The sequence below is a fragment of the Macadamia integrifolia genome, chromosome 11 (genome assembly GCF_013358625.1).
Source record: "Macadamia integrifolia cultivar HAES 741 chromosome 11, SCU_Mint_v3, whole genome shotgun sequence".
NCBI lineage: Eukaryota > Viridiplantae > Streptophyta > Magnoliopsida > Proteales > Proteaceae > Macadamia > Macadamia integrifolia.
In genome coordinates this window covers 9,185,320-9,251,619 of record NC_056567.1, presented here as the reverse complement: position 1 = coordinate 9,251,619, position 66,300 = coordinate 9,185,320, and the positions used below count along the sequence as shown (strand labels likewise).

The 66,300-nt window shown below is 37.9% G+C and overlaps 2 protein-coding genes and 1 long non-coding RNA gene across 4 annotated transcripts; 1 reads left to right on the top strand and 2 right to left on the bottom strand.

Annotated features, from left to right (window-relative positions):
- Positions 1 to 5,760: 5,760 nt before the first annotated feature.
- On the bottom strand, positions 5,761 to 7,048 carry LOC122093331. 2 transcript variants are annotated; one of them, XR_006144419.1, is made up of 3 exons: positions 6,759 to 7,048; positions 6,453 to 6,534; positions 6,217 to 6,357 (listed from the first exon to the last, which is right to left on the bottom strand). XR_006144419.1 is itself a non-coding variant. In XM_042663641.1 (2 exons), exons 1-2 carry the CDS (start codon positions 6,779 to 6,781, stop codon positions 5,877 to 5,879), a joined length of 504 nt encoding a protein of 167 aa, XP_042519575.1. In that variant the 5' UTR covers positions 6,782 to 7,030; the 3' UTR covers positions 5,761 to 5,876. The 2 variants fall into 2 exon arrangements, 1 of the variants encoding a protein (XP_042519575.1); XM_042663641.1 differs by lacking the exon at positions 6,453 to 6,534 and having other exon boundaries at positions 5,761 to 6,357; positions 6,759 to 7,030.
- Positions 7,049 to 9,607: 2,559 nt separating this feature from the next.
- LOC122093799 lies at positions 9,608 to 15,950 on the top strand. The gene is made up of 2 exons (XR_006144562.1): positions 9,608 to 10,844; positions 14,883 to 15,950. It is a non-coding gene; the product is annotated as an uncharacterized LOC122093799 (long non-coding RNA).
- Positions 15,951 to 17,962: 2,012 nt separating this feature from the next.
- LOC122093798 lies at positions 17,963 to 37,134 on the bottom strand. Its single transcript, XM_042664281.1, has 5 exons — positions 36,780 to 37,134; positions 31,015 to 31,088; positions 30,238 to 30,717; positions 19,207 to 19,650; positions 17,963 to 18,888 (listed from the first exon to the last, which is right to left on the bottom strand). Exons 3-5 carry the CDS (start codon positions 30,373 to 30,375, stop codon positions 18,184 to 18,186), a joined length of 1,287 nt encoding a protein of 428 aa, XP_042520215.1. The 5' UTR covers positions 30,376 to 30,717; positions 31,015 to 31,088; positions 36,780 to 37,134; the 3' UTR covers positions 17,963 to 18,183.
- Positions 37,135 to 66,300: the final 29,166 nt, after the last annotated feature.

Below are 66,300 nucleotides of genomic sequence, written 5' to 3'. Positions count from 1 at the left end.
AAAACTATTGATAACATGTATTATGCATAAACACTAAATTGAGGGTATTGTACTAAGAATTCAAGGTTTGTAGTTGTCCCATAAATGTAAAATCCTTGTTCCCAACCTTGATTTCCACTTTAGTTAGAGAGAAATATGGCTGACAGCAACTTTGGAACAAAAACCCTTCAAAAAATCGTGGTTTTCTGAAAAATTACCCATCTTGGCCATTATATGACCATAGCGCACTGTATCGGTATATACCGATACTCACCGAAATGTATCGATATATATCGATACTCACCGATACGTGCCAATATATACCGATACGTACCGATCGATACATACCGATACTCACCGATACGTACCAATACATACCGAAACGTACATTTTACCTCAATTTTATAATTTTCATAGTCGTATCGAGGCATATCGTATCGTATTGATGTGTATTGGTGGTGTATTGATGCATATCGGTATGTATTGTAGGATATATATCGATACGAAAGGATTTTAAAAATTTCATGTATCGTATCGGTGTGTATCGTATCGGTCGGCTAAATTTAAGATACGTATCAAAGGGTATCGTATTGGTATCGGAGATACTTAAAACCATGCTTCTGGGTCAATCTTAATGTGGGGCGAGATGAGGTCTTGTGGAAGTCCAATTCTAATTACTGGACAAATGAGCTGCAAGAAAACATTCAAAGAGCAGTTGTTGCCCTTTGAGGATGGAGCCCCTGCCCTTCATATGGGGTGAAGAAGTGAGAAAATGGACTCGACTCGTTTTGGGATGGAGTTGCAGAGAGGCTCCAATGGCTGGTCGATGCAAGAAGGAGAAGACAATACCCCAAAGCTCGTTTGTTGGTTTTTTAACAAATGAGTGGAACTATAGGGCTTAGCCTAATGGCCCTATATTTGAACCCATTTGTTTCTTTCACTTGTCTCAAAAAACAAGTCATATTTGCTTTGTCAAACCCATTCCATAGATCATAAATTTTAATTTATGTTTCAAGAAATAGTAGAAACAAAACGTGCTTATCAAATACTTTTTGAGATGAAGGAAAAAAAAATGAAAGAGTTGAATGTTTTATGGGGTGAAGGAGAAAATGACTGAGTTGGATGTCTTCTTAAAGAGATGTCTTGATCATCTGTATTCAAAGAGATAGATCTATCAACAACTAAGTCGAGATGAATTCTCAGGTTATGAATCCATTGATTGCCATTTTTAATCACAGGCATGGCATCAAAAGTTTTCCCATTCTTTAGAATCTGATCCTTATGAGACCAGATGAAGTAGGTTGTGATTAAACACCAATTTGCTTCCACTTTGTTTGCAGTAAGGGATTGAAAACAATATTTTCTCTCTTGTGAATTAGTGGGTCGGATTTGGCTTGCGCGACCCATTGGATTGCACTCCCAATGATCTTGCTTTTTACAATCCCTCAGCATTCCCTTTGGTTTGATCTCTTGTGCACTTCCTACATGGCCAAAATCCATTATTGATGTGTTATGGCGAAATATGCCACCGTTAGAGAGCATCACCCGGACCGAGCGAGGCGGCATGAGTAAGCACAGATGGTCTCAATTCAAACCCATACAAATGGTCTAGTCCCAGTGGAGCCACATTCCTGGACAACTGCTACTTAGGTCAGGCACAGTCGGCCAATCGACATCAACGATGGGACTAGTCATCGAGCAACTAGTCCACACTAGCGATGGGACTAGTCATTGAGCGACTAGTCTACACTAGCATGAGAAGATCGATGCGTGTGGGCATCTACACCACGACCAAACGGTTGCCTAGAAGCGATACCTGGAAGCCTTGCAACAAGTGATGCACCATCTGGCGCTCAAGATGAGTGGCTCGGCAATTGTCACCAAATTAGGATGTCTAGATAAGTAGGTAAGCATCCAAGCCACAAAATCCAGGTCGCTCGACGCCCAATGATTGCGGGATTCCTCAACGGATGACGTTCCTTACACTCCCAATCCAGTAGGTAACTCCCAAACATGGTTAGGCCTGCCCTAATTAGGAAAGGGTTCTTAATAGGACTCCAAGTCCTCCCTAAAATGAAGGATATCTCCCGAGATACGCGGGACGTATGGAGTTTCCATAGGGGGGACGTCCTCCTGATTCACTCTCCTAATATGACTGCTATGCATGGACTCCTACTAGCTCTAGGAAGCATGCCAAACTAGAACTCTTTCTCCATTGTCGTCGTTCCTCACCCATAAATACCCAGGTAAGCCACCCTTTTAGGAGATCGATACTTTTCCATTCTTTACTGGAATTTCTGTTTGTAGAGAGAACTAACTTAGACATCGAAGAGTCTCCCGCTAGAGCAACCCGGTGTTCATTCTCATATGTTTATTCCTCGGTATAAAACCCATGAGTTGCTTACGATGATTTTTCACCTCAACACGATGCAACATATATCTTATATTTAGGGCCCATTTGATAACGTTTCTGCCATTTCTATTTCAAGAAACGACAGAAACATAAATTTCCATTTCTAGAAACAGAAACGGAATTGAAGGTGTTTGATGAGTCATGTTTCTGGAAGTCGATAGTAATCAACGAAAGAATGGCCAGCAGTCGTTTCCAGAAACAGGTGAAACATAAATAGATAGATTTCTATTTCTGAAAACAAATGAAACAAAACACACTTTTTGTTCCGTTTCTGTCATTTCTAGACACAAAAATGGCAGAAATGTGTTTCTTGAAACGTTATCAAACTGACCCTTAGTTTTTAGCTCCCTGTGTTTATCTATTTTAGTACATGTCCAACACAAGAAGATAGGGAGAGAGTCCTGTTTACCTATTTTTAGTGAATGAGAGAGAGGAGCTTTGACATATTTGGTAAGTAGGTAAAGATTGCTTACCAAAAAAAGTATGCAAAGATTGGATTGGTAGAAAAGCTTGCCCCATGTACCTGGTTCGAATCATTAATAGGGCTACACCGACATGGGCAAGCCAAGTTGTGGGCCTGTGGCGTTATCATTTTGGCAACGAATTTGGTCTAAATAGCCTAACCCTACTTACAGCAGAAAGGCCAAGCTCGACGTACTTTTGAATCTCTTCACGATCGGTCCTCAACTACCACGCCAATGCAATTCTCATTGATTCTTGGGAGACAATTATTTATTCTTCTAAAAGATAAACAATCAACGGCAAAAATAGCTTGTTTGGGAGCATGGTTCCTACACTCAGACCTAGGCCACAATGAAATGATTGATCTGTTCTTATGAAAAATAAAAATACCACCCTCATTGATGCTTATGTGGATGCTCTCAGTGACCCTATTCTAGTACAATAGCCGCACTCTCAGATAGAAAACCCTCCTCCAATAAGAGAGAAAGAACTCTGTCCATCTAGCGTTCCCTATGCCGAAGCACAGTTAGCTGTGAAAAGTCCCAACTTCCCTGTGTACATTGGATATTTTCACCCACAACTGTGTCTAGGCGTAAAAGGCATGGATGGACAGAGTTTTTATATTTTTTAAAATATTTCATCACTTATTTTTTTTCTGGTTAGAAAAATAATACTAAAAATTTAAGACTAAGTCTTTGGCATGGTGAAATAGAAATCTTTCTTTAGAAAAAAGATTGAAATATCTTTTTCATGGGTTATGTGGCCATGTGATTAAATTCATGTGTCATTACTAAACTCTCATTCGTTATTAATGGGTCAAAAAACATTTTTTTCAAAAAAAAAAAAAAATAATAATAATAATAATAATACCTCTTCTAATGGTAACCCAAATAGTTAGATACTAAAAATATAAGACTGAGTTTTTTGGATGGCGAAATAGAAATCTCCTTTTCATATATGGTTGATGTGATCATGTGATTGAACTCTTATATCATCATGAAACTCTCATTATTTTAATGGATAAAAAAAATACCTTTTCTCATGCTAACACAAAGACTTAGATTGCCTCTGTATATGGAAATTCTCTTTTCATCATAGGTGTAGAGAAACTTGGTCAAAAAATCTCATTCACAATAGAACAAAGAAAACTACACTCCCACGAGATTGTCTATCAACCATTGAGGAAGAATATTAAATGGACAAGAGTTTGACCTATGGTTTCAAGTATTGGTATCGTATTGACCGCATTGTATTGATATCGGCTGAGATTGATATCGATACCTGACTGATCTGGATCGATTGCATGTATCGTTTTAGGAGTAAAACAGTAATATATATATATATATATGCATTTTTTGAAAAAACAAGGACAAAAGTGATAAATATGCACCAATCCAATCTGCATCGATATTGAATTGGCATCGATATACTGATACCTATCTATGGTCAGACCCTAACAACTTAGTTGTATCAGCAACCGCATGAGCAACATCAAGTCTTTTTGGAATTAATGTTGCAGAACATAAGAAATAAATAGATAGAAAGACCACACACTTGCACATAAATATTACGAATAATCTTGTTAATCTCTCTTTTTTTTTTTTTTTTTTTAATAAAATTTTATTTGTATAAAAAATTATAAAAAATGCTACGCCCTTTTACAAATCCAATTTGTTCAGGAACAACAACTTGATCAAAGAATTTCTTAAACTTTCTAAGACTTTCACCAAAATTCTATTAACCACATTACATAGATCAACCAATTTTGCTAATTTGCCTTCCGAAATAAGAAGATGAGTGTGATATAAAACCTTTAAATAAGAACCCAAAGTCAAAGAAACATCTAGCTGTTGCACATTGAAGCCCAACTGTGTCCCAATTGCTCTAAAAGAATAATAGACATACCATACGGCCCTAGAGCTGTTAAGACTCGCCTCTCTTATTTCATTGACTTAGGCTGGCCGACGAGCTCCATCATTATCAATCGATAGTGCCCTACTATGCTAGAGGGCCATGCATGGTTGAAATAACAACCATATTGATGGATAATCCAAACTCATCACATACTGAAAAGGAAAGGGGGGAGACAAGATATTAATGTCATTGGGCTTAGCCACACTGTCAGTATTAATGTTAAGTACCCCGCCCCCCCAACCCCCACCAAAAAAACAAAAAAGGTATATTGGCCATATATATATATGTGATGAAAATGAAGGCTAAGAATATCTCAATTTCTTTAATTTCTTTCATAATCACTATTTTATTTATTTATTTATTCGACAAGAACCCCTCCAATCTGCTTAGTTTTACGATTTAAACCCAAGAAACCCCAAGTTACAGGCATTCACACCTAACCTGTGTAAAAGATGAGTCACATCAAGACTCAACCTGGAGACATCTGTTAACACACAATGTCTTGATCAGGATCCTCTTATGAGCACTGATTGTCTAGGTCTTGCGCATAACTATTTGAACGATTGACACGTGTCTAGACGATGATCCAATGACTCTTAATGTGGTGCCTCTGTTCTAGTCGATAGAAACACAGTCGTTGAATCACCGCTCAGACAAGTATCGATTGCCTAAGTAACTATAGACTGACTTGGGAGATCAGAGCTCATGAGAGGCACAGGATACCAATGCCTTCCTGTTACGCTAATGAAGAACCGGAAAAAACTAATTGCTGCCTAGGTTGCAACCCTTGTGACAACCAAAGAAATAGAATCTAAAAAGATATTTTAGAAGATATAATAACTTAGTAGGATATTTGTGAACCTCAGGGGAAATGAATATTCCATTTCTTTGGCTGCAGTAGAGTAACTGCAACCAAGTAAGAGCCAAATTTTTTTCCCCAGGAACCACTCATACTTACCCGGTTTTCTTGTTCAAGATGACACACCACACCGGAGACTCAAACTGGAAACCTTTCAATAATCACTATTTTGTACAGAACCAACCCAAAATCACTCTAAATTTATTCACCAGTGCAACAATTCAGAATCTTAAACGTGAAATCATCTAACTAATCTGTACGAACCACAATTTGTTTGCAAGAAGAAGCTGATTGTGACGATGATCTCCGACGATGAAAGAAATAAATGAAAGCCGCTGCAACCATCAAAGCTACACCAGCAATCCCACACGCCAAGCTAGAAATCAATAACACCTCCCTCATTCGATCTTTCCGACCATTATCTCTTCCCAGAAAAGTCGCCGGAGCTCCATTATTCCTCCACCATGGTTTGGTTGTGTTCTTCGCCTCCGGTAGCTCCGTTGAAGCTCCGTCAAAGAACGACTTCATCTCCGGCGACTTCATAGCCGTCGAATTGTTTTGGTGTACGAGGCCGTGATCGGACGGCCTCAAGTACCGAGACTCCGCTGTGAAGAACATCAAGGTCATAGCCATGGCGAAGACGACGAGGAATGAGGATGATCGGAAGAGATTTTCGCCTCGAGGTAACATGATCTCTCTCTGTCTCTGCCTATCTGCTTTGCTTTGATTTCTGGAATTGGAACCTCAATCGAGACAATTTGTTAGTGAGAGAGAGAGAGACACGAAATCAGATAAAGAAATGGGCGAGGAATTTAAGAGCAGGACCTATCTCTGTTTCTTTCTTATTTGTACAGGAGACGTGTGACCAGGGTTTATCCACCGCTCCTTTTATTTTGTCATGTACAGACTACAGACAAGAAAGAAAGAGAGATTTAACAGTTTCTTCAAGAAAATTGTTAAAGTTCTCAAAAAAGTATCAAAATTGGAACTTGGAAGTGTCAAAACTCGATCTTTTGTGTTTTGAGAAATGATAGTAAGAAATTTTGCTTTGAAATTATTTCTTCTCTACTGCAAGTTTCAAGTTTCAACAATGAAAGAGGGAAAAAAGAAATGTTCAATCTCAGTTCTCACCTTTTCTTGAAGCTTTCCTCCATGAAAACTTCTTTGCTAGAGCTTCCTTTTATCTCAATTGATATCTGATAATCTGTGCTGGAACCCAAGTGCTTATTTGAACTTAATTGGCTCAGTGGTTCTCACTAGTCTCTCTCTAAAGTCTCCATGACTTCCATTTCCATTTGAAAATACTGGAAATGGATTACTTCTCTCTAACCTTATTAGATCTGAAAAGTTACAGAAGATTTCTAGAAAACCAAAGAAGAGAAAAAGTTGAGGCCATTTAAAGTGAGTCATGGGTTCTCTCTACTTTTAGTTCTTACTTAGCTTTATTCTTCTAAGCTACAAATTAAAAGCCTAGTGATTAGATAGGTGGGTTCTCTCTCTCTCTCTAGATTTGGAAACTCTCTAAATGGTCTAATATCATTTCTAATAAAGTACTGGGGGCCACTCAACTTTGGTTTGAATCTAGAAGCAAGGAAGGGACGCAAAGTGTCTTCACGGGTATTGTTTTGATTGTCTATATTAGAGGTTTCATGCGTTCCCGTGATAACAGTTAAGAATTAATTAGCCATTTGGAGCTTCTCTTAAATTATCATAACCTAAACTTTTGAAGAATTTGTGGAGGTCGCATGCTGTCCCGTGCAAAAAGTGATAGTTAATTAGCCATTTTGGATCTTCTCTAAATTATCATGATAACCTAAACTTTACAAGAGGACTGACTTCACATGAAACCATTGCGAGCTTAGTATGTACAATTGGGTTAATAGTATACCGGTTCTAATGGATTTTAACTGGTTCAATAATTCAATCAAAATCGAATCACATCTGTTAATAAAATCAATTAATAAACGGTTTAGTTCAATTTCCATCTGTGATTCACCCCAAGACCCGATTTTTGTTATTGAATCATGTATGTGTATTAAGTTTTCCCTGGCATTAGCGAAAACTAGAAAAAGGTTTCTATAGGAGAGTGTGGTCCCTATGCTCAGAAATATAGAGGGAGCAAAATGATCATCCACTTCCCATGAAAAGGAGAATGACTCTTATGTGGATGTTTCCTTTTACGCTCCCATTAGCTCTCGTGCACGTATAAGAACTGCACACACCCATAGAAAATATTTGCACTAGTGCAGGGACAATGAGGGAGGTGTAGGGGCATCCAATAAGTGGGTGAGGTGATCATTTTCCCCCCTTGTATGTGGGTATAGGGGATGTTGCTATACAACACTCTTCGTTATCATTAATTTCTAACGTATGGTACCCATTCTTTTTCTAGCAGACAAAACAAAAATGTAAACCCTCATGCTCCTAACCAAAAAAAAAAAAAAAAAAAAATTCTTCCAGGAATGAAATTGTGTCCAATGCTATCAAACTAAAAATATATATGATTCAAGAGATTATGGATTATGTAGATTAGCCTTTCTTAGAAGGAAAAAACCAAAAAAAGAACGGGTGGGGTGAAGGTTGCGTGGGAGCACCACCATTTTTCAGCAGCTCCAAATGTACCTGATCATGAAGATGATTAAAAGAAGCACAAAATCTTTGGTAGGATTTCTGAGGCGCAGATGGTTGGCCGAGACTTGAGCCAATCTTTTGCAGTGAATGGTGAGCTCCGGTGAGCATCGAACAACTGAGAGCATCGGTGAACATTGAATAGTTAAGAGCATTTGTGCACACGTCCCAAGGGGCTTCCAACCACCCGATGTTTACTATACTGGTGCAACGACTGTAGGCGATTTTTACACGAATTAACCACCCCAACAATCATAGTCGCCCCTATGCAAGACGGGATCTACATTCTTTCTTCAAATCTTTCCGCTTTGTGTCGTAGACTCTAATTCTATATTTTTAAGGTTGGATGCCACTTTGGCACATCTGACTAAAGCCCCAACTTATCTAAGAAGAGAAAGAGAACGGGGAAAAGGGATCAATCTATAGCTAGCATCGAGGTCTGTTGGGCCAAGCTAAATTAGTAGGTTAAAACTAGGGGTGCAACAAGGCCAGGTTGGGCTGGGTTTTTTAAAACCCTAGCCCAACCCTGAGTCCCCTTAACTGGGCACAAACCTGCCCTAACCCTGACTTAGGGTCGTAAAACTTCGACCCTGGCCCTACCCTTTAAGGTTCAATCCAACCCTTACCCGCCCTGATTGGCCCTGATTTTTCAGGGTCGGCCCAGGATGACCATGACCCTAACCCTGATTGACACTGACCCTGACCTTGGTTTGCCATCTAGGGCTAGGTATACCTTGACTCTTACCCTGACCCTGCAAAATATGAAATAACTTAAAAATAAAAAATATTCATAATAAAGAGGAGATAAAAAAATACAAAGTTACAAATTACTTGTCATGAGGAGAACATCCTAAGGCAAACATCTAAACAATACAAATAACTCCAACTGTTATGGTAAACAAAGAGGAGATCATCCTAAGAAAGCAAATAATTCATAAAATTTCAAATATCTGTTATGATAAATAAAGAGATCATCCTAATAAGGCAAGCAATTTGAGATCGGTGAGAATATATATTAGGAGTTTTGAGGTGTCAATGACTCAATGTCAAACATTATATAAAATTAGGTTAAATTCAGGGTTAACATTAAGGTCACAACCAGGGTCAACATCAAGGGTAAAAATTAGGGCCGGGTTGGGCCAAAACCAGGGTCAAAAGTAAGGGTAAAAAAATCAGGGCTAGGTTCAGGGAGGGCTGGGAGGGCCGGGAGGGCCAAAGACATCAACCCTTACCTGCCCTGACCCTAACTCAAGGTCAGAAATTTCAGGGTTGAGCCGACCCTTAAAACCAAAAATTTGGGTCAATACTTGTTCAGAATCAGGACGGGCCAAGGGCAAGTTCAGGCCATGAAGGCCAAACTTGCACCCCTAGTTAAAACCAACCTGATCTCGGATGCAAGATATAAATCCAATAAAGTGTTTGAAACGAAAACTGGGAATGCTAGTCATTAGGTTCCAGATCCAACAGGCCCGGTAGAGAATGTGGATGACGATTAGCTCGCCCCTCCATTTGGATTTTCTGAATTCGTTGAATGAGCTATCACACATTCTCATTGGGCTTTGCGAAGATGGACTGGAAACCTTGGTTGATGACCTTATGAGAGGCTAGGTACAATAGCAAAAGGGAAATCAGACTCAAGCCCACATGGATAGAAAGATGTGCTTGACGATAGAATGGAAGGAGAGACCCCATCATACAATTTTTATTGAGATATTGAGTGCTCCAAGCAAGCAGAAAAGAAGAAAGTTGCATTTACGCCCAAACACATGAACGGTGAAATGTCTGCCCCATTCCTGTGAAAAAGAAAATCCTACCACTATTACATGCCTTTACTTACGATGTCATCTTCATAAGATCTATAGTTGATTGTTTTAGTGGATTACGTAAATTAATTATTGTCTCTTAATGGGGCTGTCAATAAAACATACCCCCTTCATTATGGCCCAGAAGCTACCTATAAAATAATCTCCTTCAATTATGACCAAGAAGTTCACACACAGTTGCAGTAACCTGTTCATACCTTCTTTATTTTTTGCTTCACAGTTCCTAATCCACTTTAGTCCAGTCCTTCCATAATAACACCATAACCAAATTATGGTTTAAAATGTTCAGTGGTGACTGGCTGGTGAGTCCTACACGGAAAAGAAAAAAAGAAAAAGGTTCAGTGGTGAGTAAAGTCTAAAGGCAAAAGCTAAATAACAACACCTTAAGACAACGCCCAGCTGTAGTCTAAAAAGTCTAAAAGGTCTTAAAAGTAAGTGGATATCCGGATAAAGGAGATGAACCATGGATATGGTGATGACAGAAAGTAAGGTCACCATCCCTTCCATCTCCTGTGAAGGCAGAGCTCTTCCATCCACAGACCACAACAATTTGGCTCTTCCTCCTCTCTCCTCCAACATAATGGGTTATTTGTTGGAAGCCCACATCTGCCTCTGCCAGTGCCACTGCCTCTGGCAGTTGTCTTCTCTCCGGCGGCATTTCCGGTGAAAATATTTGGAAAACCGGCGAAAGACAGGAAAGCAGTTTTGTTGAGTGGGTCATAGACCTCAGAAGGGGAGATGTCATCGCCATCGCTGCTTTCAACAGGTCCGTGTATCTCTTCACACTCTGGTTGAGTTGAATTCTTATAATTTGTTATGGAAATCTTTTTGGAAAAATTGTAAAATATGAAGTAATTTAGAATTAATTCTCACTTCTGCTCTCTTGCTTCCTCTACCAAGCTTTGAACAAGAGGCTGGTATAGTTTCTAACGGAAAAAAATGATGTAATTTTGGTGTAGATCCATGTGGTCTACAGCTATTGTTGTAGACCTTTTGAGGTCATCACTGGGTTAGAATCTTTTTGTTCGATGATTCCAATACTGCTAGCTAGGTCCGAACTAAATTAAATTTTCCAATCTGAAAGAGGAAGAGGTCCTTGCAATTGCTCTAGTTTTCCAGTTTATAAATTAAGCTATGACAACAAGAGTGGAGTTGGTCCTAATGTTTAAGACAAGGGCATCTGTGCCGTATATCTGGTGCTAATGACCAAGATGTGGGGCCCAGGTTCTCCTGGTTCGCAGAGTTCAGTGTGCTTTAGCTGTCTTCACTAGTTTGATGGAATGATTGTTCTGGTTAATGGCAGTGATTTGTATTTAGAGTGGCATTCCACACCCCCCCCACCCCCCTTTCCTGGCCATTTAATGAGACTACTCATGATTCTTGCATGGTTAAAGCCTAAAAGGGTTTGGACTAGTGCTAGCATGACCCACTCTTATGGATGTAAGTTGTATCCTTCCTTAGTCTAAAAGCAATAAACTGGAAACAACCTACACTTTTCATTCTGTACTGTTTGCTCAAACTTCTTGTTTGTAAGTGTCTCTCAGTTTCAAAACTAGTGAAAATTTCATAGGTATGATTTTTTGCAAAATTATACTCTCACCCCTATTGACAAAGTCATACTATCGCTTCCTAACGCAATCAGATGGTAGTAATGGGAGGGGTGTGGCGATTTCTCTTCACCATGGGTGTAGGAAAATTTAGTTTATACTTTTCATATATTAAAGAAGATGAGAAAAAACAAAAAAAAAAAAAGTTTTTTGCTCCATCGATTTCTTAAGAGAGTTTGTGGTATAGAGCAATATATTATGTAAATGACATAATTACTCCCTTTATAGTATGAAGTGTCTGAAATACCCTCAGTCTCATGATTGTGTGTTACATAACTTTTCACAATAAGACACAATCATTAAGCTGGGGGCATTTTAGACACTTTGTACTATAGGGGGAAGTAATTATGCCATTTACATGGTGTATTGCTCCAGACCACGAACTCTCTTAGGTGGTCAGCGGAGCAAAAAACATTTTTCCAATGCTTAAAATATGAAAAGGGAAGGTGGTGATATAATATCTGTTGTTAGGGTTTGGTGCAATAAGCAATTTATAATTATCATTTGACAACTTGCTTGGTACTTAAATTTAATGCACAACTAGTTTTGTACTTCTTTATCCGCCTATCAAATATTAAGCCACATAGATTGTTATATGGGAATGCAATGGTTCGGACAATTATTGAAAATTCAAGGTATTGGCAAGACAATTGAATGGCTCAAAGTACGAGGGAAAAATCTAATATAAGGTGGGCATATGGTTGAGTTGGACCACCAAATTTGACATGTGGCCAATCCAGGGGGCACCCAATCTATTCAAGGGTCTCTCATGGCTTTAGCACCTTTTCACATTGCTCAAGATCATTTGCTTTAGGGTGATACATGACTTAGCTATGTAAAGAAAAAACAAATATAATGTGTAGGATAAAAGATTTAGCCCGGCTTTGTTGCTAGGCCTTCCAATATAAGGACGTTGGCTTAGATCATCTAGACAATTGATCTTGCTAACCATACAATTGGACAGATAGGATATGCCCTTGGATTAGCCACTTGTCAAATTTGGTGGGCCATCTTAATCATATAGCCCCCGTATATTGGACTTTATCCTGAGCCATTCAATTGTTTTGCCATAAGCTGACATTTTAATGATTTTTCTGAACTTTATTTCGTCATGTGGCATAATCTATTTAAGCTAAAACTTGATAGCCATATAAGGAATGAGGTGTTGGTTTGTGCACAAAATTTGGGTGCCAACTAAGCTGCCATATGGTGAAAATGGTTGCAATTGTTGCCAAATTGAGAAGCCTATGAATGTTTCTACCACTTATCCAAGCTTAAAAAATGTAATTTTTGGTGTAGTTATGATCAAATTTGATCACATTTAGTTTATCATCAATTTGCCATGTGATTAATGTGGGTGATCCATGTGATAGAAGACTCGACACCCATCTCATTGGCTAAATGTTAGTTTGAGAAAAACATGGTAACTGATTAAAGTGAGAATTTGAAATTTCCAAAAGAAAAAAAAAAAAAAAAAAAAAGCCTATAAATTGGATCTAATGACAAATCTTTTTGAAGGAAAATTTAGTCACTTTGGATTTACTTTTAAGAGCACATCCTTTAATTGTTATGGGATGAGATCATGGCGGTGGATTGCTGTGCTAGTCCCTGCAGGATTAGTCGAGGTGCGTGTAAGCTGGCCCGGACACCTTGATCAATAAAAAAAAAAACCATTGAGATGGTTGTGGGGTCCTCTATCACATGAACCAGCCATGTGGCCATGTAGTAAAATGTTGTCATATAGTGAGAAACTTGATTATAGTCAAATCCCCTGCCCTCCACATTTCATATATTTATATGGTATTATTTGCATATATTGTGCAATTTATACTAGTTTACTATGGATAAAAGTAGCCATGGATTAGTTCCAAGATTAAATAACTAAATGTAATCAAGATGCATTGTTATTAATTTATTATTACACATGTGATGAAATGTTGAGAGTAGTATGCTAGAAACTGGGTAATTTATTTGTCTACTTTAGTGAAAAAATATAATATAGGAAAAATAAAAAATAATAATTTAAATACAAGACAAAATGTGATTTATTTTCCTTAAACAAATATAAAATTTTAAATTCTTTATTTCTTGTTTGCAACTTCTTGTTTTAATAGAGGATGGAATTTTCACCCTCAGATGGGTCATTCTAGGCTTCTAGCTGTAGTTTGGTGGCTGGATTAGATTGAGCGCAGGCAGTTCCAATGAAAACCAACGCCTGCCCGGCCCAAGCCCAAATAAAACATGCTGGGCACCTCCATATTTACTTGGATAGCATTAGTGGTCAGCAATGTAGTGGAATTCCCCACTCTAACCTCTTATTTCCACAGCAACATGATTGGCACTTGGCAGTGTTAACTGTTAACTACAGAGACACTTTCAAAAGATCTTAACAACTTAATTACACATAGGCACCAACCTTAAGGGGTAGCCGAGTTGTCAAGGGACCTTCGCCTCAGGAAGCGTGTGGTTCTGAGTTTGACTCCTCTTACCTCCTTGGGGCCATTCACACGGGGGTGTTTGGTGCTCTTCATTGCTTTCAGTGAAAGTTGAATGATTCTCATTCAACCCCGGTATGACCTGGTCCATGCGGATGTGGGGTCAGTATGGGCCTATGTTAGCAAAAAAAAAAAAAAAACAATAGTTACACGTAGGCACCTAAGGACATTCCTTTTATATGCTTCTTCTTCAGGTACATTCATTTCTCTACTATTTCCACTCTCAAAATATGAAAAATGTAGAATTGCTCCACATGCAGTTTCTTATACTTCTAATTACTGGTCCTCGCATACAGGTTCTCATACTTCTAATTGCTGCATGTATGGACTAAACTGCCAAATAACCAGGGTTTTGGGCTCTGGTTTAACTGATTTTGACTAATGAAAACCAAGTTTCAAAAGCAACTAGAACAGATTTAATTGGGGGAAAAAGAAAACCAGAAAAACTGCCTGGTTAGGTAGGACTTTGATCCCATTTACCTTGAAATGGTATTCATGAAGTGTGGAGGTGCCATAAAGTTCAACCTCCAGACTTTGTCCAATTCTAAGAACAATAGGTAGTCTAACCAAAAATAAAAAAATTATTTCTGAGAATTTTATCACTGTGGTGATCAATCATATGGTTAATCTAAAGATTACAGTCTTGGTTTTGAAGCTTTTTGGATTTTTCCTAATCTGGGTTTGAACAATGGTTGGATCCAGGAACCAATGGGAAGCCAAAGGGAGTTGCCATAACTCGCTCAGCTGTTATTGTCCAATCACTTGCCAAAACTGCCATTGTTGTTTACAGTGAGGATGATGCATGGTTTCCCTTATGAAAGTAACTAACATTCTTCCTTTCACTTTTTGAGTTAGCCCATATATCTAAGTTTGTAGAAATGGTGAAATCTGAACAAACACCCCACACTCTCCCGCCCCAAAAAAAATTAATAAATAAAAAAAATAAAAAAATAAAAGACAAAGAACTTGGCACTTTGCCACCAAGGGATGTTCTCATTTGGTTCAAGCAGTTATGTTTCAAACCTGCCAATACACCCTTCTAATTCAGAATAAAGATCCAGGCCAGCTTGTGTGCTTGATAAGCAAATGTCCCATCTGTATCCAACCAGGCAGATGGTTTTCTTGGTTGAGTCAGATCAAGAGTTAGTACCCCTTTATACTTTTGTAGGTTTGTCTCCCCACACAACCTTTTTGTCTTATTGGTGGGATATCTTCAGGAATAAGGTGTGTCTTTCATGTCTCATCACGTATTTTTCTTAAAGAAGTACCTATCATTTGTTGATTTGCTCTGTTCATTCTATCATAAACTGTAACAAATGGTAGAGAACATAGCAAAAACATCTTCCTTTTACCTTTTAGCTTAAATTTAGTTTCTAACATGGTCTAAAATCATTGGGTTTGTACCAGGTCTTCAGTAAAACCTAAACTACCCCTAACTTAGATCCTGGTTTAAGCAGCACATGTAAGTGCCTAACATGCATTACCTAGGTCTCTAAACATTTTCTAGCTTCATTTCAAACAAGGGAGAGGGTTAGGCATGCCGCTAGCTTTCAAGGAGCTAGCAGTTCAACCAGGGGGGCTGGGATGGGAGGGGCATGGGGTTCATTCCAAAAGGAGAGGGAGAGAGAGTAACACAGGCTGGCACCCAGCTGCGTGCCCAGCCTTTTCCCTTCAAATAACTAACCATCTCAGTCCAAAATTGTATAAATATTTAAGCTGACCTGCTTATCTAACTCATTTTGTTTCTTAAATAATATTTATCATTTGTGCGATTTTGTTGTTTTTAAATATGGGTTATTATTTAGGTTGGGCCTTTTCTAATGAGGTGCTTCTATCATAAAAGCTGATACAAATAAATGAATACTAGAGATAAATAATAGAAAACTTGGCTAATCCATCTTCTACCCTCTAGCTTAGATTAATAGTTTCCGACAATTGGGTTTGGACTATTTTTCTATCAAACCTAAATTATCCCATCACCCCTGCTTTAAATTATGGATTAAGCATCACATTTAACATGCATTAGCTAGGCTCCTAGGGATTTCCTGGCTTATTTTAGGTAATTGACGAGATAAATCTGTATTCTGACTCTTTGTTTCTTCCCTTTGCCTATTCATTTATGGCTCATTGGCCTATTAAATGGTCAGATCAAGAGTGGAGGGGAGAGTGTTCACCCAGAAGAGGTAAGCTTCTGATCATCCTATAAGGCTCTGCATTTCTAGCCTCAACCAAACATATAAAAAAAATCTATCCAATAGCTGCTAAGCCAGAAATTAAATGCAAAGAACCAACTACCGAGAGTTAAAGACTATGGCGAATGATATAGTACTTGAATGGTATTGTAGTGTACTGTTGTGTTTAACAGCTCAAAAAGTTGGTACAATTTCCCTGTGTGAGCTTATACTGATGGTATGCTATGGCTGTCGTGTCATGGTTGTCTCCATTTACTATTCAGTTAAGGTGGCCTGTTGAGCAGGGCAAACTGCTGGTTTGGACCTTCTCAGTTCACTGTTTCTTTTAATGTCATGATATGTAGTCCAAGGTTCTTTGCATTGTAAATGTTGCATCAATGGCTGATGAACCAAGCATTCCCTTCGATTTATGTCATAGAATAAATGGTAAATTAATATATATAGGTTGGTCCCTTTGTGATTTAAGGTGGAGGCTGTCTTAAGCCAACGTCATGGAGTCTCTAGTCGCATTGTTGTTGGACTCCCAGACTCCAGTCTAACAGAGATGGTAGCTGCTTGTTTTAAGCTATAAGAGAATTGGCAATGGGATAATCAGGTTTCTACCCCTCTACTTGGAAGAGAAGATCTATGATTGTCTAGTTATTGCTCCTTTTTTCTATTTTTCCCAATCCTCACCTCGTATCACATGCCCTATTCCTATATTTTGATAGAGCTTTTTATCTACCTGATTCTTCCTTTTTCTTATTTTTAATGATGCCAATACATGATACAAGCTATAATGGATTTTTTCATATAATAAAACAAAAGAAGTAATAAAATTGATTGTTTTGGCAGAAGTCATCTATTGTGCTTTTATTAAAAAAGTTAGTTTTTGGCATTATATATCAAGTAATATTTGATTCACTAAAAGTGCTTCTAATTATATGATACAATTTTCCTTCATAGACAAAAGTTTTAGTCGTGATAGGACCCTTTCATGCAACTTAAAAGGAACTCTCTGGCTTGCAAGATTGAGAATGGATTGGGAGTTCAGCAAGTTCACTACACAACTAACAGTGTAACAAATTACTTGAAAGGGCACAAAATTAAGATTCCGGAACCCTAAACATAGCTAAAAAAAAATGAGAATAAATGATGAATTTAAAGCAAAATTAAGAAAAATAATGCAAAAGAAGTAATAGGTCTCAAGAAATTCCCCCATTTAGTTATCTGCAAATTTCCTTGAAGATTCTAATCTATATTTCTGTTTTAGCTTTTCAATCTTGAACATGGCTTTTCTTAAACAATCCAATCCTATTTTCTTTTGTTAAGGACTTTTCTCAATTGTAAACAACCCTCTTTGTTTGGGTTTCCACTTTCCAGCACATGCAGATAATAGTGCATAGAGAGAGCCGTGTGTGGTGAAGGATAGGAGTAGAGACAGATGTCTATCAGGAAGGGGATGTGTGGGGGGAAGGAATTTTATTTATTATTATTATTATTATTTTGGTAGAAGGGGGAAGGGAATTTTAGTCCAATGGAAAAAAATAATAATAAAAAATAAAAAATAAAAAATAACAAAAAAGATACAATACACCAAATATCAAGATGTTATGAGAAAAATTATACCCCTAATGTCAAACAGTGAGGTAACTCATAAACTTTTGCATTAAATGCAGCTTCAAAAGTTAATACCAAATCAGTGATGTCCACTACATAGTATTTAGAACTAATTATAAGGTGGAACACTTTAAAGCATAATGGGCATTACATATCCATTCATACTTTTCTTTTACAACCATTTACCTTAAACAAAATGCATTTAAACTATATCACTCTCTGCCTAGGACATGACACTTAGTCATAGTTTTCATCTTTCGTTCATAACTTCTAACTTCCTCAATGAGTTTTCTTCTCTTACATAGCAACTGCTCACATTCCACATCTATCTTTATTATCTCATCAATAATCTTCTTCTCACTGTTTTTCAATTCCAAGACATCCATTCTAGCTTTAACAACTTCTTTTACCTCCCCAATCCTGTTCATGAGCCATTCATTATCAATTTTCAGCTCTTTGTGACCTAAGCAAACTTCATACCACTTATTGATCATGTCTTCTGATACGCTTTCATAAGTGGTAGCTTCCATTTGATGAACTACGCCACACAGTTCAATTGTCCAAAGCTTTCGTAAATTCTCTTCAACAGTGCAATTTCTAAAAATATCACCGTAACGGGTGCAAATCAAATCAAATGTATATGCCACATTGGCCGGAATCTTGTATCCTTCTGGTGCTTGACTGATTCCTTCTACTTCAGTCCCTTGCTTGATAACTATCTCGACACTTTTCTCTTGGCCATCAACTAGCATAGAATGTGCATTAATAAGTGTTGGGCCAACCTTTGTATCTCCTTCCTTGATTGCAGAAATAGTAAATTCTCTACCTTCACCACTAGTATCAACAAATTCATCTTCTTCATGATGGTCACCTTTGCTATTACTAGCCTGAACACCCTTGCCATCATTAGTACTAACCTGCACAAAAGGGCCACACTTTAATGAGCTCTATATATTCTATTAAAAAAAAATCGAATTTTTTACCACATGGATAGGATTGGATGGGCCATACATCAAATATGAGCTCTATATAGTGATTTCCTTTTTCTTTTTTGCTCAGACAGTCACAAATAATTGACTTTTTCAATAATTTTGAAATCACTATAACAAGTGGAGAAATTAGATTGATCTAGAAATGATGGAGGGAACAAGACCACTAAACTTGGGCACTCACCTATGGTGGGCGTGTGAGAATGCTTTTATACAACAGGCATGTAGGAAATAAGAATTAATTACCTGCTCAAAAGATGAAGATGACCATTTTCCACCTACCCACTTCCGACGAACTCTTACTTCAGTCTTGGATACAATGTACAATTTTATGCAGTCCTCACACATTGCCTTGATAGAATAAAACAGGTTCTTCCCTGTACCATGTACTTCCCAAATCTCTCCTTTCTGCCAACAACCATTTACTTCAAGCACTTCAACAGATTCATTTTCCCTGAAAATCCAATTATTATCTTTATTCATAGATGGTCGAGGCCTCATTCTAGACACATCAAGATATAGTCTCCACATTTTTGTTTCATTGTATTTCTTCATCCAAGCCTCAACCTCAATTTTGTTTCCGACTGAACCCAATATGGTCGCAGGAATCCATCCTCTGTGATACAAGCTGTAGACTTCAACCTCATTTCTGATTGATGGAGCCTCATCCATTTTTCTTTGTTTTAATGGCTGTAGATCACCAACCAAAGAAAGAGAAAATTAGAATCAATGGATACATGGATTGTGATGCACCCACTATTGGATAAAAATCAATTGCAATCTTATTTGAGGGTCCCCCCCCCCCCAAAGTCTAGTGAGTTCTATCTTGTGTACTTCTTACTATCAAATTAATGGAACAAGAAGGTGCCAACTAGCACAGCTGTTACGGACAATAGACATTGTTGCCATGTCCTAGGATTGAACCCCACTTTGACCTTTTTGGGTAGTGTGTTTGGGTTGAGAGGGGATATGGGGAAAGTTATAAGCACAAGGAAAAAAAAAAGTCGATGAGAGATGATATGGTAATTCTAATTGTTGGATAAATACGGGATGATTGGCCATCTATCAAATTTCGAAACCACACCACACTCATGGCTAACCATTTGTTGAACCTTTTCCCAAGCCATCTTAATCTTGATAAAATGACTTATCGATTGTGCCACATGGTGTAAAGCTTATCGGACTTATCTTATAGATCAGTATGAAGCATAAAAAAACCTTGGGCTCAACTACGCTACCATGTGACAAATATTTAGGGGTGTATTGATAAGCTTATCTTGATGTACCATGAAGGAAAACTGAATCCATCTCCTTTTTATTATTCTAAATAATTTATAAAACTGATACCTAGATGCCTTCAAGTTTTTAATCACTTCAAAAACCTCCCCTACATTTTATGAGATCTTAGATACCTTCCTTGGGCTGTCAAATCGAAACAATATTATCTGGGCATGTAATCTCAATCTATTTTCCCATTGTTATCGCATAAAACAATGAATAAGGGTGTGGAGGGTTGTGTCTAGTGAAAAGGGGTTTTTCATTGGCCATTCCATGTGGTAATATGAACGTAATTTATAGAGGAGATTATCATCATCATCTTCATTTAGGCTCCCTTTTTTATTTCAAGTAAAATTCTGAAGAAATCTTTTATTTGCTGAAAGATTTTTTAATGTTCGTAGGATTTAAAATTCTAAAATCTGTTTGAAATTGTCATGTAAAATTATACGATACTTATTTGACTTCATAAAGGCATTTTCAAGTAGAAACTTTGAGGCAGTTTTTCATTTGGAAAATTTACACCCATTCTTGACGGAAAACTTTACAAGGCCTTATTTGCACATAAGGGTTTCATTTTGAAGTTACTTTTAAGGATATTTTTTTGCCTTAAAAATACTAATATTGTCATGTTAAATGGTTGAGGGTAGTTATATATATATATATATATTTAAATGAGCATGTGCCAATTTTATCTCTGTGGAAAAGGTATACCTACAATGTGATAGAATACCATATAAATACAAAGGGGATGATCAAGGACATTTTAGCTTGAGTTGTTTAAGTGTGACTGATTGTAAATATTTCAAACAATTTTTTAATCAAGTTAACCTTTCTGTTTTATTCTTAACAAAAAAAGAGTTCTAGGGACAATCTATTCCCAATAAATTAGTTTTTCATAGTAAGGATTGATAATATAAGGGATAATGACACGGTGAAAATTGATGAGAGAGAGAGAGAGATAAATACCACAAAGTGACTATTTTAGATATCTGAGGTCAACCATAAATAAAGAAGATGACATAGAGTATGATGTTTCACAAAGAATTAAAGTAAGATGGATGAAGTATAGAGGTGCAACCGAAGTGTTATGTGACCGACGTATTCCTTTAAGACTTAAAGGGAAGTTCTATAGGCCTGCTGTAGGGGCAACTATTATGTATGAGGGGGGATGTTGGACAATAAAAAATGTCATATAGAGAAGCTATTTATAGCAAAGATGAGGATGTTCGATGGATGTGCAGCAAAACTAGAATGGAAAAAATAAGGAATGAAAGTATTAGAGATGGGGACACCCAAGTAAAGAGAAGTGATCTGATTACTATGGAATGAGCTAAAGGATCTAGTGGCACGCCTAAAATAACCATAGGAGAAGTTGTGAAGAATGGCATGCATAGTCTGGGTCTTGCCCTAAGTATGACCTCGGATAGAGCCTATTGAAGGGTAAGGATCCATGTTGCTGACCCATTTAGCTGAGTTTCCCCCAACTTTCTAGGTTGTGCCTCTTTCTTGTTACTTTCATCTCTCTTTCATTTCTCTTTTATCATTTCAAATTTCTTCTCTTCTTTGTTTATCCTATTCTGTTTGGACCCCAATTTTCCCAACTTGTTTTGCAAGGATCCTTGTAGCCGACCACATTAAGTTGGGATAAGGCTGAGTTTGTTGTTGTTATTTATTTATTTATTTATTTTTATGAATATTAAATGCATTAAAGTAAACGGGGGAGAAGAAAACGGGGGGCAAAAAAGGCCGACACAACAAAAGAAAGAAAAAACCAACTCATAGGAGAATAAAAAAAAAAGGGGGGACTAAGGGGTACTAGTTATCATGGGGGTGGGGAGAAGATAAGATTGAGGGTGGGAGACTCCAGGTAACAACAATGAGCCTGTTCCTTGGGGTGTTCCTAACTAGTTTGATCTTAAGAGAAGCAAGCTTGGAGGTAACATCAAAATAGATGGCATTCCAAATCTGATCATAGGAGCAAGAGTTGGACGTCTACCTATGCAGATTACGCTCCATCCAAAGGTGGTTGATCATGACACAAAAAGCAAGCTTGCCGACGGTGTCGCAAATGGAGGGGCCGAAGAAGGTCATGTCAATCCAGATCCATTCTCTACTGAAGGGGAGGATTGATCTTCTGGAAGGCCAGCAGTGGGTGAAGGCTACCTTCCAAATGGAAGCAAAGAAGGGGCAGGAGAAGAAAAGATGATCTCTGTTTTTGGTGCCATTCCAGCAGAGGCAGAACGAAGGGGAGACAAGAATGTAGCAATGGATAAGGAAGGATTGGGTAGGGAGGCAGTTGGGGGACAGCACGTCAAGCAGTGAAGCTATGGCAGAGAATATGGGCTTTGAACCAAATAATGTTGCACCGAGGTGCAAGGGGAGCAGAGGGATAGATGAGGTTCCATGTGGAGGAGAAAGAAAAGAGGCTAGAAGGAGAAGCCATCTAAGATATTTTGTTCTTTGTTAAGTGGGAAGGGGGGAAGGTCAGCACAGATGGCCTCAATAAGGGGGGAGTTAGAAGGAGAGGGAATCTAGGTCCCATCCAGGATGACGGAGTTGACTTTGGCCAATCCGGGGATCCCCACGAAATAGATAGTGCAGGGACTGACAGAAGAAAGGAGGACCCCCGATGGGTGCCAATTGTCAAGACAAAGGGAAGTGGAAGCTCCATTCCCTATGGAGGAGGAGATAGCAGTAAGGGCACTGGTTCTGAGACTAAGAATCTTTATCCAGATCCAAAAGGCATCAGGGGAAGGGGGAACGGTCCAAATAGAGTCTTTTTTAAGGAGAGTATAGAACACCCAAGGAAACCAGATGCTATTATGTTTTAACACAATCTTTCAGATAAGTTTGAGGATATCCACCGAAATGTTATTTTTAACCCTTCGGAGACCCAGGCCACCTTGAGCGGGTAGAGGAATTTTGATTGCTCAACTCCTTTCCAAAGGAAGGAGCAAAGGATGGATTCATTCACTTTGGAGGTAAAGGCAGGGAGGGAGAAGATGCCAGACCAGTAAAAGTACATAATAGATTAGATCATTGGTTTGGCCAGCATAAGAGAGGAATTTTCCATTTTTCCTGACTAGAGATGGAGCCTTTTCCTCGTGAGATTGTTGCTGTAGTGAGGATCACAAAAATCTCAAGATTTACGACTAAGAGACAGTTAAGCAGGATTTCTTGTCTTTTTACCTTTGTTTCTTACAGAACCTAAGTTTGAGTTCTTAATCTCCCTACCAAGCTATCATTGATCTCCTCCCATAGTGTGGTTAATTCCTTAAAGAACAAACTCATTGTTGTGTCCTAGGGTTTGCCTATCTCTTTACAGCCCTCTGTTGCCTCTCCTTAATAATTGGATTTTACTTTGTTTTGTAACTGAAAGAATAGATCTAGTGGGTCCAAAGCATTTCGGGAGGAATCTATGTATTGTTTCCACTTGCAATTCCACAACAGCAAATGCAAGTTGAAACAATCCTTTGGTAATCAATTCTTGGACATGAAGGAGTTCAGATTTGATTTGGGGTTAGAGGGTTAAGAGAGGATATATTAGATACTTTACTTTTTAGAAGGGCATTTTGGTATTTAGAAAAAATATACCAGTTGATGTCAGCATTTAAGGTATATTCCGTAACAGAGATTGACGGGGGGTGTCTCTAATAGTGGCATTCTTTAGGGGGTGGTGCTATAAATTTCCCTTATAATACTGGCGACAATGTTCTAATAATTGCAAGGACCATTAAATCCCTAAAGAACTTAAGGATATGTTTGGAATCTAACAACATCCCTAAAACCCATTATTACAACACCCTCTTGAGTTGGTGCATAGATATCATATATGCCCAACTTGCATAGATCTATTCTTCACAAGATCTTGAAGAACATAATGAGACAAAAAAAATGTGACTTTGCAATTAAGATTGGAAGTAAGACTACTTATGGACAATAAGTTACTAGAGAAAGATGGAACATGCAAAACAGATGAAAGAGATAAAATAGGAGTACATCTAACAGAGCCCTTTCCCAAGATAATGGAATGAGTCCCTGATGTAGATCCACATTATGGGCTAGGCTATTGCAAGAGGAAGCCCAGCCCAAAGGACCCCTATCGCCCTACTTAATTTAGGGGGGCTGGTTAGTTAAGTAGTGAATTAAATAAGGGCCCATTGGGCCCATCAATTTAGGCATTTTATTTAAGTTGTCTTTTAATTTCAATAGAGGGCCATTGGGCCCATCGGTTGTAAAGTCCTATATGGACTATTAATTAGTCAGTCTAACTCCATGTTGGAGTTGTAGTCTTAGTCTATTTCAAGTCCTAGTTGTATTAGGAGTGTCTAGTCCTATTTGGAAACTAACTCCTCATTATAGTTTGATTGCTAGTCTGCCCTCTATAAATAGAGGAGCCTTTGTACTCATAATTCTCAGATTTGAATAAAGAAAACTTGCAGTTTATTGCTTAGCGCAGCTGAGATAGCTGTGGGTGAGAAGTCCAGGCCGAGATAGCCAACTCCTCTCCCACAGTCCCTTGTTTCTTCACTGATTCCAGCATTCAATCCCTTTCCTTGTTCGCTGTTTGTCATTAGCATCAAGAATAATCAACCAGCTCAAGAAGACCTGCTGAAGTAAGAATCGGCCAGCAAGAAGATCAAGCTTGGAAGCCCAGTCAATCTCCACTCTTTCTTCCTCAGATCTCTGTTCCTAACAGTCCAAGGGACCATCGATCCTCACATCAGACCTACCCAAGCAAGTTAGCATCGGTACTTAAAGTTCTTGCCATTTTCTCTCTCTTAAGTCCAAAAATCAATCAACTACAGAATTCCCAAACCAGCTAACAGAATTCCTTCATATTTGGAGGTTTTCTTCCTTACCTTGAGGACTACTATGTACCCAAATTTCAGCACCATCAGAGACTTACAGGCCCAACCGCAGGTATTCCCTTAAATCCTAGCTGCAAGCTGCTCTCTCTCCTAGGGTCTGGTTCTTGATTGTTAATTTTGGGTTTTCTTCTTGTTGGGTTGATCTAGTCTTGTGTGGGTTATTAAATCCTTTGTCCTAAGGCATCATTAATTGTAATTTGGGTTACTAGTTGTATTGTTTGGGGTTATACTCTGGGGGGTTAGTTTCTTGTAATCTACTCCGACATTAGTCCCATTAGCTACCATTACCAGATTAGGAAGAGTACTAAGAGAAAAGAGCTAAAGAACCTTCTATATGATCAAAAGCTTCAGAGTCAATAATCCATGGGGTAGACTAGACAGACGTATTATGACCACAAAAATAGGTACCTGAACTGGAAAGAGTGGAATAAGCAGAACTCGCAGTTGCAGATGCATCAGGGGTCTCCATACACATCAGAAGGTGCCGAAAGGCTATAAGCTCATTAGATGACAGAGAGGCTGCTAAGATACTAGGTGCAGAGTCAGAGTCTGGGACCTCAGTAAGGGCCTGACCAGAATTAGCACGACCTTTGCAAGATATATCAGCAGAGCGGCCATGAAGCTTCCAACAGTGCTCCTTAGTATGACGCTCCTTATCACAATAGTCGCATTTCACTGGAACTCTAATAGAGGAGCCCACCAGACTGTGGGACTGAGCTGAAGGACTAAGTACCAAAAGCAAGTGAAGATCTCTCGGTGGAGCAGCAATAGGCTTTGTGAGCATAGTGGTACGATAGTTGTCATCAAGTTGGATCATAGCATAGACTTGCTCCAATAGGAAAGGGAGACAAACTCAGAACCTGAGCCCGCAACTGGTCATATTCCACATTCAGCCCTGTTAGGAAGTCAGATTCTGATCTTTTCCTCTCGTTTTTGAAATCCGGCGACGTCAATCGGAGTGGTGGGAACATACTCCTCATAGAAGTCTAACTCATGCCACAGTGTTCACAACTCATAGTAGTACTGTGAAAAAGTTAGCCATCTTTACTTCAAATCACGAACCTTTTGGCGCACGTCAAAAACCTAAGCGTCATTCTCCGCCTAGGAGTAAATCTCTCTTTGTGGTTCTAGTAAGGTACCTATAATAACCACGGGATTTGATGGAGATACAACACGAAGGGACTGCATAAGGTAGTTGGTGCAATCAGGCTTGATAGCACAAGGAGGAAAAGTAGGAAGGGTGTCGGAGTTGTCACCACCGACGGAAGCGGTCAGGTCGTAGATCCAGACATGGTTGACACTCAAGAGGCCGCAGAGATGGCTGAAATAGACTAATACAACCACTCAAAAAAAAAAAAAAAAAGCAAGAAAAAAACCCTAAAACCAAAAATCGATAAGGGTTTCAAAACCCTGAAAATTTGATTTTCTTTAGATTGAAAGCCAGTTATGAAAAAGTGGCTAGCACAGGCCACATAGCAGGTGAATAGCACTAGAAGAAGGAATCAACATAGATCGAAGCAAAAAGCAGGGAAAACAAAACCATGAGACATAAAAATCGATTAGGGTGAAAAACCCTAAATAAAAAAGGTGTGAAAGGGGGTTGGGTCTCTAATATCATTAGGAAAAGGAGATCTGAGAGCCTAGACAAGGAGAAGAGAAGTTGTAGAGAGGCTCTCGGTAATTCAGAGAAGCACCACCGAGAGAAGGAAGCAAAAGAGGAGGAGGAGAGAGAGAGAGAGAGGCAAGGAGATGGAGGTGCTTATCTAAGAGAGAAAGGCGAGAAGATGGAAGCTAGGGTTAGGGTTTGGATATCCTCTCTAACACCTTGTTGAGAGGAAAAATAGCTTGTATCTAACATGACACTAGTCCTCTTTATTTATAATAATGGAGGGAATGCTCTAGAATATTAAAAGAATCATTAAACCCCTAAAGAACCTAAGGACCTGTTTGAATTCTAACAACATCCCTAAAACCCATTACTACAACAGCATTTTTACATTTCCAATAGCTTAATTATATGAAGTCAATGATTTTAATAAGGCCAGTGTACAACAACATTCAGTGTACACTAACAAACTTGGGTCCAAACCACAGGTATCATTTTAGGTGGGTTTTTTTATGAAACTAATTCATGGAATAGTTGTAAAATGGTAAAAATAGGCAGCACAAAATATAAAAAAAAAAGACAACCCATTTTCTGGGAGGTTTCAGTTTCAACTAGGGTTGAAACCGGCCTCAAAACCAAAACCTAGAACCTTGGCTTCAATCACTCCAATGTGAGCAAAGTATTATCTTTGTCATCCACCTCATTTACGATTTGACAACATTGAAGCCACATAATTAGTGCCAATACAGTTTTTTCCACTCACAAACCAACATATTGCTCTTGATTTCCATTTTTTAGCCTAAAAAGGTTGCTTGCATTGACCTAGATGTTCACTATCTCTCTACAAATTGTTGAATTACAGAATTTTTCACCAAGGGTCTCAATCCATCTAGGTTTAATTTCTTATAGGATAAGCTTGTGATTGTTTCTCCATTGTTTTGCTTATGAAGCCTATGAAGACTACAACGTAATACACCAAATCCATCTCTTCAAGAGAAAATGTTAGGTCCTGGACTAATTTTTCATGGCTGTTGTGAACTCAATTGTTGTACACAAGTAAATCAACTCTTTGTATTTTAAATTTCAAACTCATTTAACAGAAACTGATATATATATATATATATATATATAAATACCCCAACTCGTCCAACGTTGAGAGTGTGCCACTTCCATCTCCATTACAAGCTTTTATTATAAAAGCAACTCAAGTCACTACTCCCCCACCCCCTCAAAAAAAAAAAACCAACAGATGGCAGACTATAAAAAAATAAAATAGAAAAACTAAAAAAAATTGTGGCTTCTCTTGAGATTTTAAAATAGCCACGAGCATTTTATGTAGGCCTCTTTGTGGTTCCATATCTTCGTAGTGGAGCCAAGAAGGACACAGCCACGAGCATTTTATGGCTGCCTAGAGTTGACAAGGAAAGCTATAACGAGAATTTGCACACCCCCATTTATCAATCTCAGTACCTATGGTAGGCCTCTTTGTGGTTCTAGTAAAGTAACCATAATAACCACAGGATTTGATGGAGATATAGCACGAAGGTGACCACATAAGGTAATTGGTTCCATCAAGCTTGATAGCACAAGGAGGAAAAGTAGGAAGGGTGCAGGAGTTATCACCACCAGTGGAAGCGGTCAAGCTTGCATATACAGACATGGTTGAAACTTAAGAGGCCGTAGAATGGCTGAAATAGACTAATACAACCACTCCAGGAAACAAAAGCAAGGAAAAAACCCTAAAAACCCAAAAATCCATAAGGGTTTCAAAACCCTGAAATATCGATTTTCTCTAGATTGGAAGTCAGAGATGGAAAAGTGGCTTGTACAGGCCACATAGCAGGTGAACAGCACCAGAAGAAGGCATCATCAACATAGATCGATGCAAAAAGTAGGGAAAACAAAACCCTGAGACATAAAAATCGATTAGAGTGAAAAACCCTGAATTTTAAAGGTGTGAAAAGGGGTTGGGTCTCTAAATCATTAGGAAAAGGAGATCTGAAAGCCCAGACAAGGAGAAGAGAAGTTGTAGAGAGGCTCTCGGTAGTTTAGTGAAGCACCACCAAGAGAAGGAAGCAAAAGAGGAGGCGAGTGAGAGAGAGGGGCAAGGAGATGGAGGTGCTTATCTAGGAGAGAGGCGAGAAGATGGAAGCTAGGGTAGGGTTAGGGTTTGGTCTCCGCTCTAACACCATGTTGAGAGAATGTTGAGAGAAATAATGACTTGTGACTAACACGACATTAGCCATCTTTATTTATAATAATGGAGAGAATATTCTAGAATATTACACGGACCATTAAACCCCTAAAGAACCTAAGGATATCTGTTTGAATTCTAACAACATCCTTAAAACCCATTACTCCAACAACATTTTTACATTTCCAATAGCTTAATTATATGAAGTCAATGTTTTTAATAAGGCTAGTGTACAACAGCAATCAATGTACACTACAAACTTGGGTCCAAACCACAAGTATCATTTTAGGTGGTGTTTTTTGTGAAACTAATAAATGGAATAGTTGTAAAATGGTAAAAATAGGCAGTACAAAAAAAAAAAGGACAAAACCCATTTTCTAGTAGGTTTCAGTTTCAACCAGGGTCAAAACCAGCCTCAAAACCAAAACCTAGAACCTTGGCTTCAATCACTTCAATGTGCGCAAAGTATTATTTTAGTCATCCACCTCATTTACGATGTGACAACATTAAAGCTACATAATTAGTGCCAATGCAGTTTTTTCCACTCACAAACGAACATATTGCTCTTGATTTCCATTTTTTAGCCTAAAAAGGTTGCTCGCATTGATCTGGATGCTCACTGTCTCTCTACAGATTGTCGAATTACAAAAATTTTCACCAAAAGCCTCAACTCATCTAGGTTTAATTTCTTACAGGATAAGCTTGTGATTGTTTCTCCATTGATTTGCTTATGAAGCCTATGAAGACTACAACATAACACACCAAATCCATCTCTTCAAGAGAAAATATTAGGTCCTTCACTAAGTTTTCATAGATGTTGTGAACTCAGTTGTTGTACACAAGTAAATCAACTCTTTGTATTTTAAATTTCAAACTCATTTAACAGAAACTGATATATATATATATATATATATATATATATACCCCAACTCGTCCAGGTTTGAGAGTGTGCTACTTCCATCTCCATTACAAGCTTTTATCATAAAAGCAACTCAAGTCACTACTCCCCCACCCCCTAAAAAAAAAACCAACAGATGGCAGACTATAAAAAAATAAAATAGAAAAACTCAAAAAATTTGCGGCTTCTCTTGAGATTTTAAAATGAGGTTTATGTGTGCTTTAATTAGTCATTACTATACATGGAGAAATTGAAAATTCCATCCTTTCTTGGTTCAGACTATGTTTTTAGTGCAAGACAAGAATCCCCTCTGTGTGTGGGATCTAGCCACGTGTGACCCCATGCCCAAAAAAATAAATAAATAAATCAAAATCAAAATCAAAATCAAATACAAAAGAGAGGTATATAAATCAGAAGAAGAATAAGTTACCTGCTCCACATACAAATATGACTCTGGTTGAACCCATTGGCCATTGACCCATTCTCGACGAACCCTTAAACTAGTTTCCTTCACATTGATGATGCCCAGTTTCAGACGGCCGATGGAATAAAAACATGAGTCAAACATGTCCCTACGTATCTCCAAGATCACTCCCCTACACCAAAAACCGCCGTATGCATCAAAATGGTCGTCATACACTTCAACTTCTTGGTGCAAATTAAAAGTGATTTTCTCATCCCTTATATTAGGAGGCAACAGCCTTGCTTGAGACACATCATAAAACTTGTCGATCTCATGTTCAGAATGTTCAATCCAAGACCAAACTTATACTGGACTCGAATTTGGTCCCCTTGCAATTCCTTGACAGTCGCATGCTTCCACCCATCCATAAAATCTTCATAGACCTCAACTTCAGACCCAATGCTAAATTGTGGGTCTTCTAATTGAAGAGAAGCTTTTCCTTTAGACCTTTATAGTCACAACAAAAAAGAACAAAAAAAATCAAAGAAGTTAGCTTTGATCAAAGAAGAAATGCATGTCTGAATCAAGGTTACTATAGTGAGGTGTATGGACATACACAAGAGGGTATGCCCACATATGATAGGATTATAGGATACACTGAATCTCAGTCAGAAATTTGACATGTGGCAAATCCACATCATTACTAAAAACCAGAATTTCCAGATCACCCTTCCATGTGGGGAAAAACACAGAATTGGTGAGCAGGTGCTGGAATCTTTATCACAATTTATTTACTATACTAACCTCCATTGTTCTGAAGAATGGTCTCTCAGGCCTGCAGAAGAATCTCCACTCTTGATTGAAGGGACAACAAGAACCTGTTACAATCCCCACAGATCAATTTAATCAGAATCTTGTTTCCAATTTTTTAGAGGGGGGAATTAAATGGAATTCTTAATGGCAACCAGCCAAGGAGGAACAGCAGGATATATCAAACAATTTTCAATCAGGTACTGCCACAACAGATATCAATAGAGATCTAGCCAAAAACAAAAGGGCGCATTTGCAGTCAGATCAGCCAATGACAAAATCAAAAGGGAGCAAGGTAGAGCTGTTTCTTCAAGTTCTCACAATACAATCAGCACCAAAGGCCGAAAAAGCTCTACTGAAGGTTAAAAATGATTTGGAAATGTCATCAAGGAGCTTTAACTATAGTTTTCAGAACATGAGTTCTTGCATATTGAAAATACAATCAGCACCAAAGGTCAAAAAAGCTCTGCTGAAGGTTAAAAATGATTTGGAAATGTCATCAGGGAGCTTTAACTATAGTTTTCAGAACATGAGTTCTTGCATATTGAAAATACAAATGACTAAAAAGGAAATCCAAATCTCTAGCACTTGTCTTTGTCATCAAGATCATCAACCTTTCCAATTCACAAAAGAGTTCTTGCATATTAAATATAGTGATATTTTCACTATTTTCAATTAACAAAGTATAAAAGAAACAAATAACATATAAATTGAATAAATAGTGCACCCTCATGTTGATCCTCAAAACGATATGAAAGTATGAAATAGTACCTCTTGTGTGAGTCATGATTTGTGAACTTGAACTCGAAGTCATGATTGAATCTCATTATCTTAATGACGTAATCCTCAATGGCTCAGTATAATTAGTATTTGGTAATAACAATTAGCAACAAAACTATTTAGGAGACTCATGGAAAGATTTAGAGATTGTAAGAAGGATATCTATATGGTCTTAAGTGACCTAGAAAAAGTTTATGACAGAATCCCTAGAAAGTTAATATGGCAATACAAAAGAAGAGAAGTGTTTCAAGTAAATATGTGGACAAAATTAAAGATGCGTATGATGATGTGGTGACTAGTGTAGGAACTATGGGGTTGAGATAGTGAATTCCTAATTACAATTGGGTAACATGAAGAATCAGCTTTAAGCTTTTATTTGTTTGCACTTTGTTGGATTTATGGGCTAAATTAATTATTCGGGTTGATTAAATGGGTGAGAGTCAAATTGCATGAACCGGTTCGGTCCACTCTTAAGCTTAGGGATATGCTGGCTCAACCCATTGTGGTTTAGGGTTTTGAGTGCAGGACAATATTATAAATACTAGGTTTTGGGTCCCTACAGCCATTATTCACTCTTCCCCACTTTACCACAAAAGTGAGAGAACCAAGGAGGTTTAAGGGGTTGTAGAAGATCCATAGCCAAGCCAAGAGAGCGAAAGTGGGAGTGACCAACATCAATCATCTTCAGCATACTAGGTGAAAGGTACAAATCGATCCTCCATAATTTTATTAGATTCGTGTTCTTGTTTTTCCTGTGTGGTTTCCTCCATAGGGTTTCAATCTCAAACCCATAGGGAGTTCCAACAATTGGTATCAGAGCAGACCACATGGGACAAGAATCGATTGAATTTTTCTTGTACATGAAGATTTTGATTATTACTTAAAACCTGATTTGATTAAAAATCATGAAAATCATAAAAATCGTAATTTTACCATCATTTAAAAATTCTGTATAGGAAAACTTTCTTCACGAAAGTTGTAGATCACGAGAAGACGGTCACGGCGGTATGCCGCAAGTCACCGGAAACCTCCGGACGCGCCGGCACGCGCCGCCGGAAACCGGCTGCCGGAGGAGAGAGAAAAAAAAAACTGATTCGGATGTCATTGCTCTCTCTCGGTAGAGGAAGAGGGTTTAGTTATAGGTTTTTTGTTTTTGTGGGTGATGATAGACCCAAACTTCGGTCTATCACACTTTTAAGTTATTATTTTCTTATAAAATGGAAATGGGCCACTTCTTAAAACGTAATGGGCTGTCCTTTAAAGTTTTAGAAAACAAAAGAAATGGCCCACTCTTTAAAATAAATAATGGGCTCAGCCCATGGATGTTTAGTTATTCAATAAAAGTTTTGTTTTACTGTTTTAAGTCTAATGGGTTAAAGGTCCACTGTTTGATCCTTAAAAAAAATAAAAAAAATAAAAAGGGTGAAAGAAAGGTTATCGGCTCCCACAGGGATTTGTTGGAGTCGGAGTCAAACTTCTACTACCAAACTTGATTTTAAGATGTTAAATAATGGGTTGAACCCATGATTGTTTGATATTAAGTTTAAAGCCCATGTAAATTAAATAATGGGCTGAACCCATGATTGTTTGACACTAGACCTAAAGCCCATGTCTTACTTAAATGAGTTAAGTTGGGTAGGAGTTTTAAATCAAATCAAAATACATTTAATGATCTAATTTTTAATGATATGTTTATTTAAAATTGTATGTTGTATTTATTTTTAATCATTGAAACAAGAGAGTATAAATCAATGCTTTGAAAAATGTATATGTTATTGGTTACCATGAAATTGGGAAAGGTTTTTAAATTGAAATATGTTAATCTGGAAAAGGGTGTAAGCTTCCGCTCATTCTTAGTTGCGAAGTAATTTTGCTTTAGGAAACCATGAAATGATGAGGTGGAATCCACCAAAGTGGTACATCTTATTATTTCATGGTTTCCACAGGGTAGCAATGTAGGTGACATTTGCCCAAAGGTGATGTCACCAAAGTTAAGAAAATGACAGTAACCTAGAGGTTCCTAAGCCCAAAGGTGAGGGGATTTCAAAAGTTATTGTTCTTTTCACAGTAAATATGAATTTACAAGAGGATCAGTGCATTCTTAGCCCAAAGGATAGGAATGTAGTTGCGGTTGTAACTCTTGTATAGTTATTGTTGTCCTAGTGACATATTTATATGTATGTTTTGAACATAAAGATATATATCTCCAATGGGAAAGATATGATAGAACTGAGTGAAACCCACCAAAGTGGTACATTCAATTCGATTGTATCTTCCCCAACAGTAAAGATGATACTTTCCCAAAGGTTATGTCATCAAGGTTTGAGGATAATTATCCACATTTCAGAAAGGGACATTAAATTTGGAGTTCTTTTGCCCAAAGGTGATTGAATTCCGAAGTTAGTATTGTTTTCACAGTTAAAAGAAGAATATAAGAGCATCAGCTAATTCCTGTCCCAAAGGATAGGGATACATTTTTAGTTGTAACTCTTATTTAAAATATATTGATAGTATTACATGCTTTTATATTATGATTTATATTTTAATATTTGGCATGTATTGTGTTCTTGTTACTGCTGTAGTAAGATGGCCATTCCCTCAAGTTATGTGTCTTCCATCCCAATGCTCACTGGTAACAACTATCAAAAGTGGGTGGAAGAATTAGAATTGCATTTAGGTCTTCTTGACTTAGACTTGGCACTTAGGGAGCCTAAACCTGAGCCTCTCACAGACTCGAGCAGAAGTGCTGAAAGGACCAAGTTTAAGAAATGGACTGAAGCAAACAGAAAGTGCATACTGGTTTTAAAAAAGGCAGTTCCTGAAATTAAACGTGGGAACATAGAGATCAAAGACACTGCAAAAGAATTCCTGGATGCTATTAAAGGTAGATTTCAACACAACAAGAAAGCTGAGAAAACCACATTGATGACCAGGCTAATGAATACAAGGTATGATGGATGTGGGAGTGTTAGAGAATACATTTTGGGTGTAGCTACTGATGCTGGTAAACTTAAGGATCTTGGAATACAGATCGATGAAGAATATATTGTACATATTGCACTGAATACCCTCCCTAGTCAGTATAAGGATATCCAATCTACCTACATTGCACTGAAGGACGATTGGAACCTAAATGAACTAATTTCCATTTGCACTCAAGAGGAAGAAAAATTGAAACAAACTAGGTTTGAGAGTGCACATGCAACTTTCCACAAGGGATCTTCTGGTGGACCAAGCAGAAGGAACAAAAATTTTTCCAACAGAGGAAGCGCCAAGCCATATGACAGGAATAATAGCTCTCAAGAACTTGACACATCTCAAAAGGCTCAGGATGAAGAGAATACCAACAACGTAGAGTGTTTCTGGTGCCATAAGAAAGGACATGTGAAGAAGGACTGTTTTATTTTCAAGAAATGGTTAGAGAAGAGGAAGAATTCTGGGGTTGATAAGCAGGATGATACCAAGAAAGGGTGAGGTAGAATGATCACCAGTAATTGAGAGCAAGTAAAATTTGATCCCATCAAGTAGTTAGGATTTCTTTACATACAGTTATTTGAAATGCTTGATTAGTGGGAGCTTTGATTTTGTTTAGTATTTGTTTATGTTTTGAACCTTAGCCCGTATGTTTTGGGGCACAGTTTGATGAATTATGGTTAAGTTTTAGCATTTACATTATGCACAGTTATTTATTGAAATATTTGGTTTATGATTTCATTTAAGAATGTTTTTATAGGCAGTAATTGTCTTGGTTATAGGTAATATTTTGCCACAGTTCAAAAGATAATGTTTGCCACATTTTAAGACAGTATTTGTCACAGTTCATAGGCAATATTTGCCACAGTTTATAGGCGGAAGGCCACAGTTAGATATTAACCACAGATCAAAGGCGATTTGCCACAGTGAAGATTAATATCACAGTTAAGGACCTACATGGAATGACAACAGTGTAATTTGAGGATATGTCAATATTTCTGTGATGGTATCCCACATAGATTCGTGTTAAGAAACTTACTTATGTTTGTAATAACAGAAAGTTGTATGCCGTATATTGAGGTGTATCTTCTGCTGTTATTCGATGTGAGTGGTTTTTCAACTGAATCACAGTAAGAGTGGTTAATGTAATAAGATTCTATGGCCACACCAATTTAAAAGACATCCTTATAATTAATGTAGCCCAAGTGGGAGATTGTTGGATTTATGGGCTAAATTAATTATTCGGGTTGATTAAATGGGTGAGAGTCAAATTGCATGAACCAGTTCGGTCCACTCTCAAGTTTAGGGATATACTGGCTCAACCCATTGTGGTTTAGGGTTTTGAGTGCAGGACAGTATTATAAATACTAGGTTTTGGGTCCCTACAGCCATTATTCACTCTTCTCCACTTTACCACTAAAGTGAGAGAACCAAGGAGGTTTAAGGGGTTGTAGAAGATCCATAGCCAAGCCAAGAGAGCGAAAGTGGGAGTGACCAACATCAATCATCTTCAGCATACTAGGTGAAAGGTACAAATCGATCCTCCATAATTTTATTAGATTCGTGTTCTTGTTTTTCCTGTCTGGTTTCCTCCATAGGGTTTCAATCTCAAACCCATAGGGAGTTCCAACACACTTGTCATAGATTGAACCAAAGACATTCGAGATGAGGTTCTCTAGGCATCTCAGCTTCTCCTAATTGGGTCATTAGTGCTATAATTCAGGACATTCATTCTCTCCCCATAAATTTTGATTTGATATCTTTCTTGTATTTGGGCAGAGGTGCTATCCCTGTTTCCAGGGCTCATTTATCAGCCTGGGGCTCATCAGCCTGGGGCTCCTCTGGTTTTTCTTCTCAAGTTTGGTCATTAGATCCACCTATTCTTTGTAATTGGAGCTCCTCTCAATCTCATCCTCTTAAGAGGTGTTGCCCCTTCCTTGTCGTATATTCTTTTTTGAAAAAAAAAATAATAAATCATATATAATAGATAACAGATTCTCAATTACCTCATGATGCAAAGGTAACCGTGGTAGAGGAACCCATTTCCCCTCCACCCATTGCCGAGGTACTCGCACTTGCGACATGGACACCGAATATATTCTTTGATCAAGCCAATAAGTATCTACAGAAAAAGACACATTCTTAGTCTCAGCGATGCCATGAAGGACTTCCCAGACCTTTCCAGTGATCCACAAGTCAAATAGACGGATCTCAATCACTTGGCCCTCTTCCAAGATCCGATCATTTTCCTTCTCGGGAGGAGGCTGAGGTCTTACGTTAGACGATTCGACACGCATCTTCTTCCTATTTATCTGCAAACGCGTCCTGGTCTCTACCTCAACTTCGGATCCATACAGCTCCAAAATGACTTCCACACCCCACATTCTTACTACACAGAAGACCTCTACTTCATTTCCGACTCTAAACTGCATCGCCTCCTTTGCTGCCTTTCTTTCAACTTACTGAGATAAAGAAGACAACAAGAAAAGGTTGGGAAACAAATCCGTAAGAGAACAGAGTTCCACTGGTTTATACATATCTGACCTAAACCTCACGCACGCATACTCTCACTCTCTCACTCGACTCCTGAGCAAAGCATTTTTTTTTTTTTTTAAACGGTTACAAAGAGGGAAATAAATAAATAAAGGGTAATTTACAACGCCACCCCCTGGAGAATGTCACAATTATAAGAACACCCCTTTTGTTTCATTAAATTAGACTTAGACCCCCTACCGTCAGTCATTGTTAAGAAATATACCTTACATGTTGATGTCAGCAATTATATTTTATTTTAAATACCAAAATACCCTTATAAAATATGAATTACCTAAAATACCCTTGTAATAATTTCTTTCACCCAAATCGATTTGGTCCATTCTAAAACCTAATTTACCTATCCACCGACGATTGTTCAGAGCAATGGCAGCGGCACCGGTGATGAACGATGATAGACGTCCATCGTCCCAAGACCTCGTGGCAACTGCGCTTGTTAATTTTCAGATTCACAATCAAGAACCCGGAGACTTCGAGTTCTTTTAAAATAGTCTCAGATTGTCAGATTAAAGACGCTTTGCCTTTTCCTTCTATCCTCTTACTCTTATGTCTTCATTTTTTTAAAAAAAAATTTCTAAGACCTCTTTGGAGCCTGCAAAGCTAAGGCATGGAAGAAAAGGTCGCCGCGACCTGTTTACAGTGGTCGCAGTCCGTAGCTTCTTGCTCCCCTTCGTCAACTCAGATGCTTGCCTCTACAATTTCATCTCCTTCGTCGGAAAAACAGAGAGGAGCAGATCGAGCTCTTATCTGCCAATTCATCCACAAATTAGCTTTCTTAGGAACAACGTCATCGTCATCGACAGAATTGTTGAGATCTCGATCTTGCCATAACCCCAAGTCTAGACGCCGATTTCACAGGAGGGCTTGCAGCGCCAACTTAGATGGATACTTAGACGAAGAGTTCGCAGAAAATGTTCAGGAATTAGCACGGAGGTTCAATCAAATAAGCGATGATGATGAAGAACAGAGCAATAATTGCCACACGGAGGATGTAGAATCGAATACTTCTACTGTGGATTCCAGGGAAAGGCAAGGTGAGGGCAGCAGCAGGAATATCAATGGTTGCAGTATAAATTCTGTACAAATATCAAGTTATTTTCAGCCACTGAAACTGGAGTCTCTACAAGCAATTAGATGGATATCATTGAAGAAGACCGCCGAAGGTGGCACTGTGCCGCAAATTGCCCCTCTCTCTCTCTCTCTCTGAAGGTGAGAATAGGTAGAGCTGAAGAGGAATTAGGTTAAAATGAGTTTTAGTAAAAAGGGTATAACAGTCATTTTAACTCTTGACTTAACAATGACTGACAGTAGGGAGTTTGAGTCTAATTTGGTAAAACAGAGGGGGTGTTCTTATAATTGTGGCATTCTCCCAGGGTGGCGTTGTAAATTACTCATAAATAAATAAATAAGAATCCCAACAAACATGGAAAGTGTGTTCTTTTTTTTTATTTCATTGGTAATTATTTTAATTTTTTTTTTATACCCTCTGTTTACTTTTCCTTTGATTTCGCTGGTAATCTAATTTTAAATAAAACATTAGAGTGTTTTAGGATACGCAACACTACCACTAGGGGTGAAACAGGGCCAGGTTGGGTCAGGTTTCTTGAAACCCTAATCCAACTCTAGGTCCCAAAACTCAACCCAACCCTAACCCTAACCCAATCCTACCGGATTCATGCTCAGGCCCAACCCTACAAGGCTCAAGGTTGGGCTGGATTGGGTCGGGTTGACCTTAGCTGGTCTTCTTAGTGGAATCATATTTCAATACAACAAGATGCAATGATATTATGGGTTGAGTTAAATCTTAGCCATAAAGGAAGTCCAGGTTGAGAATCGTTGCCAAATCCCGAAATGGGCTAAGCCCAACACAAAATATTAGGCAAGTTGAGTTGTTTCCCGTCAATATGTGCAATGTTCTAGTAAAAAAAAAAAAAAAAAAACTCAACTTTTTCAATTCTAAATTTCAATAATTCCATTTACTACAATAGAGAACTCAAAAGTTAATACAAATTCCAATGTAAGAGAGAAATAAGACTTGTTCTTCAGTTGAAAGTTTAAGGAATTAAAGTCCAATGTTTCATGCCATCAAGAAGACACCATAGCCAACCATAAAACCAAATGGTCCAAATCTATATCCATATAATGACCTATCAAAAGAAATAAAAGAAAAGAAGAAGAAGAAGAAATAAGATAGCAAAATTAGGGGTGCAAGTTTGGCCCTGAAGGCCCAAACCTGCCCTTGGACCTCCTTGATCCTAAACAAGTCTTGATCCAAAAATTTTCGCCCTGAGAGCCGGCCCGACCCTAAAATTGTTGACCCTGAGTCAGGGTCAGGGCAGGTAAAGGTTGATGTCTTTGGCTCGCCCAGCCCACCCTAAACCCGACCCTGATTTTTGCCCCTGATGTTGACCCTGGTTGTGACCGAAATGTTTACCCTGAATTTAACCTAATTTTATATATTGTTTGACATTGAATCATTGAAACCTCAAAACTCCTAATATATCTTCTCACTGATCTCTCTTGCCTTTTTTACCAAAAGAAAAAGATCTCTTGCTTTTTTCTACCAAGAAATTTGTAATTTTTTATTTTTTTTTATCTCCTTTACTATGAATATTTTTTATTTTTAAGTTATTTCATATTTTACAGGGTCAGAGTCAGGGTATACGCAGCCCTTGATGGCAAACCAAGGTCAGGGTCAATTACGGTCAGGGTCATCCCGGCCCGACCCTGAAAAATCAGGGCCAATCAGGGCAGGTAAGTGTTGAGCTGAACCCTAAAGGGTAGGGCTAAGGTTGAAGTTTTGCGGCCCTAAGTCAGGGTCAAGGCGGGTTTGGGCCCAGTTAAGGGGACTCAGGGTTGGGCTAGGTTTTAAGAATCCCAGCCCAACCTGACCCTGTTGCACCCCCAAGCAAAATAATAAATAACCAAAGCAAATGGAGAATTAAAAAATCTCATACAAATTAACGATAACAACACAAAAACAACAGAGGTCTCTCTCTCTCTTGTTACCTGATAAATAGGAAGCAAGGGTTTAAAATACATTATATAGTGTATACTAGGGTGATAAAACATTATTAGTTAAACACAATAATAATCAGGGTTAGACTCAGGGCGATTTAGGGTTGGGCTGGGTTTTCTGTGCCTCAACCCAAACCCGGCCCAACCTCACACAGGGTTCGAGCTCAGGGTGGGTTCGGATCGTCAGGGCTAAACTTACACCCCTGACTACCACTATAGCCTCCCACCCCCCCCCTCTTTCCCCTTCTTCTTCCATGCTCTCTTAACAACGTTAGGATTTCATCACCAAGTTTTCTTGTTTTTCAAATTCCTTCCACACATGATGATGTTATTGAGTTTCAACTCTTGCAGCTATAGCAACTAATTGAAAGAGCATACAGGAAGAAGAAGAAGAAGAAGAAAATAAAGGAAAAAAGAAGAGAAAGAGAATAAAATAATCTCTTATGATTTATGTTTTATTAAGAAGAAAGAAATTACAAAAGGAAATCAAAGCAATTACCTTCCGTTTTTATTGGGATCATTTTGTTTTTATTCTTATTCAAGAGAGGGATAGGTATGATGCCAATATCAAGTATGCTAGCGGATAGCACCAACAGGATCACATGATGGAGTATCGTTCATAAAGGATATGAGGGTCATTTCAGAAAAAGGGAAGAGAGAGATAGACACAACGAGTGCTAGCACACTTGATATCGGCGGCATTAGAACCTACTAACCCTCTTGGGTTATTGACCATGTAGAATAGAACTCATTTTGGTTTATGAGATCATGCCCAATGTGTTACAATCTCATATCAGCTTATGGGGGTTGATCCTACATTGGTTCCTATGGGAATTGATGTGGGATGATATAGTCTTGGGTCCCCTCACCTTGTAAGCCGGTTTATGAGGTTGATTTCTTCCAGTACCGTAACACAACAACAAAAAAAGGAATTGTCGCATAGAATTGTATCATGTCACGACTTAGCCACGTACTACATGATTACCTTAGTTGTTCACCTTTTTTTGTATTTGGAATAAAACCCAAAAAATGGAACAATTTCTTTGTTCCATCATTTGCCTTTTTTTTTTTTCCCCCCCAAAAAAATCGAAAAACACTTGGAATGGGCAATTGACTGAGTATTTCTTCCAAAACATTTTATTCCGTTATTTTTTTTTCTCATAGAACGAAAAAACATTTTTCTGAATGACTACCAAACAAGCGCAACCTTTGTGTTGAAGTTTATGGAATGTTGGAATGGGCAATTGACTGAGTATTTCTCCCATATGTGGCTACATTTTTAATCTATATGCATGCTTCTGTAGTTTTAAATTTATTTTGAGTAACTCGGATCTTTTCTTTCAAAATGTTAGATGACAGAAATTTTCCAAAAGATGACCAGGGAAGACTTGTTGCAATTTAAAGAAATAGAGCTAAAAAGGAAACTTTGATCTGGGGTGCTACTGCTGTTGGAGTTGTACGTTGTGCGTTGTGCTGCTTCCGACTGTGAGGAGGCTCTGTTGGAGATGTGTTGTTGCTGGCTGTGAGGTGCTGCTGGGCCGTTGTTGTAGTTGCCAAAGGAGGGATCTGCCATAGGTAGTGCCGCAATGGGCGTCTCTGTGGTAGGTGGATCAGTTGGAACTTCAGGGTGAAGGCTCGGATCCTCGTAGTGGAGCTCACTTTTTGGGTCAAACACTAGCAAAGGGGAGGATAGATTGGGACTTCATTACATCCCAACTCTGCTTGTAGGTGAAGAAAAGATTGCTAAATTGTCCCACTTGGTATCCATTTCAAGAATTACCAAATGGAATTCTACCCTTGTTGGCCACTTCATTGGCAGAAAGCCACCATTTTAGGTGGTGAAATGTTTGCTTAAGAAGCAGTGGAATACTGGATAAGAGTAGAGTGCCTTGGACTGTGTCTCTGCATGCGTCTTGTTATTCTAGGGCAATGGACAAACAACCTCGAATTGTAGAAGATTTGACTTGTCAACTGTTCCAATCTGGATGGTATTACCAGGATTGCCTCTCAATCCATGGTCAAAGAAATCACTTCTTTATTTATCCCACTTGTCCTAGTGACAACTTATTCACCATTCTCCAAATATGAAAAGATAACCACAATGGTGAGAGTTGCTTATCTATCAGAGAGAGCTCCCAATCCCTGCCTGAAATTATGGAAACCAGTTTGGAAATGAAAGATACACTCGAGATTTCAGGCTTTCTTGTGGAAAATTCTTAAGTGGCAATATTGTTGCAAAGGATACAGCAACCTGCTTTTTCTGTGGCACCGAAAGAGAAACAATTTGGCATCTTTTCTTCTCTTGCTCTTTCACCAAACATATATGGGCAGCAGGAACTCTTGGACACCAAACATAAATGCTAAGGAAAGTGGGGGTCAATCCTTATTGTTGAGAAACTTTCAAAATGACAAATATTGACTTTGGTTATACAAGAAGCGCACAAGAATCCAAGGCAAGAGGAACTCAACAAGGCGTCATTAGAGCAATTTCATTAGGAGTTGTAGCATTTGATATCTAGACTGACTCATTGGACATGGTGAATTGGCTGACCTTAAAAAGAATGATTACCTTGGGCTTAGACGTCTTTTCTCTCTTATTTATTTTGGTGTATTTGATTTTTTGGTAAAGGTTGAGTATGCCACCGATATCAAGTATGCTAGCAGCCATTGTGTCTCTCTCTCTTCCCTTTTTCTGAAATGACCCTCATATCCTTGTTGAATAATACTCCATCATGTGATACTATTGGTGCTATCCGCTAGCATACTTGATATCAATGGCATACCTATCATTCTCTCTTGATTTTTATATCATGACATGGTAGAAGTGTTGTAGTTTAGAATATTTATTGTTTAATAAAAGGATCAATTAGATAAGAAGACCATTTTAACCATCTCTAGGGTACCTCATACCTTTTTGATCTGAAATCTGAAGTCATCTATGTTTTACTGTTGATCTTTGACCCTAATCTAGGTGACGAATCTTTAATCTTTCTCTCCCATAAGGACAATATTCTTTCAAGGACAAATCATTGTTGTCATAATATATAGTTTATCAAGACAATCTCCTAGGTATTCTATGATTAGATTTACCACTTGATCCTTCCACATATTGGAATTAGGTGTCCAACTAAAGACCCCCTTATTTGGTAATGTTGAGGAGGCCAGGAAAACTATTGCCTTAAACAACAATGAAATTTTGAGATCTTAGAGAAAAGATACCCAAAATGAGATTTTGAATTTTCGCTTGTTTTAATTTCTAAGCCTTTTGAAAAGCTGACCTCCATGTGATTTGATAAACCAAGTTAATAAGAAACCCATTTACGTTATTGTATTCCTCGAAGACAACCTTCGAAAATTGAAGCTTTTTTTTCTTTTGCCAGATAGGGACCCACAAGGGGGTCAGAGTCGCCAGACAAGGGATCCATTAAAGGTTAGAACATGACCATTAGGTTGCACTTATTATATCTAGAAGGGAAGGGGTCGGTTTGGAGGGTTGAAATATCAACTTTCCCTAGACTTATGCTACCTAGACTTATGCTAGACCCAACTGTCTAACTACATGCCACTGATCATACAATCATTGTCACATACCAAGGATTAAAAAAAAGAAATTAGTTGACGCATAAAGAAGAAGAACAAGATTCATACAAAATAAACTGATTTTACATAAGAGCTCAATAATTGATAGGTGTAACTTATTGTCACCGAAATAGTGAACTAGGAAGTTGTAACAATTTTTTAATTACTTATTGTCTCATTCTCAAAAGTTATTTAGTACGATATATAATACAAAAATAAAAAATTATTTTTAAAAAATAAAACTTATTTAATACAATATTTATGTGAAATTATAGGATTTATCCTTGTTAAGAAATAAGTTGTAATAAAGGAGAAAAATTTTCTAGTCCCTCAACTAGATAACTGACACACCATGATCTAGTGAACCTACCCTCTATTTGATGAAGGGTCGATAATACCATTTCTTTTGATTTTCTCTTCCTCTCATGCCTTCAAATCCCAATGGTCTGCTAACTAATGAATTTGTTCACAATATAAAAGGGGGAATAAAGAAGTAAAACTTTAGTTACAACTCAGTTAGAAAAAACAGGAATGGCAAACAAAAAAAAAAAAAAAAGGGAAAAGACGGTGGTTTTAATGAAGAAAAATTTCAATCTTATCTTTAAAAAATTAAGAATGATAGAACATGAAAAAAAAGACGGTTGGTTTTAATGTTTAGATTAAAAAAAAAAAAAAAAAAAAAAAAAAAAAAAAACTAGACCAAGAAAAAAAATGTGACATACTTGTATAAATTAAGGAATTATTACATGAATACATGCATCTAATGTTCAAAATGACTATAACATCAAACATTAATGCATATATATATATATATTCTATTATTCATTATAAGTTCTAAGACATATCATCGAATATCATCCAACACAAGTTCTAAACTCATACACCATAGTAAAAAATCATGTACAATGTCTTGTTAAACAATAGGGCTTGGCTATGATTGTTCATTGTTGTGAACATGGTCAACTCACTCGCGGACTGATGCGTGTTTAGTTGGAGTGGGAGTCATCACTTTAGAAACACTTTTCAATAAATGCATCAGTTTGTAGCTTAATTTCAGGGTTCGTACATTAAATTTTAGTTGAAAGTGATTTCATGAGACATGTAGACTTTCGAATTAGCTTTATGTATGCGAAAAAATTAGGTCGATCACAACTCAGGAGAGAGATATGTGGTCAGTTAAATAACCATTATGTTCAACAAGTCTAAAGTCTTAAAAGACATTTGAAAAAAAAAATGGGAATGCGTTTAGAATGGGAATGTTTGTCATATGGCTAGCAGACTAACACCTCCATAGCCTTAGCTCATTTGGACGATACCCCTATTATGATCATTGTGGAAGCAAACAAAGTACTGCCAAAATTTGTCTCACTGTTATATCTAATTATCTATTCCAGCTAAAATAGGGGGGAAAAAAAGGTTGTGCTGGTAGCAGTTCATACTGAATTTTGTGGGGTTCAATAAGGGAAACCTCAAATTGTGCTATGAAGATGTATTTTATATGGGTAAAAGTTCATTAAATTGCATTTGATCTGATATCACAATGCTAAGTTCGTCATTCGCCTTTCGTCGAAGATGATAAAGATGCAAGGGGGTGGGTTGAAGTGGGAAGTCTTCATGTACATTAGAGTTATGTGGTTGGATGATGAAATAGTCTTTTAACAATATTGAAGGGTAAAATGGGTATTATCGAAATATTAGTCTAACTTAATGGTATAAACTTAACAGTGTGAGTATTTTCGTAAAAGCTAACATACTATAGGGGTGGATTATGTAATTTCTGAAAACACAGGGGAGGGATTTGTAATAAGGACAAAGTGTAGGGAAGAAGGATATAAATTGCTCAATATGTATTTAATTTGTGGCTGAATTACATAAGACTAAAATCGTCTTTTACAATTCAAAACTAATACCACACTAACAACATCATCTGACAGGAGAAGAGCATGTAATTCCTAAAAACATAAAGGAGGGATTTGTAATAAGAACAAAGTACAAGAGAGAGGGATGTAAATTGCTCTAAAAAATTTTATTCTCATGCATGAAAATTAAACATGTGTGCCCATTATCATTATCATTATCATTATCATTATCATTATCATTATCAGACGATTTAAATTAGCATTGAATGGTCAAGATTGCTTTCGATGGAGCCAAGACACCAGGTACTGATCCTTAGATCTTCCAAAGACGACTTTTTCTTTTTTTTTCCTGCTAATTCTGGTGAAGACCAAAGTAGAACTTTTATGACCGAAGGTTGTGGTCCAGTGGGTATGGATCTTGCACCCCAAATTGTTCCTTAATTTATATTTTATGTCCAGTCTCCATGCACCACGCAGGTATGATATTATACATCCCTGTCATTGGGTCCATAGGACTACTTAAACTGATGGGCCCACTATCTATCTTTCCCATGGACAATTGACCAACAAAAAGTTTTTACATAATGAGAGCAATTTTTTTAAGAGAGAGGGAAAAATGAGAGAGAATTCAAGTCAGCACCCTTTTTGGGCCACAAGCCCCACTACGTGCTCCTTAAACCAAAGGAAGCTGAAGAGCAAAGTGTAGCGTGGTAACAGTATAGAGGTACCTTTTATGAAAAAGTTGAAGCACTTTGAGATGGGTACTCTTCGTTATGAGATGGCAGATTCGGTATTTGGCCCGAGTGATCAACCTCTTTCAAATGCAATAGTGTTTGGTTTGCATCAACTTTTTAAAGAGTTTGGTTTTGAGTCCTGTTGACTCGTCTGTATGCCCTTCTGTGGGTCTACTATGTAATGATTTATATGTTTCTAAACTTGAAAAAAAAAATACTAGTAAAAACACGTGCATTTCGGCTTTGTTTGATGTGTGTGTGTGTGAGAGAGAGAGAGAGAGAGAGAGAGAGAGATGCTTTGATCAACATTTGGTGGAGGTGTATATGCCATGCATCAATTTGAAGATTACCAAATTAATCTTTGTTGTTGTTGTTTAGTTTTAACATATGAGTTGGATTGAAAATGGATTTATAAAATAATTCTCTATTTATAGAAGGTGAAGTTTTGACATATTGAAAACAATATTTAAAGGATGAGTTATTATTAACGTAACAAGGGTGGGTTACATTTGGAAAAATAACAAAATGGTGAAAAGACCAATACGTGATAAGTGATATGATATGAAAGACTTATTAAGTGGGGTATTTTAGATATTTTAATTATTTTTAATAGAAACCCTTGACAAACATTGTAAAATGGTATTTTTGTCATTTCAAAGAATATTAAAACTACGAGGACTCTCCTCCCAACTTATCTTCTCTCTCTCTCTCTCTCTCTCTCTCTCTCTCTCTCTCTCTCTCTCTCTCTCTCTCTCTCTCTCTCTCTCTCTCTCTCTCTCTCTCTGGGTAGGGTTCGGGCTCTCCTTCTTGTGGCTGTTATTGTTGAAGTGCATTGATTCTTTGTGCAATTGATATTGTCAAAAGGAAAAGGAGGTTTTAGGGTTTTAGAAATCCCGAATCGTCTTTGTCATCATTGCTGGCTCAAGCTCTCCTTGAAGCGGTCATCAATGGCTAAAGAATGCACTTGCAGCAAAGTATTTCTTTGTGTACTTAATATATCAGAAAAAATAAAGGGAGTCGGGTTTTAAAAATCCAGAATCATGTCGTTGATAGTGATTGGGGCGACAATGGAGATCATCATCTTCCATTTCCAATCCAATAACCATAAATGGCACCTCCACTAGGAGGATCAAGTCTCCCAATTTGAGAAGCCTCACGAGACTAACATGGAGGATCCCTCAGAAAAGCTCGCAGGCATTAAACCTCTCAATGTTCTTCTTCTTAAAGAAACCATCTAGCGGAGACAAAATTCGATGCTCTCGTCCAATTAAAAGGGGCGCTCGAATCAGAGATCTCTCGATCTTTGATCGGAAATAGAGATTGGAGTTAGAGAAGAAGTTCTTTGAGGAAGAAACCATCACTGCCGAACTTGAATAGAGATTGACCTAAGATTTTATATCTTCATTGTAAGATTTCCTATTATGTGGGCTAGTATAGTCAAAGATTTGTTTCCAAAACCGGTTTAGTGGTGTTGACTAAAGATGGATTAAGCAGAAAGAATCCAATATTATTGCTAAGTGATCTCTATAGAGATATTGGATTCTATTAGCACACCTTAATGGTATGAAATATTTATTACTATGTGTGGACCTAAGGTATTGTTTCCTTAATGGGGAGGAAACTCTAATTTTATTGCAGGGTTGGTCCCTACCTTCACCCCTATATATAGTTATCACTGACCCATTAAGTGAGGCTAACGACAAAAAAGCAAAAAGGGAAAGAGGGTAGACCAGACCAACATTGATCGTGTTGTACGAGGAGCATACAAGAAGACATTGAGGAGTTCTTATTCTTCAACCATGGATTCAGGTATGCCTAAAACTTGTTTTGTAGTATTTGTGGTGCATGCTTATCGATCTTCATAAATCGTTTCGCATATATTTTCTTTCAATGGTATCAGAGCCTCGTTCATGAAAAATCGATCGGCTGTACCACCAGTAATAAACATCAATTTTTTTCTCCTCGAGTCGTTTTGTTTTGAAGAAACGAGAAAAGTAATATATTATTTATTATTACTAAAGGATAGAATTGGTAAAGTTAAATTTAAAAAAAAAAAAATGACAAAAGGGTGAGTACGGTTTTAGTTGTTAAAAAAAATAAAAATAAAAAATGACAAAAGGGTGAGGCGGTACTTTGTTTCGTCTTCCGTTGGGTTTGTGAAATTTGAGTTGTAATTCTTCCACTTTAATGGTTTATTTATTTATTTATTTTTATTTATTCTTTAATAATACTGGGGGTGCAGGGTATCGAACCCTGTACCTCTCGGATGCGAAGAGGGCACTGTGCCATTTGAGCCACAATCCCATGTGGGTACTGGGGGTGCAGGGTATCTTATTTTTTAAAATCTTAAAGTTAAATATAACATGCTAAGGCCCATAGACTTGATCCATTAAAATAATAATAATAATAAATAAATAAATAAAATAAATAAATAAATAAAGAATAAAATCCTGTAAAATAGTTGCAGGTTTGTGACGGCTGAGAGATGATTTTATGAGGAAGATGAAGAGTCCTGAGGATTATTACTTATAAAGCTTGAAAGGACTTTAATACCCTTGTGATTAGTCACGGGTTAAAGTCAAAAAAAATTTTTTTTTAATTGGGCATATATAACGTCTCATGGAACAATTGTTATGGTGATTAAAGTTTATTTTCTCTTTATGCGCTAATGGCCTCAAGCCCAAAAAAAGCCCAGCATCCCCTATATTTAAAGGCTTGGGTTGGATGAGCCCATGGTCTTTTATAAAAGAATGGTTTGTTTAAAAACATAACTTAAAACTAATGAGCTCAATCCCAACATCTGCTATATGTAAAAAATTATGGGCTAGTAAATCGATTATTATGGTTCAATCAAAGAGAAAGGTCTTCATTCCGAGATAATCAATTTTGATCGTTTACAACTTCTCTGAAGGTAGGCTTCGATGTCAGTAAGTATTGCTTTGTCGGCTCGGATTGATTTCATGAGTAGCTTAGAATAAGTTTTGGTTGTTATCATGGCAACATGGTTCTGGAAACCATATGTGAGTGGATGTAATGTTAACATGCACTTGTAAAAGTGGCATACATTAACGCATTATGTGGTTATTATCTTACCTATTTGAAAGTCAAACAGAAATGGTCTTTTAGTAATGATCAGTCTTCACATAACGTCTAATGAGTTTTTTTTTTTTTTTTTTTTTTTTCAGATTTGAATAAATTCTATTTAAGAGTTCCAAGGCCTTGTGAATAATAAAATACCATTAGTTTTCATTATGTCACTTTATTATGTACTTGGGATGTTGTGGATAATTATTTCACTGGTCAAACCAGTGGGAGGATGTAATTATATATTCTGAAATATTGTTTATGGTTCGACCAGTAGATGTATGTTCAATATACTGGGTTGAATTTAAAAATAAGAAAAATGAGACCTATATTTTGTGTTCCATAACTGTTTTGGAACAGCTATAATGTTGTCTTTATTTTATAGTGGCTTTCAGAATAGTATTTCTATTTATGCATGTTTTTGCACTGGTTTATCATTATTATGATATTAAAAAATATCATTTATGAATGACATAGGCAGAAAATTGATGGCATTTTAAGTTTGCATGTCATATTTGGAATACTCTATGATGAATAAATATATTGGAGTTAAATTGAGTGTAAGCATTTGCACATGTTTAGCTGCAAAACACATTTCTAGGAAACCATGAAAGAGTGATGTGGATTCCACTAAAGTGACGTATCTTGTTCTTTCATGGTTTTCCCTAGGACAGCATAGTAGGTGACATTTGCCTAAAGATGATATCACCAAAGTTAAAAGAAAATGACAGTAACCTAAGGATTCTGATCCCAAAGGTAAGGGGATCTTAAAAGTTATTGTTCTTTTCATAGTTAATACAAGAAAATGAGAGGACCAGTGTATTCCTGTCTTAAAGGATTAGGATACAGTTTCAGCTATAACTCTTGAGTAATATAGTCATTACAGTGAATGCATGTAAATCTCATCAAGTTGAACTTTGTTATTGATATGGTCTATTTAAATGGGCTTTAGTGAAAATTCTTTGTGGGTAGAATTGATATCTTAAAGATTAATATTAATGATGATACCTATACTCACATTTGAGATGTTATGACACAAGATCATCCTACGTTACTTCTATATGTTGATGATTTATTAACTATTTTCAGCATAGTTTCAATGAAAACCAGTTTTGAAGTCTACTGATTGGATAGACCATAAACAGTTTATGCAAGTGAAATAAAAAAAAAATTCATTTTAGTTTATTGAAATGATTTCTGTAATCTATTTATGTTGTTGACTATTTTGACCATGTTTGTTCAAGCCAACAGTTAGGTCCAGTTATACTATGAACTTATTTTGACTCATATAACTGATATTTTTAATGGGTCATGTGGTTTTCACTCTCTTATATTAATAGGAGAATAAATTATTATCATATTGAAGGTGATAGATGTATTATACATGTTTTATTATGTATACTACACTTGTCGTTTCATGAATTTTAAGTCAATCTGGGGTATTTTGATATTTTCTTCGATATTATATTTATCATCTGTGACATCAGGTTTCGTCACGAGACACATAATTATGAGTTTTGATACCCATTTATGATTCAAAATATCACAAGTGCATTGTTTAGGTAATATTTTTTCAAATTTATATGTCATATTTGTACTTGTGATAAAGTTCAATTTTATTGAAAATTCATCGAGATAAAACAGATATATTATATTTGAATGATTTAAATGAACTAATTGAAGTTTTAGCGGCTTATTGGTATAAAGCCTATGAAGTTGTTTATACTTATCATGGATCTAAGCCAACATTACCTTTATTTATTAAAGACTTATTGTTGTTTTTAGCCTATAAGTTATTCGATTCATGTGCCCTATTAGCTAAATAATTTTCTTTTGACTTGAAGAAATTATGGGACTTTATTATGATTGACTTTAAAGTTTATGAGCTAATATTTGTGTTGGATGTTAAAGTCATTTGGGTTGAAAGTTCATACTTGCATACAACTTCGTATATCTAATGAATTATGGATAAAATAACATATTTCATGTGTTTTTTGTTATCATGAATAAATGTTATGAACTTTCATGTTTAACATGTTGTCATTATAGAAAATGCCATATTTAGATTTTTATTTATTTATGGTAATGGCTGGAAGTACAAAACTGTCATACTAAGAATGTACTCACTTTGATAACTGTTAAATTATGGTATTACCATATTGACTATTAGGGTTTATAATGGGTTGCTTTTGTGGACTTATGTTGAATATTTTATCAATTAAATACTGAAATAGCTCATCTTATTGTTTGCATCCAAAATCTAGCAATCCAAGTCTATAGGTTTTCATAATTTCAGTGATTATGCTTCCACTTATTGGGCTAGTTACTGAGATTGTGAAATTACTATTGACTATTCAGGATGGGTTGCAGTCAAGGAGACCATATGGCGAATGATGTGCTCTTGCCACCACAGGTGAGTCTTCATTTGGTCGGTTTCGCTTGATAGTGTGAGGGTGACATTTTGGGCTTCATAGCTTTGGAGGTTCTTGTCTTGCCACCACAGGTGACGGAATCTTCAAAGTGGTGTTGTTTCGAGCGTCTCGCCTTGCATGTGAAAGATTTCACTACGTGTTGGGTGATCTTGCCACCACAGGTGTGACCCCGATGACGTCGGATCTTTCCCCAGTTTCTGTTTTCCTACAGTTATTGAAAACAATACTGGGATAAATCTGATTAATAGCCCAATTAGTTAGATTTAATTATATTGTTGGTAAGTTTAATATGCTTTCTGTTCTTGCATATTATATATTTTGGTAAATATGTATGATTATATTTGTCAGCTTTGACTTCTCAGCTATTTTCTGTTATAAAAAATTTGAATGGTTCCAATTTTAAGGAGTGGAACTAATCCTTTAATATTTCTCTGGCTATTATGATAATAAATTTTAATCTTAATTGATGAGCCTCCTAAGCCAGTGATTGTTAATTATGTTCAAGCTAAGGTTCTTTATGAAAATGGGAGGAATCGAATAGGTTTATCTAAAGATCAGTGGGAGTAAGCTCATGAATCATAAATTTCTGTAGAACTATATTATTACAAATTGTTGACTCTATATCTAAACCATTGAGGATGTTCTGTGACACTCCGCTACGGTTCATTTATCTCATAACAGTAAAAGTACTTCAAATTCTAAACACATTGACATTAAGTAATTTTTTGTCAGAGAGAAAGTTCAAGAGTCATAGATTACAATGGAACCGATTGTTACAGAAAACATGATTGCAGATCCTCTTACTGAGGGCTTGACTCCAAAAGTCTTTCAAGCGCATGTCACTAATGTGGGACTTGTTAGTTCTTTTGATGTATTTTTTTAGTGGGAGCTTTGCTCATATATCCAGTTGCATCTGAGTTCAGCATTATTATATTTATGAAATATCATTATTGTTCTCAAGAATATATATGCATTTTATGGCCATTTGTTTATGTGTATACACTTATTTATTTACCTCCTACAGAAAATTGAGGTTATATGTGGTGTATTTACCTCATTCGGTTTCTGAGGTTCCAGTCAATACACACACATTCAGTCGCTAGCAAAGCCTTGTTTGATTGAGGTCTAGTGCTAGTGTTGTGGGACATCCGGGCCCAGTCCCAATGAGCTTCATTAATTGAAGCTTGAGCGTTTGGGATACGCTTGTAGTTAATGAGACCTTCGGTATTTGTCTCATAGAGCTCATTTGATTTTCGAGCCAGGACCAATTTGGAAATAAACATGATGATCACTATAGCATGTTATTTCTATACCACACTTTCATACTGCTCAGCCCAAGTCGGTGATGTTATGAGCACTTTGACGTGTGTGGTCTCATATCACTTTAGATGTGATGATCAATACGGTTGGGTGTTTGTAATTCTCATTCGGACCAAGGCATTTGGTTTAAGGTGCACTCCATTCGACACTGTTTTGTTTGTGGCCACATTCAGTTTATCTAAATCGGAGAGTCGTTTTAAATAAATTTTAAAATCTAAAACTTGTGACATATGCTGCCCAAGTGGGAGATTGTAAGATTTCCTATTAGGTGGGCTAGCATAGTCAAAGATTTGTTTCCAAAACCGGTTTAGTGGTGTTGACTAAAGATGGAGTAAGCAGAAAGAATCTAATATTATTAGTAAGTGATCTCTATGGAGATATTGGATTCTATTAGCACACCTTAATGGTATGAAATATTTATTACTATGTGTGGACCTAAGGTATTGTTTCCTTAATGGGGAGGAAACCCTAATTTTATTGCAGGGTTGGTCCCTACCCTCACCCCTATATATAGTTATCACTGACCCATTAAGTGAGGCTAACGACAAAAAGCAAAAAGGGAAAGAGGGTAGACCAGACCAACATTGATCGTGTTGTACGAGGAGCATACAAGAAGACATTGAGGAGTTCTTATTCTTCAACCATGGATTCAGGTATGCCTAAAACTTGTTTTGTAGTATTTGTGGTGCATGCTTATCGATCTTCATAAATCGTTTCGCATATATTTTCTTTCATTAATGACTCAATCAACAACAGAGAGCTTGAGGAACAAAAAATAGGAGAGCAGATGAAGATATCAGATCTCAGACTACTATCTTTAAAGCTAAGTTGGAGGAAAAAATCAATGAGAAGGAGAAAGCAAGGTAGGAAGTGGAGACGAAGGTGGTATAGCAGCAGATGGAGATCGACCACACTAGCAAAGACTTCATAAGTATAGTGATAAAGTTCAAGAGGATTTAATTATGAAACGGAAGGAGGCTGATTGGTTGAGGTCGACAGTGGTTGAACTGAAGAAGAGAGAAGAACAATGCTGAGGCTCATGAATAGATTACACGTTCGCAAATGGAATGTGATGAAGTTTGACAAGAGATGGAGAAGAAGTATCACGATTTGAAGGTAGAGACATGGAAAGTGCAGTTAGAGAGAGGGAAGAGATTGAGGCGGCAAGAAACGAACATGTTCATGAGATTGGCTCCTTGAAGAAATCAGTGAATGTACTAATTACCGATCTCAGCAGTGAAGAAGATTACTGAATTGCAATAAGAGGTGGCTCAGCTCAACATCACCATTTCTGGTCTACAAAAGCAAGAAGAAACGGACGATGATGATGATCCCAATTTTTTTTTTTTTTTTTTTTTTTTTTGTTGCTCTTTGCCAAAATTACAGTTACGAAGAAGGTTCTCAAGACAAGAAGAAATTTTGTGCCATAATCTTGTAGTTCAGAACTTTGAATCATACAAACGATGCACAAAACATGCAAAATAGGTAAACAGAGAAATTTTTTGGCTATAGAGAGAGAGAGAGAGAGAGAGAGAAGGCTGGCGGAGGAGATGTTACCTCTAGGAGTTTACACAACCAGCGGGGAAGAGGGTCTTGGATGAATTTGGGGAAGATGGGTTGTGTCGATTTAATCCTTTAATATTAAATCTTGTTTTAATTTTAATTTTAATTTTATTTATTTATTTTTTACTAACAAAGAATGTGATTTTACTTAACTATCCCATATTATTCTCAACTATATCCTTTCATGTAGTTTTAAGAGGGTAGATGGTGTCTTGTTATGGTTGGATAAATAACAGACCCTTGTTATGTTAATAATTTCCCTTAAAGGATATGTAAAATGATGGATTTTAAGCATCCAAAGCAAAATATGTATACGATAGCAAGCAACTTAAAATTGGGTCTTAATCTTCGCGTGCAAGGATTTGGTACCTAAAAATTCCGATAAATCGTACGGGTGAACAAAGACATTGTAGCAAATCACCATGGGTATCTTGATAATTTGATCAAAAAGATATCCTTTGGGTAAATGAGATGTCAGTTCAGGAATTGGCATCCAGCCTCAATCTCATTGCCATTTAATAGAAAGCAATAGAATTAAATAATCTAGAAAATGATATTGAGGAGACTCGGGAGAGGGAATAGAGGTTGTAACTAGAGTTTCCTTGGGATGACCAGGATAGAACACGGGAAAAAATTTAGGTTGATGTTGTTACCTAAACGATGTTGATCAACGTCCTCTGATGGCTACCATTAGAGACCTCCTTCTATCTGACAGCTTACATGGAGGAAAAAGAGAGTTCGTAGAAATGATGGAGAGGGTATTTAAAATCTAGAAAACTTGCAGATGCATAATCCAAAGAGCGAATCAGCAAACCTGCACATGCATAACACAAGACATATGTTGAAAGATAGAGAAGCCAAACTTGTCTTGATAGGAAATATTGATCCTTTAATAGGTGATCTCAAAGTTCACAGGAAGAGCTATTCATGAAGAAAAATGGAAGTAAGCAAAGAAATTTTTTCCTTTTTCTGGTCTTGCTCTGCAACTAATATGGTCAAAACTCCCATTGGGTGAAGGAGGAAAAAAAACTTGGCTGAAAGCTAGAGTCCATAAACACTGCTACCATGTTTTCAGAATCCTATTCTCTCTACTAATTTTACTTGCCAATACTCCTCTTCAAGTTAGAAAAAATAAATAAATAACAAAGGCAACATATTCTATTAAGAAGTAAAGAAAGCAGGCATGATTATTGTAAATATGAGATTAAATCTAAGAGGAAACTACTCCTCTGCAATTTGATTGAGTACACAGGAGAAAATTAGCTATTGCAAAATTCAAAAATACCTTGACAAATTGAAAGCAACTTTTCGGCTCTACTATCGTGATTAAATTGGGGTTTCCTATGACACTCAATATGTCCTGCAAGGAGTTTTCGACAACATCAATTACCATAATCAAACTCAGCAAGACTTCCAAAATATTTATTGCAATTTGAACATTATTTGGGGAAAAAAGAGTCTGAATAGTTGATAGATAGTGTCCATGGATTATTCAGGAAACAATAGTACTTACGGGCCATTACAAAACCGAGAATAAGTAATTCTAAAGACAACACAATGTCAGGGCTAGGAGGTGCTGACTTCTTCCTATATGTAAATCTTTTCAACTCAAAACATATTTGCCACCATTATGACGTTTTTGAAGATCCACCAAAAACTTTGGAGAGAGAGAGGGAGATGAGGAAAGCCACTTACTGATGAGCAGCATGCTGTTGTGCCTAGCCGACTGTGAGCAATCTCCAATGAATGTACCTGCCATTATCAGAACATAAAAGAAAAGAGAGAGAACAACACAATAGAGTGATGAGGTGGTCTGGGCTCCTCGGATGATCTCTTCATTATACCAAATTCTATCTTATATAGACTTATAATGTTATTGTTGGAGAGTAACGGTTACCTAGAAAATCAGGAATTGCCCCCACCATATTTCTCTCCACATTTCGTGTTTTACAGAATACTAATATTAGTGGAATAGGCCAACGTGGCCACATCACCAACATCTCCCACTTGGCCATGTTGGCCAAATTCACATTTTCCATTCCCATTTCCAGGGACTAATTGTAATACCCTGCTTCTTAGACCCGGTCTGATTTTGCTGTTGAACCAATTTAACCGTGCAAGAACCAAACCAGAAGGAGTTAGAGCGGGTTCCTTATGGGCTATGATGGCAAGGGTGACCTTAAACACCGGCTGGCCCGACAAGTCCGAGCCAGTGCCAGAAGAGACGGGAGTGCCCAAGCCGTGTACATGCACCTACCATAAGGCCATGTACGGATAAAGTAGGTATTATAGCCATATTTTAAGGTATATACGTATGCTACATCGTATGCCAGGGGTGGGGTTCGTGCCGAGGCCCGAACCCTGTCAAAATCCCAAGTTTTGGCCCTCAGGTGGGCGGACAGGTGGGTGCATCCACCCACTTGAGTGACCCATCCATGTGCACTATTCACTTATTCAGGAATTATATATATAGCTTTATGTTTTTCTTTTCTTTTCATTTATGACACCCATACGTTGGTGAGAAGAGTAAAGAGGAGAGAGAAAAGAAAGGGAGGAAGAAAGGAAGAAAGGAAGAGAAGGAAGAGGAAGAAAAGAAGGATTTCAGTGGCACCGAAGCTTGATCTTCCCATTCTGGCGCCGGAGGAGTGATCTTCAACTCTAAATCTACATTTAGAGGTAAGCAAAGTTGGGTTCTTTGAACGTTCACCATACCCAAGCTTAAACCCTTGATTCGAGTAGGGTTTCTTGAGATCTTGTAAATCCCCTTTGAAATGATGAATCTAAGGTTTAATAGATGATTTATGTGTTGATCTTGCAGGATTTGAAGAGATACTGACAAGGTGGAAGAAGCATTGTGGGTTTGAAGTGATTTGGAGGGTTTGAAGTTGTTCTTGATCAAAGAAGGTAAGATGGTTTCCCATCACTTGAATCTAACCTAGATCTAGGTTAGAGCCATCCTATAAGACTTGAAAGTGTGAAGAATGGGTTGGGAAAGCCCCCATTTGAATCCCCAAAGAATGGAGAAAGTTGGGAAGAAACGGTAGTTTTTCCGCCAAGACCGGTGGGTGCAACCGGTGGGCCCCTACCCGCCTGTGGGCACCCACCTGAGAGGGCAGGGGGGCTTCGGGCCCAACCGGCGGGCCAACCGGCGGGCCAACCGACGGGCCACCCTACCCGTCGGTCCTAGCAGGGGCCCCTGGCCCAATCTGCTGGTGGAACCGGCGGGCCCCTACCCGCCGGTCCAAACCGGTGGGTAGGACCGGTGGGCCAGATAGCCCACCTGTCTGACCCACCCGTGTGGCCCCGAAGGTGATTCTTAAGTCCGATTGGACCCAAATCGGACGTGCGACCTTCTTTTAACGTTCTAAACATGATTTTGTCATCAAATTTCGTTAATTTTGATTCCAAATGGTGAAGTACTAACCCCGCTCAATTATGTTAGGTTCACCAAATCCTACCCGATTCGCACCGGATCTCACCCGTACCGGACGGGAATCCTTGTACGCTACAGGTAAGTGGGGAGAGGACGTTTGTCCTTGTTTCAAGGCATTGTTTGGCATTCATTTAATTATATCTAGTCTAGTCATGCCATCATGAATATGCTATGTAGATTAGTCATTCCTCACATTGTTATGCATATGTGCTATGTTTACTTTCTAAATGCCAATTGAATGAGATGTTTATATGTTGACTGTGGACATCATGGTGCATGATGCATTGATAGACTAGATACCGTAGTTGGCTTGGAAACGAGTGCATTGGTGGCCCGTGGAATGGGACACGGAGGCACTATGCAATCGTACTATTGTCATATAGGAGCATGCGGTGTTAGTATTTTCACCATCCCGTGCTACGACCCTTCCCAACAGGGGTTAAGGTGTTGGGTTATCATTTGGGGGGAAGCAGTGGTCGCGATCGTCGGGTCACTGTGGCGGTTAGACATAACGCCTGGCGGGTCATGTAGGACAGCCGGCAACCCCGGTGGTACATTCAAGAGGGCCAATCATACTGCTTTTAAATTGCTGGAGTCAACACCTTTATTTTCAGTCATTTACATTTCTTTTGAGAGCCGGTGGACGGCATTGTCTTTACTTTTCCGAGTACTCACGGTGGGCCTTCTCCGATAGCCTTATGGGCGTATCGCGGGAGGGAGTTCGCGGCCCGTACCCGGAGTATACGCGCACTGTGGCTGTAGTAGCACTAAAACCAAGGACTTAGTAATGTTGTTTAGGTGGGGGTGATTTAAAATGTATAGCATGGCATGTAGTGCATATGATTGTGTTTTGATGTATGGACTGCTGTGTGGTCCATCTTACCACTTACTGAGCTAGTGAGCTCATCCCACGTGTACACCCCTTTTTAGATGATTTTGCAGGTCATACATCTGAGGAGCATGGGGTGGGTCCCACAGTCGAGTTTCCTGAAGAGGACTGGTGGACCCCTGAGGAGTTAGAGCACGGCACTGACTGCTAATGCGAGAGTTGTGCGGCGGGACAGCAGTTCTGAGGACGAGCTGAGCTCCACCTTTGAGGCCGTGCTAAGCTCCACTTCTGAGGCCGAGCTGAGCTCTTCTATGTGATGCCGAGCTGGGCTCAACCCTTGATGCCGAGCTGAGCTCTAGCCTTTGTTGCCAAGCCGATCTGTGTACTTTGAGTATTTTGATGATTTCCTTTACATACTTGATATATGAATTGTACTCTTATTGTGTAAATATCATGCCTTCGCGCATGTATATAATTATTGTATCACAATTCGGGTATCAAGTATTATGGGATTATTCACAGGTAAAACTTAGTCTTCCGCTGATCTGATGAGCTTATATTAGTTGTGTGTATGCTGTGGTGGAATACAGTATCTGATGATCCTGGCAGGTTTGGGTTAACCGGTGTTAACTCGGTCACTGGCCCGGTTCAGTGTGAACGAGGTGTGACACTAATACTATGAAAAATTCCATTCACATTTTTTATTCCCATTTCCGGGAACATTCGTGATGATATTTTCATATTCGTGCCCATTTTTAGGAACAATCTATCATGATATTTCAATTTCTGCTCCCATTTTTAGGGGCATCCATTATGACATATCAATTTCCACTCCTATTTCAAGGGGTAGCAGGTCTCATCGGAAGGTGGAAGGGGCCGGCCGGAGGTAGGGGTAAGGGCATAACCTCTGCTGGTGGGATCGTACTATTGAAGTCATCGATATCATCATCGCCTCTCGAGTATGCCATGGCTTCAGATTTGACCTTTGCATCTAGATTTGCCCAACAACATCTAGAGATCGAACAGGGAAGTCGAAGGATAAAGTGAGATTCTCCTGTGTGATGATCTCATTGAACTGCGATCATGTAGGGTTTCCACCAAGAGATCACATCAGAATCCCAAATGATCACATGCTTCTTCTCCTGTGTCTCGGCTTGGTACTATGGTGCTGAGTGATTCTGTTGAAATAATAGCAGTGATGCAGCGAGGAGGTTGGGCAGTGGTGGTGCTGCTGCTGGTGGTTCCAGCGATAGCGCAGGTGAAAGCAACATGTTAAGATTCTACACAGTCGACGACCCGGGCTTGAAGATCACTCCCACTGTCGTCCTCGTCATGAGCCTCTACCATCGGTTTCATCATCGCAAGCTCTGATACCATTATTGTATCTAGCCGACTGTGAGCGATCTCCAAGGAATGTACCTGCCATTATCAGAACATAAAAGAAAAGAGAGAGAATAGCAAAATAGAGGAGGAAATTACACTCCCCTCCCCTGAGGTTTGACCTAATATCAATCTCCTCCCCTCTACTTTGAATTATATCGTTACCCTCCCCTGAACTTTCAAGATTCTCACTTTCGTCACCTAAATGTGAATTATTGATGTTAAGTGATTACATTAGCTTCACAGTAGAAATCTAATATCTATACTGCCCTTATATTTTATTAGTTCCCTAAAATACCCTTGGTTGATGTTCTTGGGTTCTGAAGCAATAGATTAGAATAAGTCAAGCGATTGCAAAATGTTTCACATTCGTGCACCTCACCTGCAATCAGAGGAGAACAGAGAAACCAGGAGCTACGTCTCATCTCCCCTCACTCTCCCCATCGCTCACTCTCCCCACTATTTCCTGCTGTCTCTTTCTATCCCCCGAAGCAGAAGAGGCATAGGAAGGGTTTCAAAGGGTTTTGTATTCGTGAGTGCGGTTGTTCATGCGCCCTGCCTGCGATTGAAGGAGAGAAGAGGTGAGCTTGAAACTGAACAGATAAATTAGCTGAACATATGTACGATTTTCATTGATTCATGAGGGGTTTTCTATCTGGGGGTTCAAAATATGTTTTTAGTAAAGTTATTCTTACTGTGTTGCTTTATGACGGGGTTTGCTAACTGAGTGTTTAATCAGTTGTACAAAGTAGGTTTTTTAGTAGATTTATTCTTACTGTGTTGCTTCTAGGTGTTCAATTGGTTGTTTTTTAGGAGTTTTTTCTTATTGTGATGCCCAACTGTTGTTTGATTTTTTTTCCTTTTGATTTGGAACGAGAGTTTCACACTTCCTGTTGATTTTTGCTGCTAAGTGTTTAACTTAGTGTATACTGTCCATACTGATTTTCGTTTAGAGTTTTCCTGTTGATTATATGCAATGAATGTTAGGATTGTTCACAATGAAATCCTTTTTACCTACTTTGGTGACTTTTGTTTGTGACATTGGCTACCTATCTACATTTATCTATAGCCAGGACCTCTTCTATAATGGAAATATGGGTGCAGATATGTTACCATTACTATGTGCATACCTCAGGAGTTACGTTGGTAGACCTTGACAGATATAGTTACAGGGAAATGGTTTGTGACATATACAACACAGTGATCAGACATGTCCCCATAGGGCACACGGTGACATTCAAGATTAAGTGTATACTTCCAAACAATTTGGATATGGAAATTGTTCATGATTCAAATTTGCAAGAGATGTTTTCATTATGTGAAAAACTGGATACGATTAACTTATACATCTATAACCTTCATTATGAGGAGCACCCAAGATTCAATTATACAATTAATGGCTTCCCTATAAAATTGATTGTTCGGGAGGGTGAAAAAAATATGGAGGCAGATGGTATCATACAACAAAGTCAGAGTGGATTTGGAGATAATGTTAAGCAGAGTCAATGTGGAGTTGGTACTGATATCCAACAAAGTCAATTTGGGATTGGTAGTGTACTACAACAAACTTAGACATCTGGGGTTAGTATAGAAAAACATCAAGTTCGAAGGGGTAGTGATATTATGAGGACTAGAGCAGTGAATACTACAACCACATATGATGTTGCTAACAAGATGAACAGTATGAATAAAGGTTCTGAAAAAGTGAACACAGTAAGTCCAAGTGATTTCACTTACAACATGACTGGTGAGACACCTCTAGGGAGCAACGGAGCTACAGTTGTTGATAATGATATGGATTGGAATGAAGCAACTAATGATGATAATAGCATTGAAGGGAGTGATGATGTCGATTTAGACCTTGAAGATGAAGACATGTCATTTTCTGAAGAAGAGGAAGAAATTGGAATTAAGTCAGGTAACTTTGATGATTATGACTTAGATGAGTATTATGGACCCTACCTTGATAAGATGAAATATTCTGAAGATGGAAAAATTAATTTAGTTGTTGGCATGATTTTTGATGATGTCAACCACTACAGAGAAGTTCTCAAAGGCTATGCTATCCAAGAAGGTTTTGCAATCTTGAGATGTAAAAATGAGAAGTCAAGGGTTATTGTTGTGTGTGCAGCACCTGGATGTACTTGGAGGATCCATACTTCACCTACTGATGGTGGAATTACATATATGATTAAGTCAATGTGTAAGGAGCATCGATGTTCTTGAGCAAAGGAAAATAAAGACATTACATCCACTTGGATTGCTTCTCATCTTGCTACTCAATCAAAGGCAGATCCATATATGAAAGCAAGTGCAATGGCTGCCTACTTCATGGAAAAGTTTCAAGTTAAGATCCCCTATATTACATTGTATAGATCAAAAAAGATAGCCATTGGGGTCAATGAAGGGAGTCATGCCAACTCATTTGCTAAGCTGCCCAGTTATGGTGAGAAACTAAGGGAAAGAAATCCAGGGAGTCTGTTTAAGCTACAATTTCATGAGAGGAAGGTCATGTCAGATCCTCCTGTATTTAAGAGAGTGTTTGTATGCTTTAAAGCATGTATAAATGGTTTTCTAAAGGGTTGCAGGCCATTCATTGGGGTTGATGGTTGTCACCTCAAGGATATGTTTGGAGGGGTTCTGTTGTCTGCTATAGCTGTAGATGGAAATAGAGGATTGTTCCCTATAGCTTATGTTGTTGTTGAGTGTGAATATAAAGACAGTTAGCTATTTTTCTTGACCAATCTATATGCTACTCTTTACACTGTCATTGATGACATACCCATCACATTTATGTCTAACAGACAGAAGGTATATTTCTTATCCCTCTTTAAATTTTATTTTTTAACATTTAATTATACTCATCTTATACTTAATATTTGCTATTCAACCATCATGACCTTATCCCAATACTTGTTTGTATTAACCAGGGTCTATGTCAGGCCATCCAGTCAACATTTCCACAATGTCAGCATAGATAGTGTTGTAGGCATCTTTATCAGAACTTTTAGGACACTTATCCTGGGATGTTACTCAGAAGGTTGTTTTGGTTAGCAGCTAAGGCATCTACTCCATTCATGTTTGAGAAGACAATGAATGAAATGAAGGCCATTAATAAAGATGCTCATGATTGGTTGCATAAAAATCCACCTAAAATGTGGACTAGACATGCGTTTGATTTTAGATGCAAGAGCGACCACATAACAAATAACATGACAGAGTCATTTAATCAGTGGATTTCATCTGTTAGGAGTAAACTCATTCTTATTTTAATTGATGAGATAAGGAAGTAGCTACTTGAACTGATGGAGTCAAGATATCGGATGGGTTGCGCCTATACGGGGAAAGTCACGCCAAGGATTCAAAAGATCCTGACTGTTATAAGGATTGAATCTAGAGGGTGTATGGTACTTGCATTTGGATTAGATGAGTTTGAAGTAACAGATTGCAATGGTAGATATGTGGTTGATTTGAAGAAACGTTCTTGTGGATGCAAAGTCTGGGATGCTACAGGTCTACCATGTAAGCATGCGGCTGCCTGTATTGAAAATAAGAGGGAAGACTTGGAAACTTATTGTCATGAATACTACAGTATAAAAAATACTTGGAAGAGTATAAAGACATAATTCATTTACTTCCTGATTTGGATGAGTTACCAGAAGAACATCCTATGGGCATTGTTCAGCCTCCACCCTTGAAGAGGTTAGTAGGAAGACCGAACACAGTTAGGAAGAAAGAACCTAGTGAAGAACCATCCGGAGAATTTAGGAAAATGCCTTCAAGTCTCAGATGTGAAAGATGCAAAGGTGAAGGACATAACATCCGCACTTGCATAGAACCTCCAGTTCAGAGTAAGAAGTCTTCTTCTAAAATGAAGGTAAGTAAAAAAATTTCAATAAAAACCCACTACCACTTTTATTTACAGTGTACTAATACTTATTTTCATGCTTGTGTAGAGAAAGAAAATGAGTGGAAGTGAAAGTGAACTTGAGTGCAACATGTCTCAAATACAAACAAGATCTTCACGGGCTTCTTCAAGCTGCATAGTTGATGAGAATGTACAAACTATGATTAAAGCCCAATTGAAAGCTAAAGAGGATAAAAGGAAAGCAATGAAGAATGCAAAGAAGACAGGAAGTAGTAAGAAGAATTGATCAACAGGACATGAGAGGATAGCAAGGGAGCTTGGGATTTGGTCTTAACTAAGTACAATTAGATATGGATGATACTCTTTTTTTTTTTTTATGTTAGTTAGATGTGGAAAAAGTTTCTGGATTATGAGTCCTCTTTAATGTTTTATGGATGATGTTATTTTGATGGTGGATGTACTTAAACTTGAAATTAGATGTGGTTGTTCTAGCACAGTTATGGTCAATAGCATGTTTATGTTTCATTTAAGCAAGTATATATAATGGAATTTTTAGTAGTGGAATGCTGCCAAATTTTTTTTTAGAGGACTAATGGAATTGTTCTCCTACTTTGAATTAGAAATTGGATTTGGTATGAGAAAAGAGTTACAGCTAGAAAACCATTTCATTACTGATAGAGAAACTAGATTACATCTGTTCAAATGTATTAAGAACCTCATGTATTAAAGGTTTTCATAACTTCATGCTCATAAAACATGCTACAAATACACCAACAAAGAACACTATTACAAGCTGACAAACATGCTTCATTGATCCAACTATGCTTTTTACTTGTTCCAATCTAACATTCCTAGTTCCCGATTCATCTTGCAACCTTCGAGATATTGCTTTCAGTCCCCGCAACTCTTCTCGCAAAGCCTGTACATCAGTTTGCAGTCCATGTACTTCCTCATGCAACTCTTCACATTTTATGGCCGGTGGCTCAGTTGTTGGTATATTAATGGGATTACACCATTCGAAATAGTTACAACCATTAAAATCAGGACATGTGTAAAAGAGTCTGCTTGGATTATCGACCATCTTAGAGATCCTAACGGCAGCTTTTCTGTTGCATCTACATTTTACGCTTCTCTATTTCAGTAGATTAGCACTGTTGCAATTAACACTTGATGTAGACATTAAGCTGCCAAATTTACACAACAACACTCCCAAGTCAGTAGTTGAAGTAAATATAACTAGAATTAAAATGAAAAATTAAGTATAGAAATATAGAGCAAACCTTGGTCCAACAATGAAAATGTACCAGTTTGAAGGGAATGTACCAGTTCTGCAGGGAATGAATGGGCATTATTTCAATCTAACAAGCCTTAAGCAAGCAACACAGAAGGGGAAATGGGAAACATGTTTCAAAAAGCCCAGCAAGCTTCAATCGCTTTAGGTGCGCAGCAAATGCCACACTCAGGTCGCTGCTGCCTTTGGTCGGTTGCTAATACCCGTGGCGACTTCTAGTCGGTTTCTACTACCTGTGGCGACCTCTGTTCGGTTGCCAATTGCCACTACATGTGGCAACCTCTGTTCGGTTGCCACTAGCTTGTACGGGATGTGGGAGCCTCTTAGTTAGTTGCCACTACCTTGCATAGGTCGCGGGATCTTGGTCAATTGCCCTTATCTCGCACAGGTCGCGGCTGCCTTTGGTTGGTTGCCAATACCCGCGGCGACTTCTAGTCAGTTGCTACTCTCTACGGAGACTTCTGTTCGGTTGCCACTAACTCGTACGGGACGTGGGAGCCTCTTGGTCAATTGCCACTACCTTGCACAGGTCGCTGGATCTTGGTCGGTTGCCCTTTTCTCTCACAAGTCGCGGCTACCTCCAT

Bases quoted from the DNA above. Each gene is read 5' to 3' on its own strand.
- LOC122093331 (XM_042663641.1), bottom strand. From the start codon at position 6,781: ATGGAGGAAAGCTTCAAGAAAAG. The intron at 6,358-6,758 runs GTGAGAACTGAG...TTCCAATTCCAG, and splicing joins GAGGAAAGCTTCAAGAAAAG to AAATCAAAGCAAAGCAGATA.
- LOC122093798 (XM_042664281.1), bottom strand. From the start codon at position 30,375: ATGTTTGACTCATGTTTTTATTCCATCGGCCGTCTGAAACTGGGCATC. The intron at 19,651-30,237 runs GTAACTTATTCT...GGTGATCTACAG, and splicing joins CATATTTGTATGTGGAGCAG to CCATTAAAACAAAGAAAAAT. The intron at 18,889-19,206 runs GTAATTAATTCT...CCTTTTGTGCAG, and splicing joins CATCTTCATCTTTTGAGCAG to GTTAGTACTAATGATGGCAA.